Source organism: Diceros bicornis, chromosome 26, assembly GCF_020826845.1.
Source record: "Diceros bicornis minor isolate mBicDic1 chromosome 26, mDicBic1.mat.cur, whole genome shotgun sequence".
Lineage (NCBI taxonomy): Eukaryota > Metazoa > Chordata > Mammalia > Perissodactyla > Rhinocerotidae > Diceros > Diceros bicornis.
In genome coordinates, this window is record NC_080765.1 from 6,913,649 (window position 1) to 6,977,049 (window position 63,401).

Below are 63,401 nucleotides of genomic sequence, written 5' to 3' on the forward strand. Positions count from 1 at the left end.
AGGAAATAATTAGCTGAGAACTTCCCAAATCTGGGAAGGAGCAGGAAATACTAGACCAGTAAGGGAAGCCAAGAAGTCACCTAAATACGTCAACAGGCAAAGGCCCACTCCACGACATGTAGTGGTAAGGCTGGCTAAAGTTAATGACAGAGAAACAATATTAAGTGTAGCTAGACAAAAACAAAAAATAACGTACAAAGGAACTCCCATCAGGCTCTCAGCGGATTTCTCAACAGAAACTTTACAGGCTAGGAGAGACTGGAATGATGTATTCAAAATACTGAAAGACAAAAACTTTCAGCCAAGAATACTCTATCCAGCAAAAATTTCTTTCAAATATGATGGAGAAATAGTAACTTTCTCAGATAAATAAAAGCTAAGGGAGTTCATGGCCACGAGACTCCCACTACAAGAAATACTCAAGAAGGCCCTCAGGCCTGAAAAAAAGAAAAGAAAGGGAATACAAAGCTTGGAGCAAGGAGAAAAATAGGTAGACAAAATCAGAAAAATAGTAGATCTTTACCGGAATAGGTTAGCAACCACTTAAATACCAAAATCAAAGATCAAAGGAAGGAATTCACCAAAAATAAATATAACCTCATCACTGAAAACACACATCCACAACACAAGATAGAATAAGGTATAAGAAGAACGACTTAGACGGGGAAGAGGAAAGTAATTGAATTGACTTAGTATCAGGAAATAAGAGGCCATCAGATAATGGAATATCTCATACACAAGATTTTTTATACAAACCTCAAGGTAACCACTAAACAAATAATCAAAACAAAATCACATATGATAAACAAAGAGCAAACAAGAAGAGTCATAAGACAGAACAACCAAACTGAATTGGCAGTCCAAAACAAATGGGACAAGAAACAAAGGAATTGCAAAAGAATGGAAAATAAGTGACAAAACAGCAACATTAAGCCCTCATATATCAATAATTACCCTAAATATAAATGGATTGAACTCTCCAATCAAAAGATACAGAGTGGCAGGATGGATTAAAAAACAAGACCCAACAATATGCTGCCTCCAGGAAACACATCTCAGCTCTAAAGACAAGCACAGGCTCAGAGTGAAAGGATGGAAAACAATACTCCAAGCTAATGGCAAACAAAAGACAGCAAGTATTGCCATACTCATATCAGATAAAGCAGACTTCAAGATAAAAGAGGTTAAGAGAGACAAAGAAGGGAAATATATAATGATAAAAGGAACACTCCAGGGCCGGCCCCGTGGCTTGGTGGTTAAGTGCACGTGCTCCGCTACTGGCGGCCCAGGTTCGGATCCCAGGCACCCACCGACGCACCACTTCTCCGGCCATGCTGAGGCCACATCCCACATACAGCAACTAGAAGGATGTGCAACTATTACATACAACTATCTACTGGGGCTTTGGGGAAAAAGAGGAGGAGGATTGGCAATAGATATTAGCTCAGAGCCAGTCTTCCTCAGCAAAAAGAGGAGGATTAGCATGGATATTAGCTCAGGGCTGATCTTCCTCACAGAAAAAAAAAAAAAAGGACACTCCACCAAGAAGATTTATCACTTATAAATATATGAGCACCCAACATAGGAGCACCAAAGTACATGAGGCAACTATTAACAAACCTAAAAGGAGACATTAACAACAACACAATAACAGTAGGGGATCTTAATACCCCACTTACATCAATGGATAGATCATCCACACAAAAAGTCAATAAAGAAATAGTGGACTTAAATGAAAAACTGGATGAGATGGACCTAGTAGACATATACAGAGCACTCCATCGAAAAACATCTGACTACACATTCTTCTCAAGCGCACGTGGAACATTCTCAAGGATAGACCATATGTTGGGAAACAAAGCAAGCCTCAATAAATTTAGGAAGACTGAAATCATAACAAGCATCTTTTCACACCATAATGCTACGAAACTGGAAATCAACCAGGAAAAAAAAAACTTGGAAAGTGACAATAATGTGGAGATTTAACCACATGCTACTGAACAACCAATGGATCATTGATGAAATTAAAAGAGAAATCAAAAACTATCTGGAAACAAATGAAAATATGCCATACCAAATCATATGGGATGCAGCAAAAGTGGTCCTGAGAGGGAAACTCATAGCAATACAAGCCCACCTTAACAAACAAGAAAAAACCCAAATAAGCAACCTTAAATTACACCTAACAGAACTAGAAAAAGAAGAACAAACAAAGCCCAAAGTCAGCAGAAGGACAGAAATAATAAAAATCAGAGCAGAAATAAATGAAATTGAGACCAAAAAAAAATAGTAGAAAAGATTAATGAAACAAAGAGTTGGTTCTTTGAGAAGATAAACAAAATTGACAAACCCTTAGCCAGACTTACAAAGAAAAAAAGAGAAAAGGCTCAAGTAAATAAAATTAGAAATGAAAGAGGAGAAATTACAACGGATACCACGGAAATACAAAGGACTATAAGAGAATACTATGAGAAATTATATGCCAACAAATTGCACAATCTAGAAGAAATGGATAAATTCTTAGACTTATACAACCTCCCAAAACTGAACCAAGAAGAAATGGAGAATCTGAATAGACCAATCACAAGTAAAGAGATTGAAATAGTAATCAAAAACCTCCCAAAAAATAAAAGTCCAGGACCAGATGGCTTCTCTGGTGAATTTTACCAAACATTCAAAGAAGATTTAATACCCATCCTTCTCAAACTATTCCAAAAAATAGAGGAAGATGGAACACTTCCTAATTCATTCTACAAGGCCAACATCACCCTGATACCAAAGCCAGACAAAGACAATACAAAGAAGGAAAATTACAGGCCAATATCGCTGATGAACATAGATGCAAAATTCCTCAACAAAATATTGGCAAACCGAATACAGCAATACATTAAAAAGATCATACACCATGATCAAGTGGGATTTATACCAGGGACACAGGGATGGCTCAACATCCGCAAATCAATCAACGTGATACACCACATCAACAAAACAAAGAATAAAAACCACATGGTCATCTCAATAGACGCAGAGAAGGCATTTGACAAGATACAACATCCTTTTATGACAAAAACTCTCCACAAAATGGATATAGAAGGAAAGTACCTCAACATAATAAAGGCTATTTATGACAAAGCCACAGCCATCATCATACTCAATGGGAAAAGACTGAAAGTCGTTCCTCTGAGAACAGGAATGAGGCAGGGCTGCCCACTCTCACCACTCCTATTCAACATAGTACTGGAGGTTTTGGCCAGAGCAATTGGGCAAGAAAAAGGAATAAAAGGAATCCAAATAGGCAATGAAGAAGTGAAACTCTCACTATTTGCAGATGACATGATTGTATATATAGAAAACCCTAAAGAATCCGTTGGAAAACTATTAGAAATAATCAACAACTACACAGAAGTCACAGGGTACAAAATCAATCTACAAAAATCAGTTGCATTTCTGTATGCTAATAACGAACTAACAGAAAGAGAGCTCAAAAAGATAATACCATTTACAATTGCATCAAAAAGAATAAAATATCTAGGAATAAACCTTACCAAGGAGGTGAAAGACCTATACAATGAAAACTACAAGACATTATTGAAAGAAATCGATGATGACATAAAGAAATGGAAAGACATCCCATGCACATGGATTGGAAGAATAAACATAGTTAAAATGTCTGTATTACCTAAAGCAATCTACAGATTCAATGCAATCCCAATCAGGATCCCAATGACATTCTTCATGGAAATAGAACAAAGAATACTAAAATTCATATGGGGCAACAAAAGACCCCAAATAGCTAAAGCAATCCTAAGAAAAAAGAACAAAGCTGGAGGCATCACAATCCCTGACTTCAAAACATACTACAAAGCAATAGTAATCAAAACAGCATGGTACTGCTACAAAAACAGACACACAGATCAATGGAACAGAATTGAAAGCCCAGAAATAAAACCACACATATACGGACAGCTAATTTTTGACAAAGGAGCTAAGAACATACAATGGAGAAAGGAAAATCTCTTCAATAAGTGGTGTTGGGAAAACTGCACGGCCACAAAGGAATGAAAGTAGACCATCTGCTATCACCATTCACAAAAATTAACTCAAAATGGATCAAAGACCTGAAGGTGAGACCTGAAACTATAAAATTCATAGAAGAAAATATAGGCAACACACTATTTGACATTGGTCATAAAGGAATCTTTTCGGATGACATGCCTACCCAGACTAGGGAAACTAAAGAAAAAATAAGCAAGTGCGACTTTCTCAGATTAAAGAGCTTCTACAAGACAAACGAAACCGGAATCAAGATGAACAGACAACCCACCAGCTGGGAAAGAATATTTGCAAAACATATATCTGACAAGGGGTTAATCTCAATAATATATAAAGAACTCACACAACTGAACAACAAAAAAACAAACAACCCGATCAAAAAATGGGCAGAGGAAATGAACAGACACTTCTCCAAAGAAGATATACAGACGGCCAATAGGCACATGAAAAGATGTTTAACATCACTAATCATCAGGGAAATGCAAATCAAAACAACACTAAAATATCACCTCACACCCGTTAGAATGGCTATAATCACCAAGACAAAAAACAACAAATGTTGGAGAGGATGTGGAGAAACAGGAACCCTCATACACAGCTGGTGGGAATGCAAACTGGTGCAGCCTCTATAGAAAACGGTATGGAGATTCCTCAAAGAATTAAAAATAGAAATACCCTATGATCCAGCTATCCCATTACTGGGAATCTAGCCAATGAACCTGAAATCAACAATCCAAAGAGGCTTATGCACCCCTATGTTCATTGCAGCATTATTCACTATAGCCAAGAAGTGGAAGCAACCGAAATGTCCCTCGACTGATGATTGGATCAAGACGATGTGGTATATATATATACAATGGAATACTACTCAGCCATAAAAAAAGACAAAATCGTCCCATTTGCAACAACATGGATGGGCCTGGAGGGTATTATGTTAAGCTAAATAAGCCAGAAAGAAAAAGACAAACACTGTATGATCTCACTCACATGTGGAATATAAACCAACACATGGACAGAGAAAACTGTATTGTGGTTACCAGGGGCAATGGGGGTAGGGGGTGGGCACAAGGGGTGAAGGGAGACATATATACGGTGATGGACAAACAAAAATGTACAATCCAAAATTTCACAATGTTATAAACTATTAAAACATCAATACAAAAAAGATTGGCAAAGGACTTGAATAAACACTTCTTCAAAGATACACAATGGCCAACAAACACATGCAAAAATGTTCAATATCACTAATCATTAGGGAAATGCAAATCAAAACCACAATGAGATACCACCTCACATCCACTAGGATGGCTACTATCAAAAAAAAAACATATAACAGTACCACCTCCCTCCCAGTTGTATAAAATAATTACAAAGGTTTTAATTATCATGATTAAGAGGGCCCTACATGAAGGCAATTCCACCGTCAGAGTAGACTGTCTGCCCTGATGAGATGTTTATCCACTCATGTTCTGCATCACTGGGACAGAAATTAAAAATAAAATTATTCAAGCAAAGAAGGAAAGAACAAACAGAAACCAGAAATAGCAATTAGGGAGAAATCTCAGAAATCTGGCATCACATCTCTCAAGACCTACCACTAAATTCATGCCCTTTGAACTTGTACTGGTACACTGAGTTTCCTGTGGCAGGACAAAGGTTTAGTCCCTTGTGCATATGTAGAGGCATCCAAGCCATAGCTCCCCTACCATCCTCTCATATTCTCACTGACACTGAAGTCTGTGACTCCCCCAATGTCTCACATGTATTTTATATTTATTGATGTTCCCTTTCCACATTCATTTCTTTGTGTCTAATAAACTTTAATAAGTGTAAAAAAAAACAGAAAATAATAAGTGTTGGCAGGGAAGTGAAGAAACTGAAAACTTCGTGCACTGTTGGTGGGAATGAAAAATGGTGCATCTGCTATGGAAAACAGTATGGAGATTCCTCAAAAAATTAAAAATAGAACTACCACATGATCCAGAAATTCCACACAGGGGTATATACCCAAAAGAATTGAAAGCAGGATCTTGAAGAGATATATGTACACCCATGTTCATAGCAACATTATTCACAATAGCCAAAAGATAGAAGCAACACAAGTGGTCATCAACAGACAAACAGATAAACAAAATGTGCTATATCTATACAATGGAATATTATCCAGCCTTGAAAAGGAAGGAAATCCTGACACATGCTGCAACGTTGATAGACCTTGAGGACATTATGCTAAGTGAAATAAGCCAGTCACAAAAGGACAAATTCTCTATGATTCCACTTATATGAGGTACCTAGAACAAGCAAATTCAAAGAGACAGAAAGTAGAATGGTGGTTGCAAGGGGCTGGTGAGAGGGAGGAATGGGGAGTTATTATTTAATGGGTACCATGTTTCAGTTTGGAAAGATAAAAAGAGTTCTGGAAATTAGTTGCACAAAATATGAATGTACTTAACACAACCGAACTATACACTTAAAAACAGTTAAGATGGTAAATTTGATGTTATGTGCATTTCATCATAATTCTTTAAAAATGACCATCAACATGAACATTGGAGTTCTGATTTGATTGAATGAACAAGATGAATTCCCTAGACTGAAGACAAAAATTAAGAAAATGTTATGACTTCCCCTGCAGACAAAAGTGACAAATTGAACCACTGAAAGCAATAACTTTGTTTTTGAGAAAAACCCGAAGGAGATGATGTGCTGGAGCCCAGGAGAATTGGACCCAGCCGGACCCCAGGCAATCACTGCACATTCATTTTTAACAATGCCATTGGGTATTGCTCCCTAGAGGCCAAGAGGAGCCCTACAAATAATCTAAGTGTGAGGCCCACATACCTCTTCTTGGCCCAAGAATCAGGGAACGGAGCCCTGCTCTCTCAGCCTCCTTGCTCACTGGGCCTTCCATCCACAGACTTGCTCTTCATCTTGCTTTCCATGGGGCCCAGGGTTGAGTCTCTGGCTCTAGGCTGCTTGTGAGTTGTCATCCCTCCTTAGTGAAGAAGAGCAACTCAGGAGGAGGCAGCTTCCTCAGGCGGGGTTGGCAGAAATCAGACCAACTAGACAGGTCAGTGCCAACGTGGCGGCAGGAGACACACCTCTCTCAATGCCCCAAAATGTATAAGCCTCAAGACATCTCCTGCTCCTCCATCTATCAAAGAAAGGCAGAACCAGAGACATGTAGGGGACCTTGGAAACCATTTAGGGATCCAACCACATCACTTTACAGAGAAGAAAGCAGAGTACAGAATTCCTCAAAATCACACAGGATTAGATTCCTGGACAGTCTCTCTCAGCCCCTGCCCTCATTCCCCACTATGGAAGTCTATCCAGTAATTCCAACCCCTTCTAATGCTTATCTTTGGCAGAGACATCTGAAAATGTTTGCTGGTGCTAAGACGGGCTCAGAAAGAAAGCAGGTGACTACCTACGATGGCCTAATTTTCACATCACACTGAATGTAAGCAACTTAGCAGGGAAAAAACTAGTGGAAATTAAACTTCAAACTGTTCCCATTACTCTCCAAATTAACATCTTATTTTTGGTGGCAGATATACAAACAGTCTGGCGTAGATGGCTTCCATAAGTACATGCTATCTTATGTTCTGCTTCCAAATTCTATATCATGGACAAACATCCAGAAATCGACATATTCTTTCATTTTTTTTTAATAAGTTTTGCCTGTTTTTTGTTTTGTTTTGTTTTTTTGCTGAGAAAGATTCGCCCTGAGCTAACATCTGTTGCCAGTCTTCCTCTTTTTTTTTTTCCTTCCCAAAGCCTCAATACATGGTTGTGTATTCTAGTTGTAGGTGCTTCTAGTTCTTCTATGTGAGGCACCACCAAAGCATGGCTACTGACAGACAAGTGGTGTGGTTCCGCACCCAGGAACTGAACCTGGGCCACCGAAGCAGAGCACACCTAACTTGAACCTCTAGGCCATCAGGGCTGGCTCTCTTTCATTTTTAATATCTGTATAGTATTCTACTGCAATGATACATCATAGTTGCAAAGCTATTCTAATATTTTGAACATTTGGTTGTTTCAAATTTTTTTTAAATTTAGGAATAACGTTTCAACAAATATCTTTGAACAAATTATCTTCTTTTCCCATATGATTTGTTTTCTACTGTACCATCTCAAAAGTAAAATTCCCACATTTATATAAATTTACTTAATCTCTGTAAACTTCTGTAAGTTAGATAATAGTACCTATCCATAGAATTTGGGGTGGAATTAAAAAGCTAACATTTAAGTACTTAATACAGCACCTGCTATAGAGTACATATTTATTAATTTATTATTAATAATAACATCTATACTCTTACTCAGAAAGCATGATAATCTAAATATATTTAAACATTTCAATTAGAATCCATTTATATCTTATATATTCATTTACTTTATCCATTATAATTTTCTTTGAACTAATATTTTGTTTTCCAAGTTGAATTAAAATCCAAATATTCAACGTCATCATTAGTGGGAATGAAATCACCTTTTCCATTGCTTTTTTTTTTTTTTGGATGGTTATTTATTGTTGATATATCAGTAAGCAATTTACTGATTTTTGTGTGATATTATAGCCTGAAACTCTGCTAAACTAATTTTATTTTTAGCAATGACTTCATTTCTTTTAATAGATATTTTGCAAAAGGTTATATTTTTATTTCTTTTTTTCTTTTCAGATAGCCATCACCAGCTCATCTAGTGAAATATCAAATAAGGAATGATAACAGAGAACACCCCTATCTTGTTCTTCTTTTTAGGGAAAAAGTTTAAGTCTTAATAAACATGATGTTGACTCTTGTTTTTAAATACACAGTCTATCATATTAAGAAAAAAACACTCCTAATGTTTTCAGTTTTAATCTATAAGGTGATGATAAATTTATCTGGATGCTTTACCTGGATCTAGTTACATTATTTTGATATTTTGTTTGTGATAAACCAGGTTAATGGATTTTCATGAGTTTAACAGCTAATTCTTTTAACATGTTTTCTTACTTTGCAGATATTTTATTTGGGGTACTTGTATCTATGTCTACAAACAAAATTGGTCTAAAATATTCCTTTCATTGTCTTTGTTTTGTTTGGGTTTAAAATCATATTTGCCTCTAAAATTTCAAAAATAATACTATTAGTGTTAATAGCCAAGTTCACAGGGTGCTGACTATGTGCAATGGGCTATTCTACACACGTTATAGGTATTTTCTCATTCAATCCTTACAACAATCCCTTTAAGCAGACATTACTCTATCCATTTTACAGATTGTTAATATGCCACAATTTTCTATATTTTTTAATTTTTTTATTACTGAATGAATTACTGGTTCTTAAAAAGTCAGAAGATTTTCTTCACCGGAATCAGATGCCCTTTTAGAAATTATTTAATAACTTCATATTTCTTTCTCTATTAGTATTGTATTCATGTTCTCTAATTCCTTTTGCATCTTTGGGGTTATTTTATACATTTGTAAGTAGCCATCTATTTTTATTTGATAAGATGTATTAGCCTATAAGTGAAAATAATATTCAACTTAAATATGAATCTTTTGTACTAGCTAAGTATATTTTCCAAATCCTGACTTCATTTTAATTTTCATTCTTATTTGTTTATCAAAATAGATATTGTTTATCAATTCTTTTTCAAAGAATCAGTTATCAGATTTCTACTTAAACTAATTAGTTTTCTTTTTCTACGTGGCTTGTTTCTATTTTTAGTTTTATTATTTATATTTGGCCAGCATCTTTAATTTGTCGTTTCCCCTTCTAAATTATTTAAGCAGAGTCAATTACCGCTCAATTATTGGAGAAAATTAAACATAAAGACCCCAAAGTCAAAGGCAAGCATTTTCTCCACCCCTTGGGCTTTCACAAAATAGGTCCAGTGTTCAAGCCAACACAAACCCCAGAGGTTCAGTGTCACCAGAGAGAGATGCAGAACTGCTGTTGAAGTCAGAAAACAAGGTCAGTTGTGTGCCAGCTGCCCAAGGAGCAGGACAGAAATCAGACCTGAATGAACAGGTGTCTGAGTCCAGGTACATAGAGGTTAGTGCAGTGTTGCCAGCGGTGTTGAGCCTGTACCTACAGGGGTCTGAAAGTTGGCATTAGGTAGTTTACAGAAATGGAGACAAATAGCATCAAATAGCATGGTGAGAACACAGTTCCCTTGTGAGTTCTCTCTCAACCCCTCTCATTACCTATCAGAGAAATACTCAGATTGGTGCTATTTCCCTAACTCCTCTGTACAACTTTACATTCTCCTTTTTTAACCAAGAAAAATATGTTTCAGACTCAGAACTCTCTGCAGGTAATGGTATCCAGCTAAAATTCAATAAGTGATACTGCTTTCTTATGTATCATGATGTACAAATTTTAAAACGTATTTCACTAACAAAATTAGTTGAATTAAATAACAGTATTAAGGAAACAATAGGGCAGGTGATACGTAAATATGACTGATGTTTGGGAGACATTAGGCTGATATCAGAGGAAGGAGGACTGTCTCCAAGGTCTTGCCCAACCTCAAAGACACAAGTCCAGAAAGAGGAACATTAAGAACGGCTATCCACTTGTTCAACAACAACAGCAAAAAAGCACTGAGTGTCTCCTATAATCCAGGCATGATTCTAGAAACTGGGAATACAGTAATACATAAAGTCCCTGCTCTCATGAACTTATATTCTAGAGAAATAGAACTATAGGTGATAGGTAGGTAGGTAGGTAGGTAGGTAGGTAGGTAGATAGATAGATAGATAGATAGATAGATAGATAGATAGATAGACAGACAGATAGTTAGATAGTTACATAGATACATAGTTGTTCCCACTGCTGAGTAGATAGATGAAAGATAAATGGTGCTGAGAATAAAAACAAAGCAAAATAAGGGGAAGACAGAGACAGAGGTACTGGTTAGGGAAGCCCTGAACAGAGACAACATTTGAGCAGAAATCAGAATGAAGTCAAGGACTGAAGGAAGAGAATTCCAGACAGAGGGATAACAAGTGCAAATGCCCTGAGGAAGGAACATCCTTGGTATGTCCAGGAACAGTGAGGAGGCCATTGTGGTCTGCCTACTGAAAGTGAGGGGCAACACAAGAAGGTGAGATCAGGGAGAGGGCAGAGGTCTGAGTCATGCATAACTTTGTAGGATTTGGTAAGGACCTTGGGTTTTGTTCCGAGTGAGATAAGTAGCCATTGGAGGATTTTTGAGCCAAGAAGTAACATGACCTGACTTACATTTCTTTTTTTTTTTGTTTTAATTTTTTGTTTATTGCAGTAACATTGGTTTATAACATTGTATAAATTTCAGGTGTACATCATTATACTTCTATTTCTGCATAGATTACATCATGTTCACCACCCAAATACTAATTACAACCCATCACCACACACATGTGGCTAATTATCCCTTTCGCCCTCCTCCCTCCCTTCTCCTCTGGTAACCACCAATCCAATCTCTGTCTCTACGTATTTGTTTATTGTTGTTATTATCTACTACTTAATGAAGGAAATCATACGGTATTAGAACTTGCAGCCAACTGACTTACATTTCTTAACGTTCACCCTGGTTGCTATGTAGAAACAGACTGTTGAGGGAAGGGCAAGGATAGAAACAGGAAGCCCAGTTAAAAGACTACTACGATAATCTTGATGAAAATCATGATTGTTGGGGCCATGAAGGTGCAGTGGACACAGAGAGCAAGTGGTCCCATTCTGGATATATTTCAAAGGTAGACATGACAGGATTTGTCAATGTACTGGGTGATGGCAGGAAGAAAAAGAGGAGTTAAGGATGACGCCAAGGTTTTGGGTTGGGCAATCAGAAGAATAAGGCGGTGATGACTGAGGAAGCAGCAGGTTTGAGGAGGGGAAAATATGCCACCCAGTTTGGAAAAAGTTAAGCTTGAGATGCCTGTTAGACATCCAAATGGATACGGGGAGCAGGCAGTTGAACATAAATAAGCTTGAAGTTCAAGGCAAAAATGCCAAGCTGGAGATAGAAATTGAGATGTTTTCAGCATTTGGATGATATTTAAAGATTTGGGACTAATGAGACCACTTAAGGAATGAGTGTAAACAGAGAAGAGATGGGGCTTGACGGGGCATCCCAATAGCTGGAGGTTAGAAGAATGAGGAGAAATGGGAAAAGGACACCGAGAGCAAGTAAGCAGTGAGGCAGGAGAGGTGCCAAACAAAACTGTTCCAAAACCAAGTGAAGAACGTGTGTGAAGAAGGAAGGAGTGCCCAACTGTGCCAACCCCGGCTCTTTGGGTTTAGTAAGATGGAGCCTGAGAACTAACCTCAGACGTGGCAATGGCAGCCCTGACAAGGGAAGCTTCATGGATTGGTGGGGAAGCCTGCAAAGGGGGCTTCATGAGAGAATGGGAAGAGGGGAAGTGGAGAATGAGTACTGACCACAGTTTGTGGAAAGGAGGGGTAGAGAAATGAGCTGACAGCTAGAGAGGAAAGTGAGTCAAGGGTGGAATTTTAAAACTGGGAGATGTCTGCATGCTGACAAGAATGAGCCAGAAGCTAGGGGAAAGAATCTTTTCAGTTTTTAGATTCTCTTAGCTTTGGTGTTCTTAAAATAGGAGTACTTGGGAAGAGTATTTGCCTAACAAGTGGGAAGTAGTAACAAGAAAATTTTCTTCTCCCGTATCTCTGGGGAAGTGGGAGGATGGGAAGGAAAAGAGAGGATGGAGTCAGCCTGGTTTGAAAGGAGTATTAGTCAAGGAAGGGACAGAGCTTCTGTCACTAAACACACCGCCACTCCCACTCACATGCGTTTGTCAGTCTCAGAATCTGTGCTGCCACACAAGTCCTCTCTCCCGCTACAGGCATCCTCTCCCACCACATCCCTGCCCCATCCAGCCTGCTCTGCTTTCTCCAGTCCCAATCCTGGTCACTCAGGACTCTCTGATCCATGTGCACAGAAGCCCCAAGTTAAAGTTTATCCAGTAGCACTTCTTCAGTCTTTCTGAGAAAATCAAATCAGTGAAATTGAAAGAGCACTGCTTTGAAACCAGACTGACCTGGAATCCAATTCTGATGTCTTTGGGGGAAATTATTCAAACCCTCTCAGTCTTAGCTTACTCATCTATAAAACAAGGATATCAATGCCTTAAATAGGTTGTTGTGAGGATCAAATTGAATACATGCACATGCCTAGCCCTGTATAGGACACACAGCAGGAGCTCAATAAATGCCAGCTCTCTAGTCTAAGGGCTGTTTCCCATGTGAAGATTTTATATTCAACTAGAAGCTTCTTGGGAAGGAGAACAATGTCCTTTACTGTTTTCTTATTTCTCACATCACCCAGGAAAGAGCTCTTTTAATCAGGACTGATCAAACGAAGATCTCAACCACGTTAAATATGTTTCCCTTCATTTTTACTTTTCACCAGATTTCTCTCCTCTTAGGCTCCTGTGTTTCTATTTCAGTTTGTTCTTTACCCAAAGATTCCTGCCTTTGGATCACCAAATACTTGAATCCTTAAAAACATCACATCAGTAAAACATTAATTCAAAATGAACCATTTGTTTTCCATACTAAGGCATAGCTCTTAACACAGGCCAAGAACTCAACTGGTACCTGCTGCACAGCTGAAATCTCCATCCCTGCTCTACTCTGCCCAATTGCACTGGTCAGTTCCTTTGCTCCAAGCAGGCCCTCCCTCAACAAAATTGTGGCATGGGCCAAGTCAGATTCTCAAGACCATTTCCCCTACTTCGTTCCCTGCCCAGTTCCCAGGTGGCCATAAACCCACTCCTAGAGCTCTTCCAGACTGATTCCCCCCTCACCAATCAGCACACTAACTCAGTTCCTTCTTTCTCCCCTCCCTCTTTTATGATTTACATTCTCATAGGACCCAAATCCCAACTCACTATGTCTTGTGAAGCAGTGAAACATAATTTATATTATATCTAATGAAACTTCAGCTGAGCTTGCACTGAACTATTATGAACTCCAACTTAGTGGGGCCCCCATGTTGCTCTGCTGCCTACTATGTTACTTTAGGCAATGTTACATCTGTAGATTCTCTTCGTTATCTATAGGTGCAACTCTTACCCTCCAGAAGCGAGTCTCTTCCTGGGTAAGCCCAGACAGAAGAGCTGGCTGAGCTGTCCCAGTCAGCAGGCTCTTCTGTCCAGGCTTGCTCTGACCTACTCCATCCCATAGCCTCATCACCAGGACCAAGGTGGCCCAAAGTTGGTGATGAGCAGCAGCCAGAGCACCCTGAGCCCTGGGCTCTAGGTGGGTAGGGGAGCAAGGGGAGATAAAATATTGGAGGGGAAGGAGGTTTGTGGGGAAGGAGGGTATTTACAAATACTACCCTCTGGTTCTACATGTGTGCCATTGTGGTTCCAGAACTCTGTATAGAAAGGGCCTTCAGGTGCCAATCTTACTGGGAGTAGGAGAAAACTACATTTCTATAGCTCTTTACTTAATACTGAGACAAGATCAGTTGCTCATATCAAAGAATGAGAGTATGATGGAAATTTGGGGGCCTAAGACACGCTAAGCAACACACTCATTGTTGCCCCGACCGAGTACCCAGCCATGTCACAAGGATTCTCCTTAGAGGGATGGCAGACGGGGTTTTGTGGGGTTCAGGATCAGCAACATTTTGAAATAATTAAAACCCTGACTTTGGGGTCTGTTGGGGCCACAGGATTCCCTGGTTGAAGCTTTTCCTTTGGCAGGCAGAGAGCCTTCTTTTGGGTTTGTACCAAATGAACACAAAGATGTGGTCAGATGTGAGTTGAGGGATTATATGAGGGAAGGAGAGAGGCACGGGCACCTCTACCCTCTCTATAGCCTGTGCTTGGTCTGGGTCTTCCAGCAGAACCAGTCAAACATGGAGAGAGGAAACCACACGAGCGCCTCCGAGTTCATCCTCCTAGGGCTCTCCAGCCGGCCAGAGGGGCAGGAGCTGATCTTCAGTCTCTTCCTTGTCATGTACCTGGTTGGGGCAGCAGGGAACTTGCTCATCATCCTGGCCGTTGGCTCACACTCCCATCTCCACACGCCCATGTACTTCTTCCTCAGCAGCCTTTCCCTGGTGGATCTCTGCTTCATCTCCACCACAGTCCCCAAGATGCTTGTGAACATCCAGACACAGACTCAGTCCATTTCCTACGGTGGCTGCCTAGCCCAGATCTACTTTTGCATTTTGCTTGCCAACATGGACAACTTCCTCCTGGCAGCAATGGCTTATGACCGCTATGTGGCCATCTGCCACCCCCTGCACTACTCCACCACGATGAGTCTGCAAATCTCTGCCCTGATGCTGGGAAGCTCCTGGCTCATTGCCAACTTCCACTCCCTGCTACACACCCTCCTCATGGCTCGGCTGGAGTTCTGTGCCAGCAATGTCATCCCTTACTTCTTTTGTGACCTTGTTCCCCTGCTCCAGCTCTCCTGTTCCAACACTCACCTCAACCAGCTCATGATTCTGCTGGTCGGGGGCTTGATCGTCCTCATCCCCTTTCTCAGCATTCTTATCTCCTACATCCACATCATGTCTGCTGTGCGCAGGGTCCCATCTGCCCAGGGCAAACAAAAGGCCTTTTCCACCTGTGGGTCCCACCTCACTGTAGTCATCCTCTTCTATGGGACCATCACTGGGGTCTACCTGAGTCCCTCATCTTCCCGCTCAGCAGACAAGAATTCACTGGCTTCAGTGATGTATATGGTGGTCACCCCCATGCTGAACCCCTTCATCTACTGCCTGAGGAACAAGGACATGAACGGAGCTCTGTGGAAACTGCTCAGTGTGAAGGCTTTATCCTGTGGGTTATGACAGCAGAGTTCCCCCTCAGGGTCTGGAAAGAGGATGAACCCCAGGGACAGGCTCCACAGAGAGGCAAGAGGAACACAGACCTCATTGTCCTGGGTTGTCACCATGGCCAGAGAATCTCCTCATTTCTCCATAAGTAATTTGCAAGACTGAAATTTCTTGGCCCCTGTAGACTGCCCAGACTACTGAGAGGGGAATAAACTCTCCCCTAAAGACAGAACCACATAAACAGATACAAATAAGCTTTATCTGAAGATCTTCTGGAGAGGGTTGAAAAGGCTGTACGTTCAACATAAAAAAGGTGAACTCATAGGAGTCTGTGATATGTGCTGACAGCCTATGCCAAAGGGATGTTCCCTGAGAGCCCCCACTCACCCCACAGTTCCTCAAATCCTTAACCCTCATGTATCTCAATTTGCAAACTCTGCTGCACCCCACTTCCTCAACCACCATCCCCACATTCTTGGTTGAACCTAGCTCTGGAGACAGGTTGACAGTCCTCCTTGAAGCTGTCCCACTCTTCGCTTTGGATCCTGCTGGGTAGAGTTCCATAGCTCTAGCTACTTGTATCAGAATGCCTGTAGTGTCTGTCTCAGCTGAGCACCTAAGTGCCCCACACTGTCCTGCTTATATGGTTATTTTTTCTTAGGAAAGAGAGGTCTGCCACCCACAGGATAAAGAGATAAGAGAGGCTAGACTTAGAGCTGGTTCTCTGTGTATGAAGAACATAAAGGGAATGGGCCATCATAATCCTTATGAATGTGCTTCTCTACAAGTTGACCTGGAGAAGGAGATAAAGGGGAAAGGCCTCATAAAAATGAGTTTATGGCTGGAGAAGTTGTCTGTGGCTTCTTGTCCAGTAGGGTAATATCTGAGCTGCAAGGAGTGTGGTAGAGCTGAAAAGAGCACCACACAGAAAGTCGTAACAACTGGCATCTAGTCCTGGCCCCTCCAATTACCAGCCATTTGACTCCAGTCCATCTGAAATTCACCATTCTACTCAACACACTGTGCTTTTTTAGCCCCTACTCACGCTGTTCCAGCAGGCCCATCTTGTCCATTTCTATCAAAATTCCAGTTGTCCTTCAAGGCTCAGATAAAATACCATGCCTTTCATGAAGCTACCTCGTCTCCCCAGGCAAAAGCAAGTATTTTCTCTCCTCTGGAACTTCATATAATTCACATTCCATTACAACCCTTTTCATACTCTGCTTTGCATGATCATGTTCACCTCAACTCTACTCCAAACAGGATTGTTGGGTCCTTTTTAAATTTTATAAAAGGTCCTGGTCATCTTAATAAACTCATCCACAGAAGACTCTATCACGTTGCCTGGTTTAAAATAATGACTCAATAAAATTATGCTGCTATGGATGATGACAATGGTGACGAGGACAATGAGGAAAACACTGCAGAAAGAACACTTATGGCCTTTCTCCCCATGATTTTGCCTTAACCAATACCTTTTATGTCTCCCCATCCCCTCCAAGGAAAAAGAGTTACCAATCAGCTGGTCCGACCCCAAGGAGTTCACTGGTCCATATTTTATGAAGGGCAGTGTGCCCTAAAGGATCAGCATCCAGGATGAAGCATCCTTCCACCTGGCCCCTGAGTAGTCCTCTTCTATCCATGTGTCTGCATGGAGTCCCCACTTGGAGTCCAGTCACCCCTCTCTCTCTCTCCACACGATGGCTGAGCACACAGGTCCTCAATTCAGATTTGGGGCTGAGAGAGGGAAGCAAGTAGGCCTAAGCTATTTTCCAGCTCACCTTTTACCAGTGAGCCCATGGTGGAGGTTACTGGGTGTAACTCAGATACTAACAAAACAGTACTTTGGCTCCAAGTTTGCTATTGTTCCTTGAGCATATTGTTTCCTTGAGAGACCTCAGGAGTCAGGAAGATTGGCAGGGCTGGATTTAGGCTTCCCTGGGTCTCTGACACAAAACCACAATAAAAGCAACAAAATCTCACCCCGAACATGTAAAAACGATGTGAAGAAAAGTTGATGTCAATATAGAAAAGAGGTCTTCCTTTAGTATGCATTTGCTATAATGGTGAATAACACAATGGTTTGGCTCCAAGGTAAAAAAAAAAAAAAAAAAAAAAAAAGAATTGAACAAGGGGAAAAAAAGAGGGGCAGCAATGAATAAATATGCAAGACCGTCAACTTACCTTGCTCATCGATGGGTTGTGAGGAGGCTTTCTGGCTCTGAGGCGTCTCTTCCAAGAAAAGGCATAGGTTCGTCTCACGGCAAACACCTTTTCAGACGGGCTCCAGTGCTGGCCTGGAGGCTGCTTGCTGAGGGGTAAATGGGCAGGAATGTTCTCTTCCTCATCCTGCACACAGGTTAACTACAAAAAGCTCAGAAGCTCAGCCATCCTTACAGACCTGGCAGCATAAACTCAATTCTGTGAACATACCAGAATGTTCGTTTCTATTTCAAAAATAAAGTGTGTAAGAAGAAAAAAAGGAGGAAAATAGTTCCATTATCCACATTTTTAAAATAGCATTATTAAGGACCACTAGTAAGAAAGCGGAAGTATCTTCAAGAATAATAAACATCTTCTACATGGCACTTTCCAAGTCCTATAACATTTTCACTCCAATACTTTCCCTGTCACAATGGATGCCTTCTCCACACAGAAGGCAACCGGTACACCCATTTAACAAATACAATTTGAGCTCAAGTGACAATTATGTACCAGGTACCGTTCTAGGCACTGCGGATGTATCAGCAAACAAAACAAAGTTCCTGCTTTCATGCAGCTGCTGCTCCAGGGCAGGAGGAAGGAGAGCAGAAAAAGAGAACAAATACACATATAATATGTCAAAGAGCTATAAGTGCTATAAAGAAAAATAAATCCGGGTCAGGGACTAGAGATGGGTAGGGCTGTGCTTCAGTCACCTATTGCTGCATAACAAACCACCCAAACTAGTGGCTTAAAATAACAGCAGTCATTTCTCTCTCATACTTCTGGGGGAGACTGGGCTGAGTAAGGCAACTCTCTCTCAGGGTCTCTCACGTGGTTGTAGTCAAACGGGCTCGAGCTAGAGTCGTCTTGAAGGATTCCTCACTCACACGTCTGACAGTTGATGCCGGCTCTCAGCTGACCACAAGTGGGACTGTTGCTGCAACACCTCTGTGTGGCCTGTTGATGTGATGTGGGCTTCCTCACAGCATAGCAAGCATCCCAAGTACCACCTTTTATGACCCAGCCTCAGAAGTGACACAGCATCACTGCCTTCATGTTTCATTTGTTAGAAACGAGTCACTAAATCCTGACAATATTCAAGAAGAGAAGAATTAGACTGCATCTCTTGATGGGAAGAGCATCAAAGAATATGTAGACATGTTTTTAAAACATCGAAGGTAGTTAGGGAAGCTCTCTCAAAACAGAAACTCACATGAATAGAGAGATAAAACTGTGTGAAGGTCCTGAGAAATCAGGTTTTAGGCAAAGAGAACAATAAGAGCACAGCCCGAAGTGGGAGCATTCTTGGCATGTTGGCCAACATGGAAGAACTGTTAGCTAAGTAAGGACTTTGGCTTTTACTCCAAGAAGGGAAGCCTTTGGAAAGTTCTGAATAGAGAAGTGAAATAATCTTATTTATATTTTTAAAAAATAATCTGGTTCTTATATGGTGAAGAGACTATGGAGAGGAAAGTACAGAAGCAGGGAGATTAATTAAAAGGCTACTAAAATAGTCCAAGACAGAAGATGGTGGCTCAGATCTGAAAGTGCTGGAGGTAGTAGAAGCTGCCAGACTCTGTGTTTTGAAAGTAGAGCCAACAGGATTTGCTGATGGTTTGTATGTGGGGAATGAGAGAGAGGGCTCTGAGCTTTTTGGCCTAAGGAACTGGGGGGATGGAGGATCCAGTCACTAAGATGAGGAAGAAATAGGTTTGGAAAGTGGAGAGAGAACAAAGAGTTAGGTTTTGTATGTGATAAGTTTGAGATGATGCCTACATGAACTTCAGGTAGGTACTTGTTTACATGAGTTAGAATTCAAGGGAGAGATTCACAACCCACTGGAATCTGCCTTCTTCCCACTATGCCTCTGAAATTGCTCTCACCAACGTCACCAATGATTCTCCAAGTTGATAAAGACAATGCACATTTCTCAGTCTTTTTTTTAATTGTGGTAAAATATATTTAACATAAATTTACCATCTTAACCATTTAAAGTGTGTAGTTCAGTGGCATGAAGTACTTTCACGTTGTGGTGCAACCATCACCACCATCCCTCCATAGAATTCTTCATTTTGCAAAACTGAAACTTCATACTCATTAAAGAACTCCCCATTTCTTCTGCTCCCAGCTCCTGGCAATCACCATTCTACTTTCTGTCTCTATGAATTTGACTACCCTAGGGACCTCATATGAGTGGAACCACACAGTACTTGTCCTTTTATTTCACTTGGCACAATGTCTTCAAATTTCATCCATGTGGCAGCATGTGTCAAAATTTCCTTCCTTTTAAAGGCTGAATAATATTCGTGTGGATGGACCACATTTTCTTTATCCGTTCATCCATTGATGGACACTTGGACTGCTTCGACCTCTTGACTATTGTGAATAATGCTGCTATGAACATAAGTGTACAAATACCTCTTTTAGTCCCTGCTTTCAATTCTTTGGGGTGTATACCCAGAAGTGGAATTGCTGGGTCATATGGTAATTCTATTTTTAATTTTGGGGGAACTACCATACTGTTTTCCACAGTAGCTTTACCCTTTTATATTCCCACCAACAGTGCACAAGGGTTCCAATTTCTCTACATCCAAACTAAGAGAGAAAAAACCAACTGAAATCTCTATTAAAGGTCTTCAGTAGAAATCTGCATGTCTTTGCTATCTATCTCTAGTTTAGGGTTATACTAATTCCTTTTTTCTATTTTGCCGCTACATTCACTAAAGTGGGAAAGGAAAATGAAATGCAAGAATATAATACATATTGAGTAAGGATCCAATGTTAAGATTTGGTGTCAGTGTTTTCCAGATGAATTGAGTGATTCTAACCATGATATGGTCCATAAATGTTGTAGCAGAGGAATGGATCTCCCCTTAGATGACTCCTAGAGTCAGCTCCATGTAAACGTAATAAGGTAGGTGGGACAATGGAACATTTTGGATGGGAGGGTGGCTGGGAAATAGATATTAAAACTGAGAAAAGATACAGTGAAGTGAGGAAGGGACAATTATTTTTGCCATCTCTGCCTAATAAAGGACACATGCCCTTCATGATGGCCTCTCCGAACACAAAGTGACAGTGGAATCAACAAATGGTCTTGCACTCACTCTTGCCCTCCCAGATGTCCTCCCCCTTATGTTCATTTCCCTTCAACAAATCAGGACATTCCTTTACTTTAGTCAAGCACAAAACAATTACATCTTAAGATATTTTACTAAGAAGCCAAGGTAAAATAAGAGAAAACAACACCTCATTCAACAGAAAGCAAAAGGCAAGATTTTTTTTTCTTGAATAGAGATTCCCAACTATCTAGAATCCAGTCTAGTCTGCTGTCGAGCCCAGCTTCTGAATTGGGACTGATTCTCGTCAGTCACGGAAGCTGTGCTGTTTCCCAAACTCTCCTGTATTATTCCAATAGCCTCCCCATCGATGCCCTCAACATCCTCTGAATTCGCCTCTATAGTTATGCAGAACAAAGAGCTATCAGTTTACTTAAAAATATATTGTTAAAGGGTAGGTTTACGGACACAGATTTCACAACAACTTACAGATAGGATTCTATTAAAGAGTTCCTATTGAATCCTCTGCAACACTCACCTCTCCCACCTCTGTCTCACCTGCTTTCCTGTGCTCCCCACGCCCAGCCCAGCACCTAGTCACAGATAAGCACAACCTCATCTATATCAGAATTCAAGCATTTTTCATAGAGCTGCACTTCTGGGATGCCCAAAGGAAAGAGCTACATCTGCCTCCCCCGTTATGAGGACATGAAAGTGGAGTAGAGGAATGACAACCAAGAAAATTAGGGAGATGGCACCAGGCAGAGAAGGAGGCCTTAGGTAACTACTGCAAAAGGCACGGATTCATTGAAGAAATCTTTATTAAGCAGCTTTATTAAGCTGGGCATTGTGCTGAGTGCTGAGACATAGCAGTGAATGGATTTCTGACCAAAAGAAAAATTCGGAGTCTTTTTCTAGTGAGTGATCAGGATGTAACTATGCTGTGTTGTTGAAGAGATTCATGTGTTACGGCTCCCAGCTGAAAATAGCAAAATAGCATTTTGCTACGAAGATCATGCCTGGCTGCTCATCTGTAGGGCCGTCTCCTATCTGCATTGGGCTGGTGGGGGAGACTTCAGGATCTGTTCACAGTGTTCTACACGGTAGAGCAATCGTTCTCGAAATTTATGTGCATTATTATCACCTGAGGAGTTGGATAAAATGAAGATTCCTAGGTCCCAGTGGAAAACTGCTCCATCCCCAAATACATTTTAAACCAGTTCCCCAGGTGATTTTGATGTAAGTGGTCTTCAGATATTAGGGAATCTCTGTTGAAATGCATTGTTAAAAGATAAACTGAAGCACATTAAAAATTTTAAGAGTTTATTTGAACGAAAACTGATGCCAGCACCAAACCAGAAAAACTGGAAGTGGTGCTCCACCCCCAGGAGGTAGAGTGCAAGACATTTATAGAGAGGACATGGAGGCAAAGCAAGGGGGTTATGTGCCTATAGCTTAAGCTTGCCTCCTATGGGAAAGCCTAGCTGGCTGTTTGTGATGGGCTGTCCTTAGGTTTCAATTTCTTAACCTTGAGGCATTTACAGACTTAGGTTTTGGTTTGCTTACATAGGCTTCCAAGGCATTAGAACCACCTCAGTCTAATGGTCTCCCTGTCTAATTAATTAACAGCATGAAGGACAAAACCTTCATGGAATATCCTAATGATAGTTTTCACCGTGATCACTAAGTAGGACTAAGGGACTTACGAGCTCCACTGCTAGCAAACCTGTAAATACACGTCAGCACGCTGATAGAGCTGGTTTTACTAAGTGTTGAGTACCACCCAGAGGCAGCAATATCTTCTACAGTATCATGGAAAGCAAGAGACAGTTCTAAGACAATGGATCTCGATTACATCTTTTGAGTCAAGTGCCACTATTCTAAGAATAAATGACCTCTAGGGTCAACCCCCCCCCCATCTAGTTACCTGCCCTACTGCTCCCCTGAGTTTCCTGAAATATAAAGTACTTCAATGCAAGGTGTAATCAGAGCCAGGTGGGATTTACCAGAGAGGTATCTGAGGCCCCTTCAGAGTAGGGGAGGGCAGTGGGGAACAGTGAGGACACTGGAATGTTATGGGTCTCTGGGTGTTACAGCTCCTGCTCATCTAACACTACGTGAAAATACTGGGTGTGGGCTGGAGCTGAGCTCCTGTGAGGTTTCCTAGGGCCTGGTGTTGGGAGAGCTTCCAGACGTAGACCCACAGTCACTGGGTGGTACATAAACTCTATCACACACTAGGGGTGTCGAGCTAATGCTTTCTAGGTGCCTAATTCCCAGCATATCAGCTGAATTTAAAGAAACAAAAAACTGGGCTTTCAACCCTGACCTGCTGTCTACAGACCAGTACCCAAAATCTAATAACTCTGTTACTTCACATCCAACAATTCTAAAATTAGATTAACTTTTCCCTTTTAACTCACTGCTGCTCAAACCAGTTACTGCTCTGGATTTTATTTATTTGACCATCAGTTTTGCCCTGTTGTAGAAGTCTGTCTTGAGTACCAAGTAAATTACAAACTGTGAAATAATTCCAAAACACTGTGAGACTGAATGCCCACATGAATATCCGCATATGCGCATTAACCAGCACATAAATTAATTACCAAAGATGCTCACTGACGCAACGGCCTAAGACCAGGAGTTTTCAGAAAAATGGTATCTAATCTGGAGTAGGAGGTGTAACATGGGTGAAAGTACCTGTAGAGGCCACAAAGCCGTAAGCAAATGTTCAGTCCAAAGGCCGGTGAGTTGAAAGTATTCTGTGAGGACACCACACAAAACCAAGACCAATGATGAAGAGAGACACTGAACATGGGACTTTCCATAAAGAAAGGAAGCTGACAGCACCTGAGGTCCTCCTTCAGTCACCACGTGAATGAGCTTCGGCCAACCATGCTCATGGTGAAAACAGGACGGGAATGAATCTGCAGCTCTTGTGCAAGACAAGGTGTGACGAAATCGGTACTAATGAGATATTAGTTACATGCTGCATGGCTCTCCAGCTCCACCTCAGGGCAATCATCATCTGACAAGGACTTGGAACGCTTTTCCTCCCACATAATAACTAGTAAATCCTGTCGATTCTTTTTTATATATATATTTTTTAAATTTTTATATGAAAATAATTTCAAGCTTACAGAAAAGCTGCAATAAGAATAGTGCAAAATACCTGTACATCCTTTACCCTGATTCACTTAACATTTCTCCCAGACATGGAGCTAGTATGACACTGAAATAGCTTCTGGAGGTTGGAATCAAGAAGGCAAATATGGACTTCTACCACCTCTTCTCCTCAGTCTCTATTTAAAAGTTAATCTACCACCTGCTCTAGAGACTGTGTTTTTTAACTAGGAAGGGAAAACATATGAAGCAAGCTCTTGGGTTTGCTGCATTTCCTGGTCTCTCACCACTTAGATGACGGAGCTGTGACTAGTGCAAGTGACAGCGATGGCAGCCCTTTTACTGGAACCTATTTGCTCTTCCAGAAAACCAAATTGCTTCTCCTAAGTCCCCCTGCTTCCCAAGGCACAACACCTGCATTACCCAACCCTTTCCATCCTCACTCTCCCGGCACTTTAAACCCCCAGCGGCAAACACAAGGAAGAATATTGCCTACCATCCCCATGTGGTAACAAAGTTTGACTGAAATTTTTTATAGAAACTTGTCAATCCTGGAGATGGGTTGGACAACTCTCTAGAGGTATGTCCTTCACTGACATAACGAAGAAAGAAAAAGGCAAGAAAAGAATACAAAATTTTAGGAAGCCCAAGTGAATTTCTTTGGCTTGTAGAATTTCTAAGTGAATTCCATGTAGCTGCAATTGGCGGCACAACAGCTAGAGGTGACTGCCAGACGAGGAGAGCCATAGGGGCAACTTGCTGTGTGTTCTTTCCTCCTAAGGCACCCTCATGAGAGCCTTCTAGCTACTAAAAAAGGTAGAAATTGAGGCCTTTCATTTATTCAAATATTTACTGTCTACTGTGTGCCTTGAAGACCATATTGTAGAGGAGAAAAAAAGGTTGAAACAGGCTGCACTGAGCTTAGTGGCCCCCACTAGGCACATACATTTACTGAGAAAGGTGAATCTAGGCCCAAGCAAAAGCTCACTGTGATGCAGAGGCTTCCTGGCAGGTGCCTGCCTGAAAGGAAGCCAAGGCAAAGAGCCAGGCTGCCTGCATAGGAACCACCTGGGTTGCTTGTTCTAGATTTGCAGGACCCTATCCTGAGACTCTACTTCAACAGCTGTTGGCTCTGCTTGGCAATACTACATTCAACCCAACTGATCTCTAGTAAAATTCCTTTGTTTTCTAGAAATTAGGCTGGGGCTTTAAGGTTAGGGGGACTTCCAGTCCTTTCTTTCAATAGCTAAACCATCTAACTCGCTTTAGCTGTTTCCTGAATGCTAAACGCAAGTGGTTCTCAGCTGGGGTCAATTTTGCCCCCCAGGGGACATTTGGCAATGTCTGGAAACATCTTTAGTTGTCACAATCTGGAGATGCTACTGGCATCTAGTAGCCTGAGGCCAGGGATGCTGCTAAAGCTCCCATAATGCACTAAACAGCCAGAACAGCCTCCAAAACAAAGAATCATCTGGCACAAATGTCAATAGCGCTGAAGTTGAAAAACTCTAGCAGAGTTTACAAGAGCAAGTAGACTCTAGAGAAACATGTTCTGCCAGTTACTTTCCTGTCTCAGAAGTGGGTCAAGTCAACTTGCGTTGCAGGGTGGAGAGGGATGGGACTTGAAACCGGCTTATTTTTTTAAGAAACAAAGGTTCTTCTACTTGCCCCTAGGCTAGGATAAAACAGGTATTTAAAGTATTTAAGCATAGTTAATCAGCCTGCAGACAACATACATTTTAAGAAGCAATGTTTTAAGGCAGCAACTCCCCAGGACAGACTTTGGGCAAAAAGTTACCTAGTTCTGTGATCACCGAGGGGATAAAAAGGGGTTTCTCTTACAAAGATCATACCCCTGGGAGCGGCACCCTTCCTCATCACAGAAGCATGGCACATGCAGCCAGGCCCTGACAGCGCATAACGTCACCCCTGCGTGAGGGAACTGCGACACCAGATCATACACAGTGCAGGCTGCATATAAGGTGACCAAATGTCCCTCTTTGCCCTGGAGTTCCAGTTTACACCACTGTCCTGACATAATTAATAGCACTTCCCTTCACTCTCAAAAGGGGCAGGAAATGTACGAGATGAGCTTGTTAACGTCTTGTCATCCCAGAAAGCAAAGAAGCTATCAAAGATGATTAGGGCTGTGTCAAAAGGAAACAGGAGCCAAGGTGAAGAGGCTCCCACTGGCAAAAGGTAGGAAGTATCTGAGCATCAATAAGAATAATAACTGCAGTGGACTGGTTTTAATCCATGAATGCATTTTGATTTAAAAAAAATAAATGATCACTTTTAAAGGAAGCAACCAGATCACTGTGAAAACAGATAAAGAGAAGGAAGAATCAAGCATTTCCTTTCCTCTATGAACTATATCTAAGAGTAACCTAATAGTTAATGAGAGAAATTTATTACAGAAACATTCCAGCTAATAAATGAAGAGTCATTTATAGAATTAATGAAACAAATGGATCTAGGCTCCTAACATCATATAATGAGAAACAACCAGACATGCCACCTCTACAAGGTCTTCTTGCCAAAATGTGAAATATGAATCTGGTCATACCTCTAAGACCTATGTTTTTAGTTAATACAGATGGGAGAGAACTATATTAAATAACGCCATGGGTAAGCAAACAACAAAATTCAGAATGTAAGAAACTCTACAGGATAAATAATCCAGTTGTGTCAATGAATGAAACTCAAGGGGAAAAAAGGATAGGAACCATGGATTATTAGACTTAACACAGCAACCAATTACAATTTATGGATCTTACTTGGATCTTAAAGAAGCTTTTAATAAATTATGTGGTTTTTTTAAAAAAAATTAATTGGGAATGAAGGAATTGTTACTTTTTAGGTATAATAGTATTGTGGTTATTTTTTTAAAGAGTCCTTACCCTTCAGAAGTACACTCTGAAATACTTATAAATAACAACATTTCGGATTTGTTTCAACATACTTCAGAGCGGGAGGAAGATGGGGAAGAGGTGGAGGTAGAGATGAAACAAGATTGGCTATGAGTTTATAATGGTTAAAGTTGAATGATGAATATACAAGGATTCATTTATATGGTTTGAAATTTTCTATTATAAAAAATTTCTAAATAGAAAAACAGAAAATATTTGACATCTGAATAGATATCAAAAATAAGGCTACTATAATTCCATGGGAAAAACCCTCTTTTGATGCTTTTTGGAGGCATTATCCGTAAGCTTTGGTCTCAAAGCAGACAGGGGAGCCCAAAAGGGAAAGATTTCTACCCGGCTCCTACTGAAGCTTCTCTCAAGAGATTCCAACTGGCTGAAAACCCAGAGGCCTGTTTGGCTAAGCCTATGACCAAAGAGAATCTACAATTTATTCAGGTAAACAGAAGGACCACTGATGAGCAACTCTCAGCCCATGGTGGCCCCATGCTTCCCACTCTAGCTTTAGAATACAGACCTCTTAGAGAAGGCCAAACTCAGGCCAGGTCAGACCCCGTGTCCTACAGATTAGAAGCCAGAGGCTTAGCAAAAGCCTTCCCTTGGGTTTGGCTGTCAGGTGGCTGTAAGCCTTGCCTGGCTTGTCTGGGAAATGGGAAAAAAAAAGAACCGATTTTGCATCTGGACCTCGACATTGCTGAGAAGTAGCGCAGCCCTGGTTAGTGAAGCCTCGTGGGGAGAGCTGAGAGGCCAGGAGATCACTTGCTAAATCAAAATTAAACACCATGGCTATCTGCCAAGAAATGGGTGATAAAATAATGTGTTTCAAAGCAGACTGAGTAATGCAACTCTATGTTAACATCATTACCATTTATCTTATTTAAAATGAAAATGAAAAAAAAAAAGTCCCACTAAAAGAACATAACATTGAGGCACCATGAGACACATCACATCTTGCAATTATAGTACACTCTCAAAAGACTAACTCATAGTACAGTCAAAAACCTAACTTACTCAGCAGCCGGCATTCAGAGGCATAGCATAACCACACTGCAGTGCAGCCCATGCTGGTTATGCAGTTTCCAGAATTTCAGACAGTTAAAACACCCTTGAGTGATGGCAAAATAACATAGGAAAGCTGAAACAGTTACAAATACTACATCTTCTCAAAGAAATGTATTTTTTTTTAATGTCTATAGACATCTTTATTTTTCCTAAATTGGCACTCATGCAAAACAGGCTGCCACCATCTCATCATCTCCAGCTGACGTTCAGACCCCAAGCACCTCTCAGATGGCAAGGACCTAGATGCACTGAGGACACACATCATTCAGTAACAAGAGGTAGGTGGCAAACACATTTCAGGGCAAGAAGCTGTCTGGACCGAGGCACAGGCTCAGATCCCAGATCCAGCGGGTTCACGGGAGCATCCCCCGGGCTCCAGCTGGGGTGGTTCTGAAGATCAAATACATTCACTAAAATGTAAGCTCCACAAGGTCAGGGGCTGTCCTCGTTTTACCCACTGATGTACCTCAAGCACCTAGGGGAGTTCCTGGCACACCAGCAGGCCTCAATGAATATCTGCAGAATGAGTCAAGTGAGAATACAGAGAAAAGCATTTTATATACTGTAAAGTGCCATCAAACGTAGGGTATTAATACCAGTTCATCTTTCAGACTCATTTAATTATATCTTTATATAGAACTGAATGTTTTTTAAAATACTCTGTTTATTCAGTGATCAATAACAAAATATTAATTTCCTAACAGATGTGGGGACAGCTGTTATAGTACAAAGAATAATGGGATAGGAAAACTTTACAAATGAGGGAAGAATGCTAGAGACAAGGGGGCTACAAATAAAGTAAAGTAAACGAGGCTGCCTGAGCGATCCCCACGGGGAGGGAAGATCCAGCACTCGAGGAGGCAGGCAGAACGAGCAAGCACGAAGATATCCTCTCGCATGGCACTCACCACAGATATAACTTGGAATGACTTTCAGTTGTTAAGGGTTTCGTGTGCTTCCAGTGCTGTAGCACAAGCTCTGGGAAAACCAGGCCTCGTCTGTCTTGCTCACCAGTGTACTCCCAGACCAGGCGTATAGTAGATGTGCAATAAATATTTGTTAAATGGAAAAGAGTCGGAGGAGGAAGGGAGATAGAGTCTGAGCTAATGATCCTGCAGGCAGCATACAGCGCTCAGAAAAATGAGGTTCAAGCTGCCAACGTGGGACCAAACTTTGCCTTGATTCCCAGACTTGTGAGGAGGCAGATATGAACGTCCAGGTTGAGGAGGAAAACCTCAACCTGAACTGAAACTCGGGATATCGTTTCCCCAAAAGACGGTAAGAAAAATTGTTAGCACCATTTGGATAAGAGACGTGAGGAGCTATGCTCTCTGGAAACTCAGAATATTCCAGGCCTTGCCCTTTTCCTGTTTGAGAATGAGTGGAAAGAAAATGGGTCGAAGTGCCTTTCTGCACCCCATCATTCCTCAATGCGCCCCCAAAGCACTTCAGTGAGTAAAGATGAGTGCATTCTCCAACGAAGTCTCCCTCCACTTGGGGGTCCTGGAAAGTCCCACCTTCTCCACACCTTCCATTAGCAAAAAAGGAGCATTTCCGCAGGGCGTCCTTACTGCACCAGAGCCTCCTGGCGATGCTGAGTTTTCTGATGTCGATTAAGGATGGACCTCTGGTTGAAGCTCCTCCCACAGGCAGGGCAGTGGTAGGGCTTCTCTCCGGTGTGGATCCTCTGGTGTCTGACCAGCCGCTCCCCTTTACTGAACCGTTTCCCACACACCTGGCACCCATACGGCTTCTCCCCGGTGTGGGCTCGCCGGTGCACGGCCAGGTTGGCGTTCCTGCTGAAGCTTTTGCCACACTCGCAGGTGTAGGGCTTTTCCCCAGTGTGAGTTCTCCGATGCACCTGAAGATGCTGTCTCCGGCTGAAGCTTTTCCAGCATTCACCACATTTGTAGGGCTTCTCCCCCGTGTGACTCCTCTGGTGGACCTCGAGGTGGTGCCTCTGACTGAAGGTCTTCCAACACTCGCTGCACACATAGGGTCTCTTTCCCAGGTGGGTTCTCTGGTGCTTCATGAGGTACTCTCTCAGAGTGAACCCTTTCCCACACTCAACGCAGCCATAGGATTTCTCTTCTTCGTGGGTGCGCTGGTGTCTGACAAGATTTGAGCTCCGACTGAAGCCTTTTCCACACTCGGGGCACTGAAAAGGCTTCCAGAAGGAGCCGTGCGTCTTGAGGTCATCAGGCAGGGGTATGACGCCATGCTGGGGAGGAGGAGGCCCTGGCACGTTTCCCACAGAGCTACCGGGCTCCTGCTCACAGATTCTTCCAAGCTCAGGGCCCTGGAGAGCGGCTTCCCCAAACCTCTCTGACGTCACCCGAGCAAGCACCCCCTTGAGGTCTGCCTGCTGGGTTTTTTCCTCCTTTTCCTTGCTCCCAATGCCTACAGGACAAAGGAGACACAAACTGATTCTGTAGCAGCTACAAAAGTAAATTTATGTTAGAACTTCGATTCTAAAGGTATCCCATTAACAATTCCTTCTTTTTCCCTTTGACCAACAACCTCAATACGTTTCACTTTCTTGGACTCCAAAACCAGACATTCCTTTACTTTGTTCCATCTCTGTTACTGACTGTGTCCCTTCCCAAATTCATGGGTTGAAGCTCTAAGCCCCAGTGTGATGCTATTAGTAGGTGGCGCCTTTGGGAACTAATTAGGTGAGATCATGAAGGTGGAGCCCCCATGATGGGATTAGTGTCCTTGTAACAAGAAGAGGAGAAACCAAAGCTCACTCTGTACCACACAAAGCGGTCATGTTAGCATGATCCTGCATGATGAGATTAATGCCCTTATAAAAAGAGGAAGAGACACGAGATCTCTCTCTCTCTCTCTCTCTCTCTCTCTCTCTCTGCCATGTGAGGACATAGCAAAAAGGTGGCAGCTGCAAGCCAGGAAGACGGTCCTCACTAGAAAATGAATCTGCCAGCAACTCGATCCTCCAGAACTGTGAGAAATAAACGTCTGTTGTTTAAGCCACCCAGTGTATGATATTTTGTTATAGCAGCCCGAGCTAAGACAATCTCTACACCTTTTTACAGAACAGTCTGCCAAATTGTAATGCCCTCTCGTTTCACTTTCTACTACTTCAGACTTTTTTTTTTCCTTCGAGATATAACTCCATGATTTCCTCTAAGAAACAGGCCCTGATTATTCTCTTAGCCTGGGTCCTTCAGCACATATGTACTCAATTAGCACTTAACTTATTCTGCACTTATTTATATGTGACCTTGTTGTAAATGCTACTTCACATCCATCACGATGTTTTGCCTTCCCCAGTGATTACAAACCTATTCCCCAATGGTGAACCACTTGCAGTTCTCCACGTTCTTAATACACTTGCTCCACTGGCTGTCCCTGCTCAGGCTGCTCTCTCCACCTAACCAGGTTTTATTAATCTGGGTCTCCTGAGAGCCTGGCCCAGGACTGACTCAGGGAAGATGCTTAATGACTACTAGATCGATGAACAAACAGTCTGTCACTGACGTTCTCGTACCCAAGTGCCACTATGTTAGCATATTTATTATACTGAAATGCCCCTGTTTTTATAGCGAAATGTCCCAACTTGACCCTTCTAAAAGTCCTTCCTATAATCCCTCTCATACTCTAAGTTAACAGAACAATTATTTATAGCAGTACAAGTGGAAGGGGAGGAGACAAAAAGAGGAGAAAATGGAGCAAAGAAGCCAAGGGAGGAAAAAAGCGGGAAATGACAAGTGGTGCTTAAAGGGGGAAGGAGTCCTTTTCAGGCAAAACCGTTGAAAGATAAAAAGAAAACGGACAACACGTCTCCCGATTTGATAAAATACGAATGACACGATATCACCTCAGATGTATTCTTCTGTTTTATAAACTTCTTATGAAAGTATAAGTGTACAAAACATAAATGTAGAGTTCAAAGAATTTTCATAATGAACACAACCATGTAAACAACACCCAGCTCAAGAAACAACATTACCACCATGCAGAAATCCCTCTCCCATCCCCTCCAGTGACTATATCCCACCCCAGGGGAACATGCTATCCAGACTTATTACCATAAAGTATTGTTGCCTGTTCTTGCACTTTATGTAATTGATTCCTGCATTGTTTCTGGCTTCTTCTGCTCAATATTATGCTTGTGAGACTCACCTCTATCATGGTGTGTAGCTATAGTTACACTCCACTCTTTTTCATTGGTGTACAGTATTACACTGAAAGAATATATTACAATCTATTTATTAATTTGACTGATAATCCTTTGGATAGTTTCCAGTTTTGAGGTGTTATGAATAGTAAAATTAAAACCAAATGCAATGCATGAAACTTAACTGGACCCTGGGGAAATGAGAATATGTGCTAGATATTACATATTATGTAATTTATTTTCTCAGGCCCAATCCTACACAGCTGTAAATGCAAAAGCTGAAATTACATGGGAGTGAATCTCAGGAAGACCTGAAGGTTGAGATGGCTAGTGGATGGTGAGCTTGGGAACGGACCTTTACCTCACGCAGCCTCAGCATAAACACTTAGGGCAATGCTTGGGTTATTTTGCAACAATGAGTGGGTAAGAGGACAAACATAGAGCCAGAGTCTCTAGAACAGTCAGAAATGACCAGAAGGGTGTAAAAACCCTCTGGGAATGGGAGGGAAGAATCCTTCCCCCACATAGTAGCGTTACTGGCAGAGGTACATTCCTGAGGGGGATTAAGGTGCTAGGACGCTGGTACCTCCAGCTGGGGCACACTGCACAAGCTGCTATGCTGTGCAGTTATCTCTGAGGGTCTCCACATCCTTTGCCATTACAGAAATCTTGCATCTCTTTGTCATGGTGTGACACCCTTGTACTGGACCCAGGTCTCCTAAGCCCCCTCCTCTAGCACCCCCTACACTACTCTGTAATGACCATTATTACACACACTCGGGCTCTTTATAAGCACTGTAGAGGCAAGCGCCTTTATTTTTAACTAATAGTGACTAGTAAAGTGTTGGCCACATGGTAAGTGCCAAATAAATATTTTTGGGTGAATAAATGAATGAATGTTGACTGATAAATCATTTGACTGATAAATAACATGATAAATATCAACATGATAAATACCATGTTGACTGACAAATAAATTCCTGATAAAGAAATCACTTAATAATATTTATACAACTGTTAAAAGTATCTAACACTACCATGTTTGCCAAATTTAGATTTCTTATCTCATTTAATCCCCACAATGCCATAAGACAGTGTTCTATGAATATCCCCACTTTACAACTGAGGAAACCGAGATCTGAAAAGTCAGTCAAGTGAGATGCCCAGGGTCACAGTTAGGAAGTGGTGGAGCCAAGATGGGTTGTCTCACGTCCTGAAGGAAGTACGATGATACTCTCACTCAGCCCTCAATACCGAGATGAGAAAAGACCAGGTGGGGTCAGTGCAGATGGGTGGTCAGCACACAACTCACAAAGAAGTTATGAAAGGAAGAGAAGTAGAGGGAACAAAAAAGCAGGCCACTCCCAGCCATGTTTCGGTTCCTCTCCTCACTGTTCTCCCCATTCAACCCAGAGATTTCCACAGTGCTCTTCACTCTGTCAGTCCCCAAGCCCCTGCAGAGCCCCGCCGGCTCTCCCAACAGGGCCCTCACCCTGCGCTTCCCATGGCTCACTCTGCCCTCCTCCTCTTCTCTCTTGTTCCTCCTCTGAGCTCCTTTCACGTGTGTAATGGCCTCGTCCTCCCAGCTCTGACCACAGGTAAAACCTGGCCACCACTTGAGACAGGCCCAGGCAAGGCTCTGCTTGCTCTGTGACACGGGCCCACTCTGACCTCTCCCGTTTCTAAAGCCCTACTGTGCATCCTCGTGCCCTCCTCTACACACACACCGCATGCTCCGAGGGTTCCATGTATGTTAGTCGTGCTCCAACACAAAGCTACTAACACAGGGCCCATACGCAGGAAGCACTCAATAAGTACCTGCTGAATGAAGGAGATCAGAGGATCCATCTTTTGCTGCTTCTCTTGCTCTCAAGCCCTTGATACCCTTCAATCACGTACACAGAGTAGGTGTTCAAGGAACTAATGACTGACCTGTCTCATTACAACCAGAATAACTACCTCGTGTTTTCTTGCCCCCATGGCTGCTCCTCTCCTGACACAGGAAAGCACCTAGCCAGCTCCTTACACCCCTGGTCCATGCTCTTTCCTTGAACCCGTTTACTCATCAGCTAAGAAATCTCCCTCCTTTGTCAGTAGCACCAGGCTCTGAAATCTGGGGCAGGGGAAGAACCCTGATCTTAGCTTTCAAAACCCCTCACTTTCTTACCTGTGGGATAGAAACAGTCTTACCTGGAGGTGAGACCCCACAGTCCTGAGGTTCCACGTATTCCCCAAAGCAGTCTATCTGGGCTGGGGTCACGTGCCTCCACTCCTCCTCGGGAAAGGCCAGGGCCATATCCTTAAATGGCCCCAACCCCTGAAACAACAGGAGATTGCTATGGATAAAGAAATAATCCCAAAACCTAAACGCAGGAGAGACCAAAGGGGACAACACTCTAGGGAAGAAGAGCAAGAAGACAGAAGGAACCGGGTCCCTAGACGGCCTTGGGAGCAGAAGCGCCTACCCTTCGATGGTTTAATGACAGAAAAGTAACAGACTTGTTTGAGCCACTGTATTTTTGAGTCTCTGCTGCAGCCGCTTAGCTTGTGCCCTAATAACCAAGCATCAAATTTCCACTCCGCGATCACCGCCACTCAATCCTCAAGCTTGAGCGAGCTTGGGAGCTGCTATTTACCCCTCATCTAGAACTGATTTCCCTCAGAGATAAGTAAACATTTGGGCAAGGTCTGTCTTGAGAACATGGCCTTGTTAAAAACAAATGTGTTGCCCTTCAGAACACCATGACAAAGACCATTATGGTAGAAGGAGAGGGTCTGACCAAATTAAAACACACTGCTGTCACTCTTCATGTCCTCCAAACCACGTCCTTGGAAAACAGGATAGCAAATGACACAGGCATCAGACCTTGCCCAATACTACTTTAGCCAGATCAGACTTGACTTGCTTCTTTTCTTCTGCCAAATGACATCTTTCCTTCTCCAACGAGCACTTCACTTTAAGCCTCATCGTCCCCTTCAGAAAGGGGCCACGTTGGAAATGCCCCACCTCCACCTCCCTGGTAATGCTCAGCATCCCATGCAGGTGGCAAGAGCGCCCCATGTGTGCTCTGCGTACTCCCATTCGTGTCAGGCTAACAAGTGCAAACAAGGCCAAAACTCCTGGTGGAGCCAGAGTCAATGCCAGAGAGACCACTCTGCTCAGCACTCCTGGAGCCCCCATGAGTTAGCTCCATTCCTGCTGATGTGGGGGGAGGACGGGGCCCAGAGGAAGTATCCACAAAGGGTTACTGATCTCCTGGCCAACCACCACAGCCTAGATCACACCTATGGGGTTTCTGTCAATAACGTCTTCCTCCTCACAATTAAGAGTCATACTGAGTCAATAAAAAAAAAAAGTCAAAAAGCAATACAAACAAGTGAATTGAGCCTTACGCCTGGCATAAGGCTCAATTCAAATTAACAACTGAGGATGGTAAAGTGGAGAAAACGAAGTTGTCACGCCCATCAGACAAGAAAGGTAAAATAATTCAACTTTGTGCAGAGAAATCTTGGGGAAGGTGAACCTCATTCAAAGCAATGTCATGATCCCCAGAAGTGCAGAGGCACGGCTCACCTGGGATCCAGCTGTAAGGAACCCAGCTGCCATCTCTTGGTCTCTGGTGTTCACTGTGGGAAGGCCAGGACCAGACTGAAGAATTGGGAAAGCTGAGCAGGGAAAAAAAAAAGCATGAGAAGGATTAGTGCTGTCTTGCAGTTAGGGCGTTCAAAGGTGTCCACTGCCTGACACACAGAATGCCAGGAACCATAAGGAGACACCAGACACACAGGGCTGTGGGTGTACCCTACCCTCAGCTGGCAAGATGGTCCCCATTCAGTATCCCCTGTCCCTTGAGGGCTATTCACGCTCCCTGGTAACACTCTGGGAATAACCCTCTTTGAGAGTCAATAATAATAAAATCACATATCACTTATAGGGATATGGTGTGTCTGCCCAGTTACAAAATATCCCTACGTGTCAGCTGCATATTTCCTGGCAGTTTCTAGAAGGGATGTGAGGGAAAGGAGAAGAGAAGAAATATGAGAGTATGATCCCAGATATCCCCTGCAGAAATCAGAGAGTCAAGGTATAGAAAACAATTTCACTTCATCTGTTTCCTGCTGAAGTCAAGGAAGTAGCCAGGAAAACTCAGAATTATACCTCGCAGGTAACTTAGTTTATCAATTGCTGGGTTTGAAAAGGAAAAGGGGAGGGGGAGGGCACAAAGCACCATCTTCTGTGCCTTACTTCCTTACTGTTTGAATCTTACCCTGCTCCTGGAAGGCCCGTGTCCCATCTCCAGGATCCTGACTGAGCTGCTCCTCGGTGCCTTGGTTGAGGCCTTGAACTCCTTCCCCATGGGGCATCCCCCACTCGGGCTTGACCTCCACTGGCCCCAGGTGGACACCTGTTTCCCAAGGGCCTCTGCAGAGTGCTGTCTCCTCTTGTTCTCCTTGCACGTGGCATGCAACCTAAGAACAGTCCCCAACACCTATTAGAATAAGGACTGGGTAAAGCTGTTATGAAGGGAGTTGAATTAAAACCTAAAAAGAAAGCCAAGAAAAGAATCATTCCAGCTGCAGGAGAGCGGAAGGATGAACCAGCTCAGCACTTCCCCAGGACATCAGCGAGAAGGTGAAAAGAAAGCTCAACTCCTTTATCAGGCTCTGCGCAGCTTTTCTGTGTCCATGCCATTTCACAAGGGTGCCTTCTGCCTGCCTCGCTACTGATCAAATTCCACCATGAATAACATCACAGAAAGCCTAAATATTGTTTTGTTGAGAACTTTAGCCCAGGGCCGGTCCCGTGGCTTAGCGGTTGGGCGCGCGTGCTCTGCTGCTGGCGGCCCGGGTTCGGATCCCAAGCGCGCACCAATGCACGCTTCTCTGGCCATGCTGAGGCCACGTCCCACATACAGCAACTAGAAGGATGTGCAACTATGACGTACAACTATCCACTGGGGCTTTGGGGAAAAAATAAAATAAAATAAACTTCATTTAAAAAAAAAAAAAAAAGAACTTTAGCCCAATATGCTCAACACCAGAAAAAAAATTCCCCATTAACAGATGCTGAAAGTAAAAAACACAAAGCCTAGACTCTGCAGTGAATTAGCTAGTGACAAAAAGTTGCTCTAAAAATAGCAAGGAAAATCAGGACAACTCACTCTCAGACACTCACTAAAATAGACCCATCCTGTCTACTTTTAAGCTTCTGAGTTGAGAGGAAGAAAAAAAACTCTCTTAGGATTACAAAGGAAGTCAGAGTAACTGCAGTGGGAAAAGGAGGATAAACTAAAGCAAGACCATTACTTGCAAGCAAAACAGTAACATTCAGTCCTGCTCTTTTCTTTCCCAGCCTACAATCAGGTGACTGTACCAGAGAGTGACAGAGACATGGCCAGAGTCCCAAGGAAGCATCTGAGGTGCACTTACTTGGTGTCACCAGAACACCACCACAGAATCACTACATGAGCCATCTGAGCTGACATCCCAGACATGGAAACAACACAGTTACAGACAACTCCTCTTGATAAGGATATTCACCAAGTGGAATCCCTGCATTCCCATATGCATCTCTGCCCAAAGAGGAATGGGTCTATAAGGGACTGGGAAATCAATCACAACTGCCTTCTTTGGGCCTGAGGCTCACAACGGACACACAGCCAGGCCTCTGCCCTGATGACCAAAAAGGAAGCTAACGGCCCTTCCACAGGCCCTGCATCTTCCCAGGGAATGGCTTTTCTTGCTAAAAACTCCACTGCCCTCCAAAATGTACCTCAGGGAGTCTGGGAGCAGAGGAGGCAGATTCTATGCCCCATCTACTCCCACTGCTTCCTCAAACCTTTCAATATCTAAATCTCCCCTTCCCACACCAACAAAACAAGACCCAGGAACCCCTTCTCACCCACCGCCTTGGCCTCCAACGCTCTCTCTGTGAAATCCTCCACCAGGGCCACCAGGGCTTTGCCACTCTCCAGGCCATGCTCCCGAATCCAGGCGTAGAACTCGCGGGGCAGGATGGTCAGGAACTGCTCCAGCACCAGCAGCTCCAGGATCTGCTCCTTGGTGTGCAGCTCGGGCCTCAGCCACCGACGACAGAGCTCCTGGAGTTCCCTGAGGGCTTCCTGGGGACCAGCTGCCTCCTGGTAGCGGAACTGCCGAAACCTCAGACGGAAAGTCTCAGGACTAGGGTCCTCCCTTCCCCTGCCCCATGGCAACTCCTTCTCCAGTTTTACCACAGGAACACCCATCTGCTGCTGAGGCTCTTCCGCCATCCCTGGACGCTCTTTAAGCATCTTCACACTCCCTCCCAGAGGACTGAGGGTCTGTTGGGAAGACCAGACAGACAATGATGACAGCATAAGTGAGACACTTAGGAAAGGTCAGTCCATCCCAGTTCTGTCTCTACATCAATGAATATTCTGCTGAAGAACATGGTAATTACTTTCTATGAGGCATTTTCAAAAGACTGAACATACATCCTGAAAATCACGTCAAGGGATGGCACTTACGGTGGTCCAAGCAGGAGATGACAGCAGCTTAGATCAGGGTGGTGGCAAAGCAGCAAAGTCAAGACATATTTTGGAGGTAAAACCAATTACTGGTGGCTTGGATGTGACAGTGTGCTCAACCTAAAGAAAACAACAGAGCAACACAGACACCTTATTATAATTGATGGGTAGACTTCGAACTTGTGGAGGCTTTACAATTTAGAAAGCATGTGAACATACTCTCATTTAACACTTACAACAATTCTGTATGGTGGGGACTACTCTCCCTACTTTTCAGATGAAGAAACTGAAGACATAAGAGGGTACATTGCTGGCCGAGGTCGGCCTCCCAAAACATACGGTATAGATGAGAAACATGGGAAGTCAAAAAGATACAAAGGTTAAGGTAGGTGCAAGTACTCGTGAGAAAGAGGCTTGTACTAGACTGGAGGAGGAGAACTATTTAATTCCATGATGGGGGGGGGGCCTAGTCTGGGGAGACCGACTTGGAAGTCCAGGGGTTGAGGGGCTCCGCTTTTACAAGGGGAAGATACTCTAAATGGAGCAGAGAAGGAGCAGCTGGCAGAAGGCACGCCTGAACTTCTGCTTAATATTCTATCGCATGTCTGTGTATTTATCTACCTTTCCTAAACCTATTTCACACCTTCAGTCTATTCATCTTCTTTGCTGCATCAATTGAGATTTCTCTTTCATGACTTTCCAGCTACTGCATTTATTCATTCCACTACTGCGTTTACAGCACTGTAGCGCAAAAGTTTACCAATGTGTCTCCGACTACCAGGTTCCCTGAAGGCAAGAAAGGGCCTCAATCATATTTTATCCCTGGCACTGGACAAATAGAAGGCGTCCCATAGCTAGTCTTAAAGGAGTGTCCTACGCCTCGCTCTAAAATGACTACTTTCACTTTTCAGAGCGTTCCGCTTTGGTTCAAGGTCTCGGGTTCGTGGACACCCCCGCGTTAAGCCAACCCCGGCAGGGCGGGATCGGCCTCGCTCCCACCTAAGCCGAGGCGGCGCGGACCCCCGCGCCCGACCCGCAAGGCCTCGGTGCGGCGGGAGGCAGCTCCCGGGACATGCGAGCCCGCAGCAGCACCACAGCTCGGCCCCCTGGCCCGCCCGCCTCCACCCCGCCGCCCCGTGCGGCCCAACCCCCTCTCACCCGCGGCCCCGCACCCGCTCCCGGCTGGCCGGCGCCCTCGGCGGACCGGAAGTGGGCTGCGGAGGCTGTCAGGCGCGTAAGGAAGGGGTCCCTTCCGTTTCCTCTCTAGGACTCTCGGAGATCGGTGCGTCTCGATGGTCGCTCGCCCCCTGTGGCTAACGCTTCCCGTCGGGGCTGTCCGGCCGTCAGGCACCTCTGCGCCTCTTTGCCTTTGCACATGCCTTCCCTCCTTGGGAAGAACCCTCCGGACATACTGCCGGACAAAGCGCCTCCTTCAGGGGGCTTTGGAGTCCAGTGGGTCAACACGTGTTTATTCCACGCCTGCGGTGCTTCATGCGAGCCGTAGGGGCCGGGGGTGGCGGAGGGAAGCACCGAGTATTGTAAGTTCACATAAGAGAGGCCTTGACCCCAGGTAGTGAGGGGAGGCTAAAGGAAGGTTGGCACAGATGTTAGCTCAGGGCTAATCTTCCTCAAGCAAAAAAAAAAAAAAAGAGGAAGATTGGTAACAGATGTTAGCTCAGGGTGACTCTTGCTCACCAAAAAAAAAAAAAAAAACAAACACCATACTTCTGCTTGCCATGGAGAAGAACAGAGAAGAGGCAGAAGGAGATTGCATCAGATCAGAGGTTTCCAGGTCAGCCTTGGCAAGGAGAAAGGGGCTTCTCTGAATTGAGAAGAAAAGAATCAAGGATGGGTGATGGTGTAGCTCAGGGCTCAGCAAACTTTCACCATGAAGGGCCAGATAGTAACCATCCTAGGCTTTGCCCCACACTTAGTCTGTCACATACTCTTCTTCATTTTTACAATCGTTTAAAAATGTAAAACCATTTGTAGCTCACAGCCAGGGCTGGATTTGACACGAGGGCTGTAGTTTGCTCACCCCTGAAGTAGATTATTTTAAAATTATTCTAGAAAGGAGTTTAAGCAGTTCATTCTTGGCCTCTTATCTCAGTGATGTTATCTGCTGAGAGTACAGAGGACAAGGAGGCTTGGAGCTTAAATAATGGAGTAAAAATTGAAATGTCTGTTGTGAGGAATGATGTAGAAAAAATTTGTAGGGTGAATGGAAAGATTGTCAAGCAACACAACACCCGAGTGAGACTGCAAACAAAACAAAACAAGTGAGAATCAATACACACAGTTATTTTTGCAATCTGGGGGCAGATCTGCAGAAAACAAACAGCTGGATTAATCCAATACTGAGGATTATGAGAGAATGCCAAGGGGGGAGGGAATGAGGGCCCTGGTGGCAGGTTGTATTGAGTGACCACGGAGTCCAAGCTGAGCAGAAAGAAGGGATGGAAACCAACAAGGAGACCTGAGGAATCAGAGGTTAGGATGACACCATGAAGCAGGTTTCAGGAATTTTTCCAGAAATGTTACAGGCAAACTAAGAATAAAATGCATATCCTTTTTGTTTTCCAAAAGTAGAACCATGTTATATTCTGTTCTGCACTTTGCTTTTATACACTAAACAATATATCTTTCCATATTTACATATAGTGATCTACCTCATTCAAAGCTGCACAGAATTCCACTACATGTATTTCCCACGATTTATGAAGCTTACTAGTGGACATTTAGGTTGTTTCCAGCATTAGGATTTACCAGAAATCTGGGATGAACATTGTTATGCATAATTCTTTGTGCACTTTCTGCAAATAAATCTAAAGGATGAATTCCTGTACATGGAATTGCTGGGTCTAAAAGTTATATGTATTTGGAATTTTGTCAGCTATTGCCAAATTATCCTGCAAAGAGCCTGCACCAATTTCCACTCCCACAAACAGTGGGGGATAATGTTCATTTCCCCACAATCTCATCAACACTGGATGTTGTCATCAAACTTCTTCATCTTTGCCAATCTGATAAGTGAAATAAATAGTGCCCCCATTTTTATTTGCAAGTCTTCATTATGAGTAAAGTCAACTGTTATTCCTACCTTCATTGGCTACTTTTACTTGTATTTCTTTTCCTATGAGTGGGCTATTTTTATCCTTTCCTCTGTTTCTTTTGGGTTGTTTATCTCTTTTTTATTTATATATGAGTTTTCTGGGCGTTAAGGAAATTAGCTCTTGTTCAAAGGTTTAGAAATATTTTCCTATTTGTATTTGTCTTTCTTAATGGCACTTAGTGCATTGCAAAAGACTATATGTTTTACATATTCAAATTCATCTTTCCTTTTTTTAAAAAATCTTCTGTGTTTTGTGCCTTCCATACTCCAAGATGGTTTTTTAAATCCCCCATATGGGGCCGGCCCCGTGGCTTAGTGGTTAAGTGCGTGCGCTCCGCTGCTGGCCGCCTGGGTTCGGATCCCGGGTGTGCACCGACGCACCGCTTCTCTGGCCATGCTGAGGCCGTGTCCCACATATAGCAACTAGAAGGATGTGCAACTATGACATACAACTATCTACTGGGGCTTTGGGGGAAAAACAAATAAATAAAATTATTAAATCCCCCATATGCCCTTCCAATACATTTATGGGTTTATTTTTAAGTTTAAATCTTAGTTTTGTCTGAAATGCATTCTGGTCAAAGAAAGAAAATAGAAATCCAGTCTTTTTGTTTTTTTTCCTAATGGCCAGCAAGTTTGCCTCAACACCATTGATTGAAGTCTCAATAATCCTTACTGATTTAAAGGGCCAATTTTATCCAATATTATATTTCTATCTAAAGTTGGCTCTATGTTTGGACTCTATTTTATTCTGTAATCTATCTGTATCATGTGTCAGGACCTGCCAAATTGTTTTAATTACTGCAGTTTTATAATATGCTTTTGTGAACTTAAAAGGCAAATTTACCAATTATTTTACCCCCAAAATGACAGTAAATATTTATTCAGGAATAGCCAAAAGAACCGCGATTCGGGATGTGCATGCTATGGCAAACCATAGGCAAATCCAGAAAACAAAAGAGGGAAGCTGCTTTTATAGAGAAAAATGGAGAGTAGGGAGGGGCTGTTCCAAACAAAAATCCATTGGGGGAAAGTAACAGTTCAGGGCAGCAACAACTTCTCATTGGCTGAGCTGCAGTGTTTCTCGTTGGCTGGGCTGTTGCCTGGTGGAGAGAGAAATCTTCCTTCAGTAGTAAAGTACTTGTACTTCCAGTGGAAGATGCCCGCACCTGTCTCTTCCTGTTTGGTCTAATTGACGATGTGTGATAGGGCTTGAGAGCTCTCCCTACAGGCCTTCTCGACTCCAATTTAGTTCAAGTTTCATTTAGTTGGTTTCCACACTTTCAGATCTGGAAAAGCTTTTGTATATCACTGACCCTTCTTTCCTATGGTTTAAAGAAGAGATTTTTGAAGAAAAATTAAGAACAGTAGTCTGAAAACTGCAAAAGAAACCAGCAAATTCTGACCTCATGCTCCTGGCAGTGAAAGACGAGAATATAACCAAGGGACTGCTAGGTAAAAGAAATAGTCAAAAAGAAGACAAGAAGATTAGCAAATGAAGGCATTTTTTTTCTACCAAAGAACATGGTACTGAATGAATCGAGAGTATTGTGAGGGCCTGAGAAAAAAAGAAGGGGGAAAGGGAGAAAGGGAGAGAGAAAGGGATAGACGGGTAGAGGGAGAGAGGAAGAAAATTATCTGACAAAAGACAAGAGATGAGGGTATGAGATGAAACACAGAAACAGGGAGCAGAGGAGGGCAGGGAGGTTGTCATTACCACAGAGAGGAAACCAGAGAAGAGGCAGCCGAGTTTACTTAAAAGTTAAAAACTTAAAAGCCTGTGCTGAACATCAGAGGGCCAGGCCAGGAGTAAATATTTCACCTCTCTGGTTCTTTAATCAGAAAATGGGCAGAATTATATCTGGCCTGTCTTTAGCAAACACAGTAAAATGGCAGCTGTGAAAGCTGTTTTAACATTAACTATAGAAATGGAGGTTATAGGAGTTCAAAGTGCTGGTGTGGACAGTTTTGAATATTTGAATTACATTACCCAATTTAATTTTAATTGAATTTAATATGAATTTTTAATTTAATATGAATTTTGAAAAGGTAACACATTTACACAATTCAAGTCAAAAGGATATAAAAAGTTACACACAGAATTATTGTTCCTGCCTCTGCCCACTCCACCACCCCATTCCCTAATCTACCTTCATCTCTAAAGATTTGTTGGGTTTATTTTACAGCCTTCAAGTGTTTATTTATTTGCAAATACTAATATTCATATATTTTCCCCTATTTTCTCCCCTCTTCTTACACAAAAGGAAGTACGCTAGATACCTTGCTTTTTATCGTGCGATATGTCCTAGAAAATGTTCCATCAGTACGGAGAGATCTTTCTCATTTTTTTAATTTGTGTGGATATAACATAATTTATTTAACATGTCCCCTATTGATGGACATTTGACTTGCTCCTAATCATTTATTATTACAAATGCTGCAGCAATTCATAACCCTGCACCTCTGTCATTTTTGAATATGTGTGCAGGTGTATAGGTTGGATAAATTCTTAAATTGAGAATGCTGAGTTAAAGCATTAACGCTACTGTAGTTTTGTAGATATTGCCAGATTCCCCTCAGTAGGGGTTATATCATTTTACACTTCCATCTGCAACATATAACAGTGCCTGTTTTCCCACACCTTAGTCAACAGAATGTGTTCCATCAAACTTTTGACTTTTGCAGATCTCATAGGGAGAAATGGCATTTTGGTAGTTTTCTCCATTTTTCAAAAATTTTGCATTTCTTTTCTTCTAATTTCTTTAACATATTAACAATAGTTTAATAATAGTTATTTTAAAGTTTGTGTTTGCTAACCCTAAATTTGGATCAGCATTGCAACTGCTTCTATTGGTTTTTTTTTCTCTGGTCAGTCACATTTTTGCTTGTCTAGTAATTTTGCATTGTATGCCAGTATTTGTGCATAAAGGAAGTAAGCAGGCTCCAGGCCTTCCATGATGGGGCAGTACTTTGTTCTAAAGTAAGTGTCTATTACAGTGAAAAACAAAGAACTTCCCCTTCATAGAAGGGGTTGACCATCTTGTATCAATTTTCCCAAGTAAATGTTATTCTTTTTTGAAGAGTTCCTTTTCAATAGAAAGGAACTTTATTTCAGTAAAGTTCTCTCTAATTTTAGTTTTAAATATTTATTCTGTTCCTATATTTCTGTTTTCTGCCTCAGGGACTCCAATTTTACATATGTTGGCTCTCCTTTACCTGTCTTTTATAGCTTTCACTCTCTCCTATGCTTTTCATTTCTTTATTTAATTTTCTTCACATTTGTTATTCTTATCCTTTATACCTCTTACTGTTCTGGTATCTATTCTCTCTGGTGCTTCTTGTAATTTAGTCTTCATTTATGACTTTTTCTGGTTACTTCTTGAATTCTATCAGTTTCCATTTTATATCCTCCTGTTTTCTGGCCCTCACCTTCTGTGGTCAGGAAGTTTCTTCTCTAAGTTCCTATAATTCTGATTTGTGGGATTGTTTTTCCTAGATGCAATTGCTTCATTAAGTTTTTAAATTTAGCTTGGAGTGTTGGATTATAATTTTCCTCTACTTTGTGGCAACTCTTTTCTGGTGAGTTTTCTTCATATCCAGACTTTTGCTTCTCTTTCTGCTTTTTGTTATACCTTTGTATCAATATTGCTGTTTTACTCTTCTACTTGAATGAGTTTGGCTTTCCTGGACCAGCTACTTGCAGGAGGATACTGTGGAAGGGGAGTCAGGTAAGCAGAGTAATCCCAGTTTCTCAGTGTGAGGGCTCTTTCTTCCATTGCTCCATTGAGGGATACTTTAATATACAGTTCCCCATGTAGCCAGGATTCCTCGGATTCTTATATCCTAACTTGGTTCAGAAGGCTTGTACTACCACATACTTACTTCCATTCTCCACTAGTCAATTCTATCAAGTGATGCTATCATCTGACTTCCAAGTTGATCTCTCTTTTACAAGTGGTGCTTTCTTAAATCTTTCCCTTTTTAGGCTTCCATGCACTTTCTATGCCTTCTCTGCCTCTCCAAAACACATGCCCCACCATGTTTCTTCTCTATCCTATTCATAGCCATTCCCTCTCAGGGTGGGTCCTTCTCAGACATCTGAAGGTTAATATTTGCTAATGACTTTTGGCATTTGCCACCACTATATATTCTCTGACCCACCCCACTGTGCCCACCATGTTAATCTCCCAGTTGTGGCTTCCCATACTGGTTCTGCAGGTTTGTGGGTTTAGGGTGGTTTGGGCCACAATTACATATTTTAGAGTTTGAAGATTTTCTCTATCCCTAGTTTCACTGACAACTACAGTTCCTATATAGTTTTTTTTTTTTTAAGGAGGAAAAGTGAGAAGACTGGAACTAAGCTGTCACCATATTCCCATAAGAAACTCCCAAGACATCTTTTGAAGAGAATATAATAAGAAACTAAAAACAATCTAACTAAAACACCTATTGGCTGTTTTTCAAGTGTATCTGTCTTAGTTTCTCTGCTTGGGTGTGAGCCTCTGGAGAACAGGAACTGATTCTGATACCTCTGTGTACCCCCAGGATGCACTGCACAAGGTCGACCTTTAATGAACACTGTTTAACAGTCACAACAGAACCCGCTTGGCTCTAGCCATGTCCATCACATCTCCTCTCCAGAAAGACATACACAGTTCCCTGTACTTGTTTCTGAAGTTGCACTGCTTAAGTTATAAGAGCTTTTTCCACATACATGTTCTTTAGATAGAGATGTGGGGAGGCATTGTTACTGGGTATCATTGAGAGGAAGAGTGGATATGAAGCCCACAGAGGGCTTGGATCACTGTTCTAGCCTCCCCACTGCCCCAAAGGATTCGTACTTCCCAGCTACACTCATCGCAGCTGGGAGGCTGAGTGCTCCCCAGTCTGTAAGCACCATCAGGGCTGCGAAGGGGGCCACTTTAGAGGTGCACCAATGGAGGCCTCTGGCTCTGGTGAAAGGATGGCATGCCAATATACTGATTGGCTAACTTGCCTATACTTTCCTCAGAGGCATAAACTCATTAGGCTCAGACTTTCAGACCTAGGAGCTCAATCTTAGGGAAGCTTTCACCTTTAACCACTCCCAACCCTTCGCTCCGACACATACTTGAGAAAAGTTTCCTGTACTAAGTCACTCTTTTGTCTAGGGACATCCCTTTTTTTTTTTTAAGATTTTATTTATTTATTTTTCCCCCCAAAGCCCCAGTAGATAGTTGTATGTCATAGCTGCACATCCTTCTAGTTGCTGTATGTGGGACGCGGCCTCAGCATGGCCTGACAAGCAGTGCATCGGTGCGCGCCCGGGATCTGAACCCGGGCCACCAGCAGCGGAGCGTGCGCACTCAACTGCTAAGCCACAGGGCCAGCTCGGGACATCCTTTTTTAATGTCACTAACTCAAACACCTTCTGTTGTGGTTATATTCTGTTCAGTTTTTGTTTTACAAAAGCTCGCTTCACTTGATCATTTTGTGATATTCCTACTTCCCCTCCTGCCCTATAGGCTGTTTTTTTTTGAGGTATGGATTAAGAGAAAATAGTCCTTCTTTTATTGAAAACACCTGCAAAAATAAATCACTCAGGAAGCTCAGAAGAATTCAAAACACTGTTATCGAATTTCAAATACAAGCAAGATAGAATCACTGTGAGTATGAAGAAGTGGAGGGTTGATCTGACCCTGAAGAAGCTCCTGAGAAGCAGCAGAGACTGGTGGAGAAGGGGGAGCCATACACCCACACACGTGCACTCACACAGCTTGACAAAGGGTAGATGACAGACTATCCTGGACTAGATAATTGTTTCTTACTTCAGCAAAGTGTCCTTTTGTATTGAGTGCAGATATCCTCCCAAACTCTCCAGATTCACCAGGTGCAGGATCCCTTCAGTCTCCTCAATACTCTGGGAAATGGACAACAAATGGCAGCCAAGGCAGGCTGATGCTTGAAAGAGGCAGATGGCACCTAGGTAAAAGCAAAAGTTTGAGTCAGGTTAGACAGTGTTGAGCTCCACGCCCTGGAGGTCAGGAACTCTCTCCTCTACTGTGACTCCCTCTGAGCTGTACCTGCCCTCTCTAGTTCTCCCCACCAACCTAGAGTATTACAGAGACAGAAGGGAAAACAGAATGCATCAAAAGACTAGGCACACAAATAGATGGGTAAAGTCACAGAACCATGGCCAGTGCTGGAAGGCATCTTAGCAATTGTCTAACCATTAATAGGTAATAAAACAAGGTTTAAGAGAGAAACGTCAGACACAACACCCAGGCCTCTTGATGCCCAACTCAAGATCCTCTGCAAAGTAAAAGAAAGGAAAAAGAAGGTCAATGTTCATAAGAAATAATGGAGATATCTTGAGTGAATAATAAATGCTGCATTAAGCTTAAGGCTAAGATAAAGGACAACTTCTATTATCAGCATTATAGCAGACTAGATACTCTCCCACTAAAAACTACAAAAATTCTAAATAAAATATTTCTTTAGAAACATTTTTAAATGCATTGCCAAGCTGGCATCAGAGTAACATAATCTCAAACCCAAAACCATAGTGAAAACAGGAATCTAAAGAGTTAAGCAAGCACACAATTAGCCTTCACCTTGGAGATATACACTCAACCCAGGTGACCCTGAGTTTCCATTCTGTTGGCCTTTTGGGGCACAGAAAATAGGAGAAAAGGCCCAGGGCCTGACAAGATGGAGAATTTAGTAGAGTCTGTCATGTGAAGCTGAAACTTCAAAGTTACCTGTATTGACTGAGAATTCATAAACACAGGCTAGCTGTTATGTGGGTCTAAAGCTAAATTCACAATACCTATGTACTTTGTTTGTGATCCTAGGCTAGTTGTGCACCCAAGCACCAGGCAGAAGCAAAAGCAAATCCCTCTCTTCTTTAACTGACATTATGTAAGTTTATAACATTATGTAAGTTTCATGTGTACAACATTATAATTTGATTTCTATATACACTACAGCATGCCCACCACCAAAAGCTAGTTTCCATCCATCACCATACAATTGACCCCCTTTACTCATTTCATCCTCCCCCCACCCCCTTCACCTCTGGTAAACACTGATCTGTTCTCCATATTTATGTGTTTGTTGTTGTTGTTTTTATCTCCAATTACGAATGAAATCATATGGTATTTGACTTTCTCCGTCTGATTTATTTCACTTAGCATAGTACCCTCAAGGTTCATCCATGTTGTCTCAAATGGCACGATTTTGTCTTTCGTTATGGCTGAGTAGTATTCCATTGTATATATATACCACATCTTCTTTATCCATTTATCTGTCAATAGACACTTAGGTTGTTTCCATATCTTGTTTACTGTAAATAATGCTGCAGTGAACATAGGGGTGTATATACTTTTTTCATTAGTGTTTTTGTATTCTTCAGATAAGTACCCAGAAGTAGAATAGCTGAATCATGGTAGTTCTAGTCTTAATTTTGGAGGAATCTCCATACTGTTTTCCATAGTGGCTGCACCAATTTGCATTCCAACCAGCAGGGTATGAGGGTTTCCCTTTCCTCCACTTCCTCTCCAACACTTGCTATTTCCTATCTTTTTGATGATAGCCATTCTAACAGGCGTGAGGTAATATCTCATTGTGGGTTTGATTTGTATTTCCCTAATAATTAGTGATGTTGAACATCTTTTCACGTGCCTGTTGGCCATCTGTATGTCTTCTTTGGAAAAATGTCTATTCCAATCCTCTGCCCATGTGTTTTTTTTAAGAAAGATCTTTTTTTTTTTTTTTGAGGAAGATTGGCCTTGAGCTAACGTCTGTTGCCAATCTTCCTCCTTTTTTGCTTTCTTCTCCCCAAAGCCCCAGTAGATAGTTGTATGCCATAGTTGTGCATCCTTCTAGTTGCTCTATATGGGACGCCGCCTCAGCATGGCCTGATGAGTGGTGTGCAGGTCTGCGTCCAGGATCCAAACTAGCGAACCCCAGCCACCGAAGCAGAGCGCACAGACCTAACTGCTACACCACCGGGCCGGCCCCATCTGCCCATTTTTTAATCAAGTTGTTTGCTTTTTTGTTGTTGAGTTGTATCAGTTCTTTATATACTTTACTTATTAACCCCTTATCAGATATATGATTTGAAAATATCTTCTCCCATTGGGTAGGTTATCTTTTCATTTTGTTGATGGTTTCCTTTGCCAAGCAGAAGCTTTTTAGTTTGCTATAGTCCCATTTGTTTATTTTTGTTTTTGTTTCTCTTGCCTGAGGAGACATATCCAAAAAGATACTGCTAAGAACAATGTCAAAGAGCATACTGTTTATGTTTTCTTCTAGGAGTTTTATGGTTTCAGGTCTTACATTCAAATCTTTAATTCATTTTGAGAGAATTTCTGTGTAAGATAGTGGTCTAATTTCATTCTTTTGCATGTGGATGACCAGTTTTTCCCAACACCATTTATTGAAGAGACTTTCCTTTCTCCATTGTATGTTCCCGGCTCCTTTGTCATAAATTAGTTGTCCATGTATGTGTGGGTTTATTTCTGGGTTCTCAGTTCTGTTCTATTGATCTGTGTGTCTGTTTTTCCACCAATACCATGCTGTTTTGATTATTATAGCTTTGTAGTATAATTTGAATTCAGGGAATGTGATTCCTCCAGCTTTGTTCTTTTTTTCTCCGGATTGCTTTGGCTATTAGCGGTCTTTTGTGGTTCCAGTCGAATTTTAGGTTTTTTTTGTTCTATTTCTGTGAAAAAATTTTGATAGGGATTTTGATAGAGATTGCATTGAATCTGTAGATTGTTTTAGGTAATATGGACATTTGAACAATGTTAATTCTTCCAATCCATATGCACAGAATATCTTTCCATTTCTTTGTGTCTTCTTCAACTTCTTTCAACAATGTCTTATAGTTTTCAGTGTACAGTTCTTTCACCTCCTTGCTTAAATTTATTCCTAGGTATTTTATTCTTTTTGTTGCCCTTGTAAATGGGATTGTTTTCTTAATTTCTCTTTCTGCTAGTTTTGTTAGTGTGTAGAAACACAACAGATTTTTGTATATTGATTTTCTACCCTGCAACTTTACTATATTTGTTCACTATTTCTCATAGTTTTTTGGTAGTCTTTAGAGTTTTCCACATATAAGTTCATATCATCCACAAATAGTGACAGTTTTATTTCTTTCTCTCCAATTTGGATGCCTATTTCTTTTTCTTGCCTAATTGCTCTGGCTAGGACTTCCAGTACTATGTGGAACAAGAGTGGTGAGAGTGGGCATCCTTGTCTTGTTCCTGATCTTAGAGGAATAGCTTTCAGTTTTTCACCACTGAGTATGATGTTAGCTGTAGGTTTATCATATATATATCAACATATCATATATATATCATATACCAACATTTATTATGTTGAAGTATATTCCCTCTACACCCATTTTATTGGGAGTTTTTAACATAGATGAATGTTGAATCTTGTCAAATGCTTTTTCTTTATCTATTGAGATAATCATGATTTTTATTCTTCATTCTGTTAATGTGGTGTATCACGTTGATTGATTTGCAGATGATTAACAATCCTTGCATCCCTGGAATAAATTCCACTTGATAGTGATGTATGATCCTTTTAATATATTGTTATATTCAATTTGCTAATATTTTGTTGAGGATTTTTGCATCTATTTCATCAGAGATATTGGTTTGTAATTTTCTTTTTCTTGTGTTGCCCTTGTCTACTATTGGTATCAGGGTAATGTTGGCCTTGAAAAATGAGTTAAGTGCCCCCTCGTTTTCAGTTTTTTAGCAAAGTTTGAGAAAAATAGGTGTTAAATCATCTTTGAATGTTTGGTATAATTTACCAATGGAGCCATCTGGTCCTGGACTTTTGTTTTTTGGGAGGTTTTTGATTTGTGTTTCAATTTCTTTACTAGTGATTGGTCTATTCAGATTTCTATTTCATCGTGATTCAGTCTTGGAATGTTGTATGATTCTAAAAATTTATCTATTTCTTCTAGGTTGTCCAATTTGTTGCGTATAACTGTTCATAGTAGTCTCTTATACTCCTTTGTATTTCTGTGGTATCAGTTGTAACTTCTCCTCTTTCATTTCTGATTTTATTTATTTGAGCCTTCTCTCTGTTTTCTTAGTAAGTCTAGCTAAAGGTTTGTCAATTTGATTTATCTTTTCAAAGAACCAGCTCTTAGTTTCCTTGATTCTTTCTATTGTCTTTTTTGTTGTTGTTGTTGTTTTTTGCTGAGGAAGATTCACCCTGAGCTAATATCTGTTGCCAATCTCCCTCTTTTTTTTTTATGTGAGCCATAGCATGGCCAGTGACAGAAGAGTGGTGTGGTTCCGTGGCCAGGAACCAACTCTGGGCTGCCAAAACAGAGCACACCGCACTTTAACCACTAGACCATTGCGGCTGGCCCTCTACTGTCTTTTTAGTCTCTATTTCATTTATTTCCACTCTGATTTTTATTATTTCCTTCCTTCTACTGATTTGGGGCTTTGTTTGTTCTTCTTTTTCTAGGTCCTTTAGGTGTAATGTTAGATAGTTTATTTGAGATTTTTCTTATTTCTTGAGGTAGGCCTGTATTGCTACAAATTTCCCTCTTAGGACTGCTTTTGCTGCATCCAAAAGATTTTGGTATGTCATATTTTCATTTTTGTTTGTCTTCAGGTATTTTTTGATGTCTCTTTGGATTTCTTCATTGACCCAACAGTTGTTTAGTAGCATGTTGCTTAGTCTTCACATATGTGTGATTTTTCCAGCTTTCTTCTTGTAGTTTTAGTTTCATACTATGGTGGTTGGAAAAGATGCCTGATATGATTTCCATCTTCTTAAATTTATTGAGACTTGTTTTGTGTCCCAAATATGGTCTATCCTTGAGAATACTCCATGTGCACTTGAGAAGAATGAGTATTCTGTTGCTTTTGGATGGAATATTCTGTATATATATATCTATTAAGTCCATCTGGCCTAATGTTTCATTTAAGGCCAATGCTCCCTTGTTGACTTTCTGTCTGGATGATGTATCCACTGATGTAAGTGGGGTGTTAAGGTCCCCTACTATTATTGTGTTGCTGTCAATTTCTCCCTTTAAGTCTGTTAATAGTTGCTTTAAATATTTTGGTGCTCCTATGTTAGGTGCATATATATTAATACAGTCATGTGTTCCATAATGGCATTTTGGTCAACAATAAACCACATATACGACGGTATCCCATAAGATTAGTACCATATATAGCCTAGGTGTGTAATAGGCTAAACCATCTAGGTTTGTGTAAGTATCTCTCCCACACCCTGGTGTGCTGGGCAGAGGAGTCCTTTGTTGGATCACAGGCACTGCCTCCACTGTTCCCCCAGTTCCACTTCCTTTATGTGTTCCAGTCCACCCACGTTCTGATGTACAGATATGTAGATCTCTCCCACACCCTGGTGTGCTGGGCAGAGGAGTCCTTTGTTGAGTTATGGATATTTTACTAGTTGCAGATTGAAAGGGAGAGACAAAGGCAGCTCTCACGTCGCCATGATGCTGACATCAGTCTCCCAAATCCTTTTCTCAGGAAAATTTATAACAGGCCTCAAAAAATTTCCACCAAGATAATTCCAAGGAAAATGAATTCACAGTCAAAAAACACAAAACATACCAAGAAACGAGACACCACAAGCAAAAGCCTACAGATGAAGCAGCTGACACACTCAGACCTGCAAACAATTCAGTTGTTAAACTTATAAGACCAGAATATAAAGTATGTTTAACGTTATAATAAAAATGTATTTAGAGAATAGATTAAAAATATAAGTAAGAATAAAGAGAATATAAAATATGACAAGATTTAGGGGAAAATACAACTTCTAGTTATGAAAATAGATTCACTGAAATAGAAAATGGATAGGTTAATTAGCAGATCAGACACAGCTAAAAAGTGAAGGGATGAAATTGAAGATACATCTATGTAAGTTATTCAGAATGCAGCCCAGAAAGACAAAGAGGTGGAAAATATGAAAGAGAAATTAAAAGACATCCAGGATAGAGTAATAAGGTCTAACAGATGTCTTCCTGGAGTCCCACAAAGGAAAAAAGAAAAAGAATGAAAAGGTGGAGAAGATAAAAATGTTCTAGAAATTCTGAAAGACACCACTCCCCAGATTCAGTTCACACAACAAACCATAACACAAATATCCATACCCTTCAAAATACCAAAGAAAGTCTGAGAGAAAAGAAAGATTGCCTCAAAAAGAGTGATATTTTTACAGAGCCAACTTAACAACAACAATGTAGCTGGGAAAATAATAGAATAATATCTTGAATGCTGAGAGAACAACTGTCAACTTAAAAATGTGTGTTCAGGGCCAGCCCCATGGCTTAGCGGTTAAGTGCACGCGCTCCGCTGCTGGCGGCCCGGGTTCGATCCCAGGCGCACACCGACACACTGCTTGATCCCGGGCACACACCGACACACTGCTTCTCCCGCCATGCTGAGGCCGAGTCCCACATACAGCAGCTGGAGGGATGTGCAGCTATGACATACAACTATCTACTGGGGCTTTGGGGGAAAAAATAAATAAATAAAATTATAAAAAAGAAAAAGTGTGTTCAGCAAAACTAACTTTAATGAACAAAAATGAAAGAAAGATAATTTCATACAAACAAGATATGAGAGATTGTATCTCTATTTGACCCTCATTAGAAAGCATTAAAAGGACATATTTCAGGCAAAAGGATAATGATCTAAGACAGAAAGTCTGAGAAGGTTTGAGAAGCAACTAAATTGGTAAATATGTAGTAAATTTAAATAAATATGAACTGCATAAAATAATAATGCCAAATGTATAGAATTTTTCTAAAAAACCAGAAGAAACTAAAACATTGGGCAAAATAGCATATAAATTGGGGAGGGAGGTCCTTGTATTATTTATGAAGAGAATAAATACAATGATTAACTTTCAACTTTGTTAAGAAAGCATGTTAAAATGTCAAGAGTAACAACTACACAAACGAAAATAAACCATATAACTTCCTAACTAAAGAGGGGGGAAATGTAGTGAGAATTATATACATAAAATTCAATCAATCCAAAGCAAGGTAAGAGAGGTTGGGGGTTAGGGAGCAGAAAAAACTGAAAGCACAAATTAAGGTGGTAGGAAAAATTCAAATATATCAATAGTCACAATATATGTAAGTCAACTAAATGCTCCAGTTAAAAGACAAAGATTATAAGACTGGATGAAAGAAAACAATCATAAGCTATTCATAAGAGTTGTGCAAAACATGAAGACAGAGAAAGGTTTAAAGTAAAATATTAAAAGATATAACAGGTAATTACTAACGTAAAGAATGTAGAAGTAGCTATAGTAATAGCAGATAAAACAGATTCTACGACAAAAAGCATTACTAGAAATAAAGAGGATCACAGCATAATGATAAAAATTCAATTCACTAGTAAAATATAACAATTATAAATCAAGATTTAAACAATATAATAAACAAGCTTGATCTAATGTTTATAGATAAAAGTTTGCATTGAACATGAAACATAAAAATGGACCTCAAACTAGGCTATAAAGCAAGTCTCAGTAAATCTCAAAATATTAGGATTATATAGACCATGATCTCTCATCAAATTGAAATTAAGTTAAAATCATTATCACAAAGATACCATAAAAATTCTATGCTTAGAAATTTAAAAGTATACTATAAAATAATTCATGGATCAAAGAAGAAATCATAAGGGAAATCAGAAAATATTTGAAATAGAACAATAACAAAAATATTACACATCAAAATGGGAGATGCAAATAAAGCAATCTTTTGAGGGTAAGTAAAGCTTTAAATGCCTGCTTAGAAAAGAAGAAATAATTGATGAGCTTAGATCTTGATTTAAGTCGGAAAAGGAATAGCAGAATAAATGCAAAAAAGTAGTAGGGAGGGAAGTTCAAAATAAGAAGCAAAAATTAATTAAATATAAAATAAACATAAAATATGAAAGTTCTAGAAAGCTAAAAGCTGGTTCTTTGAAAAGACTAAAAAAATGATAAACCTCTGACAAAATTGGTTACAAAAAAGAGAAAATTCAGTATGAAAAAAGTACATACCTATAGATGCAGCACAAATTTAAAAATATAAAAGGAAAATATTTTGAGTAACTTTATGTCAATAAATTTTAAAACTTTGATAAAATGTATAAATTTATAGAAATATATAAATTACTAAAACTGACTCAAGAAGACATAAAAATACCTGAATAGTCCTATAATCATTAAAGAAACTGAATCAGGAGCTTAAAATTCTCCCACAGAGAAATACTGTGATCCTTCTACAGGCAAGCTTAGTTATACAATTAAATACTTAAGGTGGTAAAAATGAATAAAGCTTAGTTCCTCATACTAACATGGAGGAATCTCAAGGTTATAATGTTGATCAAATATAGCAAGTTCCAGAAGAAGAAATACAGTATGATTATATTTATATAAAATTTTTAAGCATGCAAAACTAAATAATACATTGTTTAAGGATATATATGTGTGTAGTAAATATGACTAGCATAAATTTCAGAATAGTTGGTCCTTGAAGGTAGACAAGAGGACGAAATCAGGAAAAGCCACATGGTTGAGGGGGAAGACTCCAAAGATACTTAATGTTCTATCATATTTCATTAATTTTGACAAGTGAATTTTTTTCACATTTTAACATCTCTGAAATGAGGATGTGCCTTACAGGAATTATACTTGGCATCAATTCTTCTCTCTTAGTTGTACATAAAATAAGGACATAACTTACAAACAATGGATTTGATGAAATATGGCTAGTTCTTAAACTATATGGTGGAAATATCGGTGTACAGTTTGTTTTTAATTACTTGTATTTTACAGATATGTTATAAATATTTTTATATATTCAATGTATTCAATTGTATATATTCAATAATAAAATCAAGTTAAAATAGATTATGATCATGGGTCAGGTCGATACAGTGGGAAAGGGATTAGGAGTAGGGAGAAAATTAGATAAGATTAAGAGCTTAGATGGTCATGGTATGTAAAAAGAGGTAGGCGAGGAACAAGATCAGAGATTTTAAGATAAAGATAGCCATAGGAACAGAAAGCCTTAGGAACCAGGGTGATGTAGGGGAGAGCATGAGAATGTAGAAGTTTGGTTCTAAAGTCAAGGCAGATAAGAATGAGAAGGACGAGGACGGGGGACAAGGTTGACGCTCTAAAGCAGTGCTGTTCAGTAGAAGTTACTGCAACGATGGAAATTTCTACACAGTATCTGCACCATCCAATACGGTAGCCACTAGACACATAATGATGTGGTCATGGAACATTTGAAATGTGGCTAGGATGACTGAGGAACTGAATTTCTAACTTTATTTCATTTTAATTAATTAAAGTTAAATAGCCACAAGTAGCTAGTGGCTACAGTTTTGAACAGCACAGCTCTAGAGTGTCCACGGTTCCTGAATCCAGACTGAGGGCAGGGAGAGGGGAGAGCAGCCCCAGGACACTCACCAGCCACTATGAGCAGAAAGATGTCAAAGCCCAGGATGTATTAAGGCCACTGCACGGAGAACTGGGGGTGCTGGGCTTCACCCTCAGATTCTGGATCTCCAGGGCATGCAGCAACAAGACCAGGAAAGCACAGGCCCCTGCAGGGTCACAGGGAGGGCACTCTTGCTCTCCTCCCGTGGCTCCCACCTTCGCTCCAACCTTCCTTGGACTTAATCAGACAGAGCTGTGTGGCCCACAGACTGTGTGGCTCCTGCATGGAGGCTCCTTTCTCCTGCCTGCACCCCTTGCCCTCTTGGAGCCACCACACAAGCCTGTCTCGCCCTCCTTCCCAACTTATCTCAAAACCCATGTGCCTCACCTCCCAGGGGCTGCATAATCAGAAATCCCTTTCCTGGGTACCCTCTGTGTTCGTGCCCTGGGCTGACTCCAGGTGGGCCCTCTGGGTGGGACACTGTGATGAAACTCAACCTGATTTTCCCACACTGAGTGTTCCACCTCCTCCATCTGATGGGAGCCTCCCAGGGTAGGACCTTGGTCACTTTTCAAAGTCATAAGGTTCCAAAGGGCAGACATGGTCTCTTCCATTCATTCATCCAAGAAACATTTATATTTCATTTATATTATATATTTCAATTATATTATAATTCTGTGCTAGATTCTATGACAATCGCTGGGATAGAGATTATGGTAAAAAGACGCCCAGACAAATGACCCCAAGCCAACGTGGTAAGGGCTGTGCCAGCTGGAGGTGCAGAATACTGAGAAGCCCCAAAGGAGAGGGATGGTAAATCCTGAGGGGCAGGCGTCGGGGTGGGCTACTTCACAGAGAAGGCAGCAGAGGAGAGGGGCCCTAAAAATTCTTTCTCTCCTGACATCTCAGACAGGCTACCCCGCTCCCTGCCTTTGGACCCCTCCCCAGCTGGTGAAGGCCAACACAAAGTTGTGCTTCTGGGTCCTTGGAAACAGCTGAGCCACAAAGGACCACATGCTGAAGGTGGTGAGGAAAGACAGGACGACTGCAGACAGCAGGAAAAAGTGGCCAAGGATGATGTAAACTGCAGGGGAGAGAGAGCGGGCTGGCGCTGGGCACCCTGACCCACAAGGGCAGAGCCCCGCAGAGCCTGGGCAGGGATGGCCCCCAGAGCTCCACCATCCTCGGGTCCCACAGCCTGGCCTGGGACCAAGGCTCTGACCCTGACACTTTGCCTCCAGGAATGTTCTGGGCCCACCATTTTGTTCCCAATGACAGGAAATAAATAAAAAAAAATTGGATGGACAATTTCAGACACTGGAATCATTATTCTCAACAAATATTATTATGTAAATCTGGTTGTATCAAATCATGTGGGGAAACCATGTATCTATCATCCATTTGGGAAAAACAGTGGTTTTAATAAACAACAGAAAATGAAACTCTCATGATAAAAAGTGTTGCCCGTGGAAATGTGAAGGATCGCATCGGTATTGGTTACACTGAAATAAGTCACCAGTGGAAAATCAGAACTCGGTGAGGTCAAGATGTTCTGAACTCTGCAGGAAACCCCCACACTCCTATATAATTATCCTGGTGAAAAGAATGAAACAGATAGACCCAAAATAGCAGAGCCAGAGTCTTGAAGACAGAGTGATTTATTCTCCTACTGTGGTATGATTCAGACCCATGTTAAAATGAGTTTGTGTACCCTCCCCAGCATACAGAGATGGACAGCTGGGGGTGGGACAAAGAGACAAATGTGTGTTGAAGACCAAGATATTCTAGAATCTACCCTTGGGTTAAACCAGTGGTTCTCAGCTGGGGGTGATATTTGGCAATGCCAAGAGGTAATTTTGGTTGTCACAACTAAGGGAAGGGGGGTCATCTAGTGGGTAGAAGAGGGCAGAGGTGCTATTAGCCATCCTGCAAGAAACAGGAGAGCCCACAACAAAGATTATCCAGCCCAAAATGTCAGCAGTGCCAAGGTTGAGGAACCCTGGATCAAAGAGCTCACAAAAGTCTGGCCCATCTTCCCCCAAGTGGCCTCTCCTCTCCTATTACCAGGAGATAGCGCCTAAGTCTCCCAGGGTTACCTCTTTTCCAAGACAGACAACCTCATTACCTGTCCGATTTCCTTGTAAAACATTGTCCCGAGAGCCAGCACCTTCACAGTCCACTGAACTTGTACATTTGTGCGTATTCCCTTGCAAATGTGATACCCAGGCCTGAGCACATTATCTGCAGAGCTGCCACCCACAGTTGGACAGGTGTGTGGCCGAGAGAACAAGTGGGGGCTGAAATCCAGCCTGCACTCTGCTAACCAGGAGCTGTGCCCACCCAAAAGGGTACTGTCTATATGGGCTAAGGGCAGCCCTGAGAGGTGGTGGAGGCTCCAGAGTAGGGCAGGACCCCTCCCCCATCCTAGGTGGAGCCACTCCTACCCCAGAAATAAACTGTGTTGCTGACACACGTACTCCTGACTCCAATGGGCAGCCTGACATTATTAACCTCCTCCCAGCTGCCTACTTTCCTCTACCACAAGAGAGTGGAGGCTCAGAGAAAATGCCCTTACGGGCTTCTTAAATTCTGTCCTCTCTGCCCCAACCAGTCCTCTGTCACCCTCCAGACCCCATGCTGGCCCCATGTCCCTCTTCCTAGTCCCCGCCTCCATCCCTCCTTACTAGATAAGTGTCGAGGCTTCCAGCATTTGATAGCAAGGCAGTTCTCAAATAGGCCACTGAAAAACACTTCATGGGACTCCTCGTTCACCAGCCACACCCAAAAGGGGAAGACAAAGACCACCAGTATTAGCAGGTAGCCAGGGAGGTGAAGGCCAGGGCTGTGGCCCATGTGAATCCCTTCATGTCCTTGTCCTCTAAAGTCAGCATCACCCGTGCAAGGGAAAGTGAGAGCAAGAGGCAGGGCACCTACTCCCAATTCTCACGCAGCACAGGGTCAGGGATACGATGCCTGCAGAAACGTTAGCATATATGTGAGGCTCGGTAAGTGGTGATTTCTTTGCCTCGATAAACTTTGCAGCCTTCAGACCTCTTCAGTGGACCTAAAAACGCATAAAACATTTTCTGCCGCTAACTCAGTGGATGATCTTGGGCATGTGGGGTGCCTTCTCTGAGCTCCAATATCCACCTCTGTAAAATGAGGAGGTTGGACTAGGCCATCCCCAAGACCTCTCCCAGCTCTAAAGTTTTAACCACTCAATTCTGTTAACACACACTCACTGGCCACAGAAGGACCTCTCCACCGCCCTCTGTCACAGTCAGCTGTTTGCCTTTTGAGATTTCAGAATGAGGACCAGGGGGAGATATTAAGACCAGGGTCTGAAGTGCCTTTACTCAGTGGCTGGCATCCTTACCTCAAGACCCGGGGTTTAGATGGACAGGGGTCCACCTAGCCGAAAGGAGCCCTCCGCTGAAAAATGAGCAGATCATGTGCACACAGAAAGTTTTACAAATAGTTTTAGAGTTCACAGAGCCTCCTGAAGCCCTAGGTGCCCTCTAGGCCCGAAGGCCAAGGCCCTCAGTTAAGGATCCCTCGTATCTTCTCCTTCACCACCATCTGTCATTAAGATGTCTTCTTTTGAGTGAGCACTTGCGATGTGGAAGGTAAGTGCTGGTTGGACTTGGCTTTAGAAGCCCTCGACTGCTGTCCCAGCTTTATCACTTGTTAGCTGTGTAACCTTGGGGAACTTGCTAAAACTCTCAGGAGCTTGGGTCCCCCATGTGGGAAAGGGAAGATGTAACACCTGCCCAGTGAGGTCAGTAGGAGGGAAAAATGAAATCATGCACACCGAGCCCTTCACAGGGCTTGGGGCTCAGGTGCTTGGTTAAAGTTGCGGGGTGCAGGGGCAGAGTTCTCCTAAAATTCAAATATCCCTGTGGGAAAAGAGGCTAGTGGCCATTCACAACCTAAGATCACATTTGTTCAATAGTCTGCTTTCCTCTCTGCCTTTGCAAGCATGGCAGCCCTGAGGAATGAGTTTTCCTGACGTGGAGAGGAGCGAGTGGGGGAAGGAGAGGAGGTGAATGGGAGCCTGGGATGCTGCAGGGAGGGAAGGCCTGGTCGGGAGGTGTCCAGATGGCACTGTGATGACCCTGGCCACCTGGTGGTGCAGGAGGGGGGCATCAAGAGGTGAGAGACATGACAAGGGAGATGAGGGGCACTCCAAGACAACAGCCCTTCTTTTCAAGTCATGCTCAAAGCCAGGCCAGGAGACTCCTGCCTAAGCAGGGCCGTGGCTAGCAGCACCAAGGTTTCAAGCTGTGCATGGTGAATGCAGAAGACAAGGTCCTCAGAGCAAGGGCGCCTCTCTCTCCTCTCTGCATCCTGTGCAAACACCTGTGCTCAGTGCCCAGGCACCCAGGCCTCTCCATGACCCCAATGCAGACCCCACTTACTGCAGCTGGGGGCAAGGAGTGTGTCTTTGAGAACTACTGACCACTGAAGCAGAATAAGCTAATGGCAGAGGGCAGAGGTGTGGGTGCCCTCCTGTACCTCCCACCCAGATATGCTGTTTATAAATGGGTAAACAACTTTCCTCTTTGAATGCTGTCAGAGTGCTTTGGAAATGTTCTGATGTGCTTTCTCCTCCTTTCTGTCATTCACTAGTTTCTATTCTTCCCACCTGAAAAATTTTATCCTTCCCTCTCTCTAAAGCTCCCCTTTCAATCTTCCATCCACTCTCCAGGCCGTACTGACGAGCCACCTGAACTTCAAGACCTCAGTTTCCTTTGCTCTCAAATGATGAAGTCTGTTGAACCAGAGAGCGTTGAGCAGTCCTAGCACTAAGAGTCTCCAGCTGGGCGTCATGGCTACATCTTGACCCTCGTCCTCTGGATGGGATGGAGTACCCTGGACATTTTCATTTGACGGTCTGAACCCCTTCCTGTCCCCCCGCCAAACCTCAACTTGTCTAAAACTGACCTTAATGTCTTCCCAATCTCAATCATTCTCTATCACTCAAACTCTAGCCCAGAGCTCATGCTGGCTTCGCCCTTTCTCCCACTTGCATCTCATCAGCCTTCCTCATCTTCTCAGTTTTCCTTTCATAAAGTTCCCCAAGCACCCACCCTTCCTGCCCCCACCCCTGCCACGTCTCCCTCTGCTCCTGGAACACTGCAGTCACCCCCAAGCACCTCCAGCCGCCATGGCTGGGTTCCATCCCTGCGGGTGCCCTCTCTGCTCCTCTAAGCCTTTTAAATCCCACCTCTCCTGCAAAGCTCAGCTTGGTCCTGTCTACTCCATGCAGCCCTTCCAGCCACCAGCCATCATCCACTCCCTCCACAAAAATTAATTATGCACTTCCTGACGCCTCATGCCCAGCTTATGCCAATGGAGGGGATTCAGGGATGGAAAAAAACAGGAATTCCAGGCTCTTGGTAACTACTGGGGAGAGAGACACATAAACACGTCACACAGTACGGTCTTTTCCACTCCCCTGCCTGGGGTTACTGCGGGGCCAGGCATACCCCAGTGCACCACAACCTGTCTGTCCCCCGGGGCCTGGCTGCTCTCCAGTGAGGAGCACTGGCTTGGCATTTCCCCAGGGATAGGCCAGGGTCCTGCATGCAACAGTCCTTAGTGCTGGTACTGGACAACTGTGCCCCAGGGATATGCAATTTTGGGACACATTGATATAGGCTAGACTCAAAGGACCATAGACATGTTAATATCAAGGGGGATTTGTAGATCCCGTTGTACTGATGAAGAAACAGAGCTGAAGAGAATGATCACTCCTCCAGGATCCCACAGTCAGTCAGAGCCCAGACAGGGACCAGAATCCTGCATGGCTGCCCCTCCCACCTCACCGGCTGCCCATGGCCAGCAGTTCAGTCTGCTGATTCCCAAATTTGGAATTCAGTGGAACGGGTGAATTTTTTCTAATAGGTATGTTCATTTGCATGTGTGAGAAAGGGAGAGCGAATGGAGGAACATAGGATTGCCAACTTTTTGTTTTGCCA

The 63,401-nt window shown here is 42.2% G+C and overlaps 3 protein-coding genes across 5 annotated transcripts; 1 reads left to right on the top strand and 2 right to left on the bottom strand.

Annotated features, from left to right (window-relative positions):
• The first annotated feature begins 14,832 nt into the window (after window positions 1–14,832).
• LOC131422206 (olfactory receptor 1361-like) lies at window positions 14,833–15,861 on the top strand. The gene has a single exon (XM_058569215.1). It carries the CDS (start codon window positions 14,833–14,835, stop codon window positions 15,859–15,861), a length of 1,029 nt encoding a protein of 342 aa, XP_058425198.1.
• Window positions 15,862–29,234: 13,373 nt separating this feature from the next.
• On the bottom strand, window positions 29,235–40,086 carry ZSCAN25 (zinc finger and SCAN domain containing 25). 3 transcript variants are annotated; one of them, XM_058569212.1, is made up of 7 exons: window positions 40,031–40,086; window positions 38,873–38,992; window positions 38,270–38,686; window positions 36,632–36,833; window positions 35,938–36,029; window positions 34,554–34,680; window positions 29,235–30,622 (listed from the first exon to the last, which is right to left on the bottom strand). In XM_058569212.1, exons 3-7 carry the CDS (start codon window positions 38,654–38,656, stop codon window positions 29,790–29,792), a joined length of 1,641 nt encoding a protein of 546 aa, XP_058425195.1. In that variant the 5' UTR covers window positions 38,657–38,686; window positions 38,873–38,992; window positions 40,031–40,086; the 3' UTR covers window positions 29,235–29,789. The 3 variants fall into 3 exon arrangements, with proteins under 3 accessions (XP_058425195.1, XP_058425196.1, XP_058425197.1); XM_058569213.1 differs by lacking the exon at window positions 40,031–40,086 and adding an exon at window positions 39,109–39,869; XM_058569214.1 differs by lacking the exons at window positions 38,873–38,992; window positions 40,031–40,086 and having other exon boundaries at window positions 38,266–38,415.
• Window positions 40,087–47,634: 7,548 nt separating this feature from the next.
• On the bottom strand, window positions 47,635–60,311 carry TMEM225B (transmembrane protein 225B). Its single transcript, XM_058570561.1, is given in 6 exon segments — window positions 47,635–47,945; window positions 57,450–57,515; window positions 57,518–57,586; window positions 58,370–58,504; window positions 60,105–60,245; window positions 60,248–60,311. Coding segments are annotated over 6 exon segments (648 nt in total). The 3' UTR covers window positions 47,635–47,772.
• Between the last annotated feature and the right edge of the window lie 3,090 nt (window positions 60,312–63,401).

Bases quoted from the DNA above. Each gene is read 5' to 3' on its own strand.
- ZSCAN25 (XM_058569212.1), bottom strand. From the start codon at position 38,656: ATGCTTAAAGAGCGTCCAGGGATGGCGGAAGAGCCTCAGCAGCAGATG. The intron at 36,834-38,269 runs GTGGGTGAGAAG...GACTGTTCTTAG, and splicing joins GAGCGTTGGAGGCCAAGGCG to GTTGCATGCCACGTGCAAGG. The intron at 34,681-35,937 runs GTGAGCCGTGCC...CTGTTGTTTCAG, and splicing joins TCCTTACAGCTGGATCCCAG to GGGTTGGGGCCATTTAAGGA.
- LOC131422206 (XM_058569215.1), top strand. From the start codon at position 14,833: ATGAGGGAAGGAGAGAGGCACGGGCACCTCTACCCTCTCTATAGCCTG.